Source organism: Pangasianodon hypophthalmus, chromosome 12, assembly GCF_027358585.1.
Source record: "Pangasianodon hypophthalmus isolate fPanHyp1 chromosome 12, fPanHyp1.pri, whole genome shotgun sequence".
NCBI classification, from domain to species: Eukaryota; Metazoa; Chordata; class Actinopteri; order Siluriformes; family Pangasiidae; genus Pangasianodon; species Pangasianodon hypophthalmus.
Window position 1 is genome coordinate 21,054,004 of NC_069721.1, and position 72,089 is coordinate 21,126,092.

Genomic DNA, 72,089 nt, shown 5'->3' on the forward strand with positions numbered 1-72,089 from the left:
CAGTCTATTATATTTGAAAGGCTGGAGGGGGAAATACTTCAGCACATGGCCAGAGACACCACCTCTGCTGAGTCACTAGCTTCCTCCACAAAGGCATCCATCTCAACCTTTATCAAACTTTAATGTGACTAGGATCATTTGATAGATGAAATGATCCTGAAATTATTTACATGACTTCATTGAAATGTGAGGGTGTGCCTGAGAAAAAAAAAAGAACAAAATTAACTAATGACCTCAAATGACTCATAGAACATTTGACTATTTTAATGTTTTCATAGTTGGGCCTGAGCCACTGGGCAGTAATCTCTTTTAGCATGCGTATGTGTGGAAGAACAATATGTGACTACTGCTGAGTAATAGAGTGGCAACTTTATCATTTAAAAAACATGCTGTGTATCTGTGGATCTATTACAATATCATTTTGTCATATAGTTTTCTCTTAACAGATTTGTAGCAAATAATCCCTAATCCCCTGGAGAATTAGGAATACATTTGCAGAGCTGTCTTTTGGCACTAAATTTTAATATAGCAATTCTGCCATCTCTCCCCACAATCCAAAAAGGTCCTGAGGGAAAACCCAGCACATAAGTAGGCTAACGCTAACAATGCGCAGGTGTAAGCCATTCCTCATTAACCACTCATTAATGAGCTAATACTCAGCAGCTATATGAAAGTAGATCAGTACACCACAGCCAATTTACCACACAACCTAATGATGTTCACTGGTTTAAATTTCAGTTCCCTGTGTGCTCTTTTGTTCTTCTTGGCACAGTTCTTCTTCCCTATCCTCAAACACGTACCACCGAAAGTTTTCACGATACACGCAATGGAAAATTCTTCCTTCTATGAGTTGAGTCTGTCACTGGAGTAATTTATGTTTTCCATAATGATGATTAGCAAAAAATCATGCCCAGTTAGCAAAATCATATGATTGCAATTAAAATTTATTACTAGCAGTGGCTGACTGGCTTTCTTTTGCATTAGGACAATTAAAAGATATGATATATGATGGCAATAAAATATTTGCTTTACAGCCAATGGCCTGCTGGATTCATTCTCCCTGATCACAGTGGAATTAGCTAACTAGCCAGCTAGCATAAGACATTAAAAAATAAAAAATAAAAAAAAAAACTAGCTCATACCCCAAGTATCTTCCTCAAAGTGGTAGTAGTTCCTCAAAATGTACTTGTCATTAGAAGGGTGTTGTCTCTGTATGTTAAAATTGGGAACTCTCACTTCTGAGGCCACAGATGCATTAACGGTTATATTTTAGTTAGGGTGTGCATTTAATAGTAGAGGTTTAATAACGGACTACATGAAATATTCTTTTTGGTTATTTTTTCTATTTATATCACTTTCCAAGTAATATATTAAACATAATACACTATACTATTGGATCTGAAAGTGGGGTCTGTGAAGCATATCCAGGAGAGTTTTCTTACAGCAGTGGAAATCACTATTATCAAAGCTCAAAGTTATTATATTTATTATTAAATTCTTTCGTTATTAGCTGATTTGACATCGACTGGATTTAATCCAAACCTCAGTAACTCAAAAACAATGTCAGCTTGGAGCTAATGTGTTCTGTTGGTGGAAAATTCAAGAATAAAAAAAAAAAACTTTTCCATTCAATTGGCATAATATTATCTTACACATTTAAATAATCGTCCTAATATTTTAACAGTTGATTTCATGCACTGAAGCAGGCACTGGAATTTATTTTACAGTTAAAGGAATCCAAAAAGTTTGATAACCCCTGCATTATTCTGTACATTAAGAAAAAGAAAAGAAAGAAAGTCCCATCCAGCTCTTTATAGTTCAAAACTTTGGCCTCGTAGCCGCAAGACAGCTGTAGTTTATAAAACAGGAAGTCTGAAGCAGCACTGATAAGAAGCTCCAACGGTGATCTGTCCATCATCCTAACTGCACCTAAACAAAATTTCACCATATTAAAAACAGCAGGAACTCCGACTGCGCCCGTTCTTTATCCTGCAATCTCATTCATACTGGACATAAATTCATTCACTTAGACACGTTATGTTGTGTATCATTGCTACAGAGAAGTGAGGAGTTGTGACAATTCTCAGTTGTGTGACTTGTACTTAAACAATATAGATCAATTTCTGGCGTTCATGTGGGAAACTTGTCCACAGCAGAACAGTAAGTAAGAGGGCATTTCTGGCACAGAAAAGGCAGCACGTGATACCGCATGTCTGAAAGAAGACCACAAAGAGTGGAACAGTCTACGATGTCTTGGAGATTCATGTGATTCGGTCACTGTTCTTATAAAACCTCTTTTTTTAAGTCAGAGAGCACTGTGTCTGATGTCTTTCTTCTGCTGAATCACAGTCTCAGATGATTCAAGAGGTTTTTATACCCTCAGTCTGTGTTTATTTATAGTTCCTTCTCCAGGGAAACCACAGGAAATATGATGCACAGCTCAAGAATGGGAAGCCTAGTGTACCAAAACGCTATTACACATTATCACCGAGTGTTTCCTGAGTGTTTACAGGGTGTGAATTACGGGTCTGATGGTTTCGAAGGGATCTGGTAAAGACTTTTTTTAATATATAAACACTTTACTCCTACGCCAAGGACAATAAAGGAAAAAGGGTGTGGTGTTTCTTAGATGTTATATGAACTCAACAACTGTTATATGAACTCGCCAAACTCACTGTAAAATATGTACTGATCTTATAAATCAGGTTATTTTATCCTAAAGTCTGGTTGCCTCTGCAAGGAAGTTAACACAGAGATGGATTCTAGATGGATTCTTCAGCAAGATAATGATCCAAAACCAACATCTAAGTCAACACAGAGATGATTAAAGGAACACGAAATCAATGTTTTTTGTAAACCGCCATCTCAGTTTCCAGATTGTAATCTGTGGTCTAAATTTAAGACATGCGCAAACTTAAAAATATAAAGGAACATGAAATTTTCTGCATGGAAACATGATTCTTCAACCTTGTTAGCCATTACAGGAAGAGGATTAGTGCTGTTATTCTTTTGAAGGGAAGGCTTCACCAAATATTAATTACGTGGGTGCCAAAACTTTTGAAATCAGTGTTTTGCAGTGGGGAAAACAATGCTGCTATTAAGAAGACTTTTAATTATTGGAAAAGTATTGTGTTAAATTGCAATTTTACAACATCTCCCGATTTTTAAGCTCAAAATATCACTCACTGCATGCGTATTTTTAATATATCCATTTCTCACAGTTGTGCATGTACACAATTTCTATAAAAGAGAACGTTCCACAGAATCTACATGTGAAATATGGGTTAAAGTAGAGTATACAGTGCTATAGTTCTAACGAGAGCTGTGAAAGTGATGAGTGTTCAGTGTGTGTGTTGCTCTTAGGGCTGTGTGTACTCTACAAGTGTAATGAAAATATGCTGACAGGCATGAGGATGCACACTGAGGCAACAGGAAAACAGCAAACATTAAGCACAAGCAATCAAACTGGCTTACAATCATTCCACATAAGCCAACTTTACACATACACAAAGAACACGCTGGGATAATGAGTAGTTTCATGATAATCGTTATTTATATAGTTCACATTATCATATTATTAACACAGACAAATTAAATGTACCACATAGAATAGATAAAAAGATTTGCATGATAAAGCGCATTAATGAAGTAGTCTGCAATCAGTACTTGAGTACAAATCATGAACACTATAATATAAAAAAAAAGAACTATAAACAGGCCAGAGTGGAATACAAAAATTAAATCCAGATGTTGGTTGTTTGTTTTGTCTTCCTGGAGGAATCCTTAATAAGGAATATCAGAGATGCTTCCAAGTTGATCCCCTTTAGGAGGCCAAGAAGCCTTTACCATGCAATAAATCCTTGAAAATTTGCCATGATTTTTTAAAAAAACATGTAAAACTTGCATTCCTTATATTTAAAAAAAAAAAAAGTATTTGTGACTGAAACGTAATGTTCATGATATTGATGTTGCTTGAGGAAAAAAGATTTTAGAAAAAAAACTTATATCACAAACCCATAAGGTTTCTTCAGTTTGTCCCTTTGGAGGAACCCCTACAGGGTATACACTCTTTGGCCAAAAGTTCATGGACACCTGACGATCACACCCATATGTACTTGTTGAACATCCCATTCCAGATTTAGTCCCTCTTTGCTGTTATAATAACTTCCACTCTTCTGGGAAGGCTTTCCACTAGAGTTTGGAGTGTGGTTGTGGGGATTTGTGTTCATTCAGCCACAAGAGCATTAGTGAGATCAGGCACTGATGTTGGTGAGGAGGTCTGGGGTGCAGCTGATGTTCCAGTTCATTCCAAAGGTGTTCAGTGGGGTTGAGGTCAGGGTTCTGAGCAGGACACTTGAGTTCTTCCACTCCAACCTTAACACACCATGTCTTCATGGCTCGCTTTGTGTACAAGTTTGGAACAAGTGGAACAGGTTTGGGCCTCTTAGTTCCAGTGAAGGGGAATTGTAACTCTACAGCATACAAAGACATTCTATATAACTGTGTGTTTCCAACTTTTGGGCAACAGTTTGGGGAAGAACCACATATGGGGGTGATGGTCAGGTGTCCACAAACTTTTGGCCATATAGTGTATGTAGAAGCCAACAACAGGATATTTCCTTTCAAATAAGTTTCCATGTGAAATTTCATTAGGAAGCTAAGAACCATTGTCTATCCTACAAGCCTGTGATGAACCTCTGGTTTTCTAAGAGCTTACATTTTAAATATGGATTTTAAAACCTATAGTGTCTACATTCCATACATTTATTTTCAGAGGTAAACATTGTAAAAGGTACTTGTGACTGAAATGTTATGTTTTTGATGTTGATCGGTGTTGAGATACTGTACTGTCCGGTACTGTCTATCTGCAGCTACAATTTCGGGAAAAAAAAATCATGACCCATTAAGGGCTCTTCAGCTTGTCTCTTTGAAGGAACCTATAAAGGATCTATGTAGAACTGTAAAACTTTCAAGAAAAGTTTATCCTGAGTTTATCCTGCTAAGGAAGCTACAAACCCTTAACTATTCAAGGAATCCTTAGAGAACCCTTTTTATTTACTGTCGATCTGCAGCTACAGTCTTGGAAGAAAGGTTAAATCACAAAAACCCTTATCGGTTCTATGATCTGGCACTTTGGAGGAACCCTTAAACATTTTATGTAAAACTATAATAGAATACTTACCATTTCAAAGAAGTTAGGAACCCCCTTAGGAGGCTAAGAAACCATAACTATCCAACAAATTCTTGAAGAACCCCTTTTTCTTGACCTGTAGAGCTTGCATTCCTTAAATTTTAAAAAAGATATATTTTCAACGTTAAATTTTGTAAAATATATTCATGACTGAATGTAATGTTCCTGATTCTGATCAACTGACATTGGTACTGTAAATTTTGTAGCTACACTCCTGAAAAAAATGCTTATATCATAAACCTTTAAGGGTTCCTCAGTTTGTCACTTTGGGTGAACACCTTAAGGTTACAAGTAGAACCTCTTTAGGAAGCCAAGAAACCTTAACTATCTGAAGAACCTGAAGAGTGTAGGGTTGCTTTCTCTAAGTTTTCCCAGATCGCACTTTTCACAGTTGAATGACCAAAGTTCAGCCTGTTTAGCACTTTGTCTTTCCTTGTTATGGGTGTGGGTTGAGGCTAAGCTGGTTAATTAGCAAACTAAATTGCTACCGGGTATCAATATGAGTAATATACTGTAAGCAGTGAATAGTAGGTGACATGGATGGGGTGGATACATGCTCTTTATATAAACATGAAAAGAGTCCATAGTCCTCTTCATGAGGAGTCAGGATGTGAGATGATATGAACTGCTTTTTCCAACGTCCTCCCGCTTCAATGGCCTTTATTTATTTATTTATACAAAATCATGTAAAATAATATGAAAATAACTTGAAATTGAGTTTAACCCTAACTCTAACCCCAAGGAGCAAACAGCCACTGTATCCCATCCATTCACCCAAACCACTGGCAGCTCTTCAGATATTTATTTGAGTTTATTTAAGATGAGTTTGTGAAGGTGATGTATCAATGATCAATAAATATGGATGGTAAAGTGTAATAAATAAAAGCAATGCAAAAATGAAAAAAGTGTGATTTTGTAGACTAATGTTCACTATTTACACATAAAAAAGTCATTAATATGTGGTTATTAGTTAAGTACTGTAATGTGATCAGTAAAAAAACGCAAGAGTATTATATTGCTGATATTAATGCTTAAATATGAACCGTGACTTAATATTCAACTTTTTCCATCCTCAAGGTAATTTAGAAGTTTAGGTTTAGGAGTATGCTAGAAACAAAAAAAACCCTGAGTAAACCAGCAGTGCAAATGACGTGTGAATAGTCTGTAAGTCTTCCACACACAGTTCCATCACACCAAGCGTCCGGTTTTATTGGTGTTGGGGAATGTTGGCTTGGTGTGGTGTGAGCTTAACGTTCACGTCCTAACGCATCCTGTAAATCCTCACTGATAAGCTCCTGTTCTTCCTCTGCTGTGATGACAAGAGAACATGTCTCTACACGATAAACCACACACACCAAACCTGATAGGCAAACTCAATGCTGTCACGCTCCTACAGATACCGTGCTTTTTCTGTGAGAGAGGAGAAAGTAGGGTTTATTTCAAACACCAGAGTACTACTTTTCTGGAGTACTACCTTTTTTCTTAGTAGTGATCCCAGTCTAGCTATGAAGTTAAAAAAAACATTAGAAGGTCAATTAAACAGTAATATTAAACCTTGCTGAATTCTTGATTCTTATTGGTCAGAAGGCGTTGATTCATTTTCTATAACAGTAGCTCTGACAATAGTTCTGGCTGCAAGGCAAAGCACATTTATTTGTATTTATTTATATTAATGCACTTGTTCTAATACATTATTGCTTTTATAGTGACAATTTACACAGGGACTTGTATGACACATTGATAAAATAATGACTGTAATTGTTGATATGCTGAGGAGATTTTTTTGGAATGAGTCTCCAGTGTCAGTGCTTTGTAAGTCAGAGGTAAAGCTGTTTCAACTAGACCATCATCTGTAACATAGGCACATGCTTAGCTGAATGCATGGCAAATGTTACATAATGTAATATAATATGGCATGCATAGTAAATGTATAATTTATATTAAAAGATTTTATCTTCCTTGTTTGGTGAATTTGACTGCTGTTGGAAATTTTTTCCAGTCAGGGTCTACCAGGCTATCGGTTGCGTAAAATGATGCACTGAAGGCATTTAAAAGGTTATCCTGAGGCAGAGACAGTGCTGTTTAGCGCCAGTGTGACGTGTGGATGTTGGTTTAATCTATTTAACATGTACTAATTATAAAAGCCACATTTTTTTCAGTGACACTTGATTAGAGACCATAACTCCTGTCCATTCTGTTATAGCCAACATGCTGTGGATTCACATAATGCGTATTAAGAGACTCTGCAGTGTGTGTGTGTGTGTGTGTGTGGGTGGGTGTGCGCATGTCCATAGCTAAAATATGTGGATGCCATTAGAGAACATGAGTAGACTGTTATCTCTTGCAGTGAGTTGCCATTGAGAACAAATTACTCCCAGGGAAATACAACCACTTTACTCACCCAAACAAGCCACATAAAGCCTGGATACGCTAATGCAGCCATGTGACACACACACATACCTTCTCTTCATGGCTACTGCGTAATATTAACCCCCGGGTCAGGTGGTGTTGCGTGTGCAGCTTGCATTCAACCCTGCCGTACTGTCAGGGTGTTGCACACCTCCCCTCGCCTCTCTCCATGAGCCTTCCACAAACATTGGCATATATGGGGCTGTTGTGGCTGCAGTAATCCTGCTGCTGGTTCACTACTCAGTCACACAGCTGTGCTCACAGAGGCATATTTATATTAGCTCCAGTGCTTAATCACTGGGTGTGAGAATGAGTCACATTTCAGTGTAAATGTCAAAATGGCATCTATTGGAAATAAGAAATCAGGGTGTCATTTCATACAAAGTGCATGTACTGTTACATTTGGTGGAGTCGTCGCCAAAATGCTTTAGATTTTTTAAGTGTTAAACAGCATGGAAGGGTTTAAAATTTCCTCTGCTCTAGTTCACAAAGGGCAATAGCTGATAGGTGTAAAGTAAGTGTGCTAACCAGTAAAAACCCTAAGATGTGGAGTGCTATAGGCCAAAACTAGTGTTTGATACTCATTAGAGTTATATCAGTGTATTAATTTGAGCTAATGCAGTACAAATATGATATTTTGAAGTGGAATGGTATGGAAAATTCACCTCATTTTCTGTATTTCCCAACATCTGTGATGACATTATACATAACAGATTATCTGGATAGAAAAAATGACAAAATATTTGCAACAAAAGGAAAAAAAGAAAGAATGACCATCAAGTTTCACCTGGTATGTTCATTCTTTAGGAAATATTTTTAAAAACTTATATTTTGTGCTGAAGCTAGGAATAATTTTGTCATATAATTACATGCACTTCTATAACATGATGTACGTTATATCTATAAAGGTAAACATCATCATAACTATACATACTACATAGGTACAGTAAATGCAAATCTTCGCCCTCAAATAATTATTTTTGCTATTAATATCTTATCATACACTTGACCATTGTGTTACTTGTGATAATGAAGGAATATCTGTGAAACTGAACACAGTGTCTCGTTGCTATCAGTTACGTTTATTAGTCTTCTTCGTTTCCTCTTAAGGGTTAATGCTCAAAATGTACAGCAAAGAAACTCACACTCTAAAACAAAACTAAATAAAATCCAAAATAGCTTAGCATTGAACTAAATTTAATATACATGAAGTTACAAAAATATGAAATGGATTTAGTCAGTTAGGTCATCATCAGTGAAAGAAAAAAAAAATCCCACAAATCATAATCATAAGTGCAAAGACATCATCACATGACCATTTAACTTGATTGACAAACTCTCGTCTCATAATTAGTCCAGATAACCAATAACAACAATCTTCCTATTACAATCCAAACATATAGTGCAAGTGAGTACAACATGGAAAATAAATACCTATGAATGTAGCTATATTGAGGGTGTGAAAACTTTTGCACTTGACTGTACAATTACATTCCTAGAATGCACCAGTACTGAAACATTATGCCTTTACATGTGGTCATGAAGCTGGTTTGTTCTACTGTAGATTATAATAATCATTTTCATGAACATATGATTATACAGATTGCACCATCCTCCATCAATAAACAGATTTTTGGTCATCACATTAGATTTTAATGATATTGATTTTTATTTTCAACTTTCTGACTCTCTCTCTCTCTCTCTCTCTCTCTCTCTGTAAAATGACTATATAAGTACTTGAGTATGTTTTAAAAGCAGTAGAGAATACTCAGTGGACCCGACTTATGGTTATAACGACGTGATTTATAGTAATGTCTAAGAAAGAGCACTCGAGCAAGTACTTCAAAGAGGCTTGGGGTCTTATAGCTCTAAATTTTCAAGAGAGCATGATTTAATACTCCTCAATCATCTCAGTTTGATGGGTTTGTAGATTGATCATGCAACACATACCACACAATTTCACTCAGAGTTATCAATGACTGTTACTGCTCCAAAGTTGAATATTTTCCTATAACAGCACATCCCAAAGTGGTTTATTCCTCTTATACAATAGCTTTTTCCAAATCATTGTTTTTGTATTTATTAAAAAATGACAAGCCATGCTTTTTATCTATGTATAGTTACATTTAATGTTATTCCTGGTATCATGTTATAGCATCTATGTAAACAGTTGTTTCCTCACCAAAATCTATTTTTTAGTCTATTTAGCACAAAGCTTCACTGCAAATCAATACTTCTTCTGACTGATCTCCTTTATCCTATGATGAAAATGAAACATTTCTATCCTGATATAGTAGGCGTGGTGTCTTCCAAGATGACCCCACCCCCTTCCTGAGTGCTCATCGAATGGTTTGATGAGGATGAAGAGAGTGGAAATCATATGCGATGTCCTTCACACTCACCACATCTCCAGCCAGTTGAAGACGTATGGAAGTTCACCACCGTCATTAAAACACCAACCGAGGGAATATCTCTTAGACGAACAGTGTTCATGGTTCCAGAACAGTTCCAGTTACTTGTGAAGTCAATGCCATGGCGCACTGAAGCTATTCTGGTGGCTCGTGGTGGCCCAACACCTTACTAACATGTTACGCTGTTCCTTTAACGTGTTACCCGTCTGTACATATGCTGCAGTTGAGAGCAATGCGGAAACAAATCTGTGGCTCAAGTGGTAGTTTGAATATTTCGAGTCAGCATGCAAATCACTAAAGCATTGTCCAGGGAGTATAAATGTGTGTGTGCCTTATATACTGTATATACAGTCAGGACCATCAATATTTAGACACAGTTATTGTTATTTTAGCTGTCTACTACAGTATATTGGGGTTGAAATTAAATAATTCAGCTTTAATTTGAGGATATTTACATCTAAATCAGGTGAACAGAGTAGGAATTACTACTGAAGTCAAGCAGGCCATGAATTATTTATTTTATATCTTGTTCTGTTATCTCAAGATCACTTTTCTTATTTTTCTGTGATCTCAAAATAACAAAAGTTGTTTTCTTTATATCACAATTTATTTTGATATAAAGCATAAATAGCACCAGCTATTTTCTCTTGTATTAGTCCCTGATTAAAATAAAAACAGATGCACTCGTCCATGATGTACATCTTGTACACCTAATAATGCATTTTGAAATAATAATCTCGAGAAAACAACTTCTGTTATCATGAGAAAAATAAATTACCTCAAGAAAACAACTTTAGTTATCACAAAATCATGATCTTGAGAAAACATTTCTTGTGTTCACAAAAGTTGTTTTCTCAAGATCATGTCCTTTCTGTCCTTCTGTAAATTACAGCACTTTGTATATACAGCACCCTGTGTTCTGTGTTGCACTGTTGCTGTAACACGATTGGCTGATTGGATAATTGCATGAATAAGCAGGTGTACAGGTGTTCCTATTAAAGTGGCCTGTGAGTGTACATTGAACTATAAGTTACACAGGTAGTTTGGCACTACTTGTACACAGATATTTTGTCAGGTAGCAGACTTCCACACATATTAAACATAATAAGCTACACATTGCAGCTAATTATGATTTTTTAAAATATTAGAGTAACATGTAAACAGTGTTTTCCACATCATTAGCTTTCCAGGTGCTTCTATGTGATTGTGATTGTAAAGTAAAAAAAAAATAATGGCATACCTACTGTATGTTGTAACTTGATTTCAAGTCAAGTCGATAAGAAACAACCTTAGAACCATAAATAACTAAGTGATAACTGTAGACGTCTAATAAAATGTTGAGTAATAAAGGGTGGCTCTGTGTCCATTAAAAAGCCGCATATGTTTGCGATTTATCTCCTGTATGCATCAGAAAATGTTCAGGAAAGGAAGAGTTGTTGACAGACTCCTGAAAGGATCAAAGCTCATGGCACTCCTCTCTCTCTCTCTCCCTCTCTCTCTCTATTGACTTCCTATTAGGAAAACGAGTGACGAGAGATCTGAGGTTAACCCAATAGAGGTATTTTGAACGTTCCTGAAAGTCTCACATTGGCATACCATGGGCGTGTCCATCTTCACACACACATACACACACCATGAGTCATGAGTGCTTCTATTGAGGGATTCCCTCCCTCACATCCTCATGTTTGTGTCTCATTCCCCAGACAACCAAAGAATGAAATGAACTGAGGTCATGTGGAAATGACACAATGTCCTTTATTTCTCAATGTACAACATTTCAACATACAAAAACTACAGATCCAACATCATCTAATTATATACACTTATTTATATTCACTGTAATAATTTAGCATCTCTGGTACTTTATGTTCTCCCCACAGTTCTGTTATCTTCATATATGAGATTTCCCAATCAAATCAAAACACAGAGATAAAATTCCTCAAGTGCAGTGGTCATTTGCTTTTCCGCTCTTGGTAACCATGAGAACCAGCCATGCTCCATGACAGCATGCGTAAACACTAGGACTCATAACCAGTGGTTTTCCTGAGCTATTACGCACTCTGTATGCCTGAGATATAATTGTAGAAGCTCTGGCTGCGTCTGAAATCACCCTTTCTACTCTAAATAGTCTGCCAAAATAGCACTTAACACTGTTCAATCCCATAATACTAGTGCTTCAGAAGGGCGTGACCTCTGGCGAATGTCGGTTTTTACTAGTAGTATTAGCACCATCATTATTGTCATCAGTACTATTATTACTAGGTGACAGCTTTCACGTCTTAGAGTTAAAAGTATTACTTGATTTATGAATAAGTCCATTTTAACTCACAACACACACACACACACACACAGACACACACAAAAATTGTGTACGTTAGAAGCTGGAGATATTGTTTACTGGGTTTATCTTGAAAGACGCACCATTTTAGCCATTCAGATATTATTAGAGATGGCTAATTTCATTTCCCATATTAAATATACCATTTAAATATCACTAACTGTCCAATTAAATAAACCACCAATTTCATGTTGCTCATCGGACACACATTTAGGCTCAAAAGTATGAAACAAAACCAATGTAAATGACCAATTAATAAATTAGTTTCCAAAAATATGAGAAGTCAGTCTATAATCTACAACACCATTATACTAATGTTAGCAATTCCAAACCATTAATATTACTTACCTCTATGCTAATATGTTACCTACTGTACATAAGCTGTTACCCTCAAATTAACTAGCTAGAATGTTATGCTAATTTTAGCTAGCTAGAACCATATAAATAGCTAGCATGTTAGATGGTTAATATTATGCTAATGTTAGCCATCAGGGAACTTAATTATTATTAGATACTTCTATGCTAATTTGTAACCTACTAATCTTAGCTAGCTAGAGATCAGTTGTAAAGGTGTAAAAACTGATTAGGTATCTAGCTAAATTGTTACTGTAATCTTAGCTAGTAAGGTAGAAGTGTTTCATTGATGTTATGAAGCTAGCCACAAGCGTCGAACCTAGGGTTCGGGTTCAATTCTGGTCCTGCACAGCACTGTTCCTCTAGATAAACAACTGAAGGATTGCTTTAAAAAAAAGATGTTTTTAATGGTTATGGATCAATCAGATGTTTTCAATTTTTGAAGGAATATCATAATGGCTTTATTTAACTTGATATTGCCTTGCTGAAAAATCCAGCTTGGTATGACCAGCTACCAAAACACAGTCAGAGCTGCTCAAACTGGTAGACCATCTTTACCAGCTGGTAAGTTATTAGCCAAATTCCTTATTACTTAACCAAATGGATCAATTAAAGATTGAGATTTTCTGCTGTACTGTTGTTATTTTCTTTACAATAACTTGTCTATGACTGGAATAGACTGGGTTCCTATCCATGATGTATTCCCACGTTAAATCCAGTGTTCATGCATCCGGATAGACTCCGGATCCACCATTACCCCGATCAGGATAAAGCGTTTCCTAGAGATAAATGAATGAATGAATGAATGAATGAATGAATGAATGAATTTGTCTGTGATGTTTGCTTTCTACCAGCAAACATTGGCAGCTCGGCCTGCGTTTTGGTAGCTGAAACAATCATGTCTGCAAATATTTATTGCTTAGTATGTACACTGATCCATGTGGTTCCTCTTTCTGGAATTTAAAAAAAAATAATCTGTAGTTTCTGAGTTTACTGATTTTCCCTCCATAAGACACCTACTCAAGTAGTCTGAGGTGTCTTTAAGCAAGATAATCACCTAACTCTGCTCCAAACTCTCTAGGACAGGAATTCTGGGAACCCCTGCCACTGGGAGGTAAGACAGAGTTTGAATTGGGACGCACCCTGGCTGTGACGTCACGCGCCTCGGAGGGCGTTGGCCTGGTGTAGACTGAAAGAGTTTAAAACTGCAGCCCTGCGTTTCAATCCGTTCCAGTCTCTCTGCCCTGCTGTCGGACTTGCGGAGTAACGCTGTGACCTGGTCTCTCTCTCTCTGGCTGAGTCTCTGTCTGCTGCCTGCGCTGCGTTTTAACAACTTTCCTTCACTACATAATCTCTCCTGGAAATACTTTCACACAGATCCCTGTAAGTTGCACTCTTTATGCTTATTGATGTTATTACTGCGGAGTGATTGCTGGTTGAGGAAAGAGAGGATAACTCGGAAGACGCACCGTGTTGCGCATCTTTACGCACCTCGCATGCTGTGTTTGTGTTGTTTGCTTTTGGATGTTATGCTGCATTTCTTAACATTCTAAGTGTCCATTATGTTTATGCCATGTAATATATTATCAAGAAAAAATAATACATAAATAAACAATGGATGCCATCTGAATTATTTACTCGTTTTTTTCCTCTTGCGTCATTACGCACAACCAAATATACATGTTTATGTTTATTATTAATGTCATATCCTAATAATTTCAGAGAATGGAGACTAATAGACAAATAACAGTATCATTAAATAGTCCCAACTGTTGAGTAAAGACCTACAGTGCTCATATGACTCATGAGGAATAAATGCTTACTGTATGAATTAATTCAATACTGAGAATGTTGCTGCGTTTGTAATTTAATTGATTATATTTTTTTGTTGTGCTAAAAGTCTCTCTGGTGACTGTGTGAATATAAAAGGAGCACTATTTCCAGGCTCATAGCTTCCACAGGCGCTGCATTATACTAGAGCCCTGGAAACACCCAGTTAAAGTAAATGTAGAGGAAGCCAACAGTCTGTAAAAATGTAAAGTAAAAGTGTGGGTTTGTGTGTGCAGAAATCCAGCAGTGGAAACATGCTGATCCTTCTCTGTGGCATCGTATTCCTGCACGTTGCAGTTCTGGTACTGCTCTTCGTCTCCACTATAGTCAGTGTGAGTATATGCTCTTGGATATCATCATCATCATCAACATCATGTTGTTCTTCTTCTTAATAGAAATCTATTATTGAGAGTCTGTATATTTATTTGCATAGGCCTGGACTGTAACTGCTACCAGTAGCTCAGACCTCTGGGTAAACTGCTCCACATCCAATGGAATGAACTGCCAGCCCGGGGACACTGGAGGTAGGAAAAGTTTGCTTGCTCTCTCATCTTCGTCATTGAAATATTGCACAGGGTGATGCTTGGAAATCGATATGCACCAGGATTTTAGACCTGGAGAGGCAAAGGGAGGGCTAAGGAGTGGCACTACGTAATTATATATCACTCAAGGTAGCTTTCGCAGAATATCTGTTTGACTCTTGATACAAAATGAATGGTTACATAATGACATTGCTTTCTAGTTCTTAAGAGATTTGGTCGAAATACCTACAATAGGATTGCACATCAGTTATAGACCTCTCAGAGATGTGATTTGAGGTCAGACTTTGGGTGCAAACTGGGTGTGACGAGGCTTATTTCAAGTGTGTCATCTGTCCATGTCCCTCTTCTGCACAGATTTGGTCGTCTACTTTACACAAGTTTAAAAAGGATCAGTTATGATACACAGACTATGATCTCTGACCTCTGCATAACTGTAGTCTTAAAGACCCTTTAGCACACTCACATTGGCGTGACAGTGAGCTCCCCTGCCCCTTCTACTGCCATCTAGGGGTGAGAATGCAGCTACGCAACTTGAGTGGGATGCGAGATCCCCCCCGGCTCCAGCAGCTCATCTCAGCAATATAAATAGTCTCTGGGCCAAGGCTGAGCTCAAAACCCTTGTTTGGGAGTGGAGATGGCAGACCGGAGTGATGGCGCAGGGTGGGGCACAGGTCGAGTATGTAGAACAGCTTAAATTTAGACGGCTATCTGGTCATGTATGTGTGAGTGTGAGTGTAAGGTGCTGGGAGATCCTCTGACTACTCTGTGTTTTACACAGCATGCCGCTGGGTTGGGTCACACCCAAGGATCATACTTAGATAGTATTGGTGGTTCGTAATAAAAGATCAGAGAGATGCTGTCTCTAGTGAACACACACTAGGAACATGGAATATATCATATATCACATTGCTGATCACAATGCTGAAAATTGCAGCATTGGCTGCATCTGTAGCCATGACACACTGGGTACTCCATTTTGTTTTAATGCACTGCAAATAGGGAAGTGGAAAATATTCAATTATCAGACACACTGCAATTTACTCTTGATAGATCCAATGCAGCACAAATTGACATACAGATTTTAGTATTTCAACTATTGTTAAAATTGAAGAATGTAAGCACCACCAAGCATTTCTGATGAAAATTAAATACTACTGAATGTTATACATAATGATGAAGCCAGTATTAAATTGTTGTGTGAATTTATGCCTGTTTATAACAGAACATTTAGAAAAAAATAATTTTGTTGTCTTGATAATAAATAATAATAAATAATAAAATATAATAATGACATGAAACTTATCGGTTGGCATTTTACATACTTCAGTTTGTGAGTATTCTGTTAATAAAGGATAATAGAGATACATAAAGCTTTTTTCATGGTGGATAAAAATGATAATATAAAGTTGTAAAGGCAGAAAGTTAAAAAAATGAAAAGAAAATTATAATGTAGGCTGTAGAAATAAGAAAAAAATATGAGATCAAAATTCATTCAAAGTATGAGGTGCTTAGAGCAGGTGGACTGCAGCTGTTCCAGATGTGGACCAAGTGAAATATTTTAGTCGACTGAACGGAAACAATGCTGTAGTCGAGACGCATGGCTGTGATTCAGTGACTACAGATTTCTAACCATGACCCAGCTCGGCTTCTGTAGCAGATCTTCTGTTGCAGCTTAACCAGTAACATGCATTAACGTAAATTATGTAGCTGAAAGCATCTCATTGGACCAGATATGACATTAGTTCACAAAGGGAAGAGTTTTCAGAGATTTTTATTGATTGTGAATTTCATTTGCTCTGTCTAGTCTGATTAGTGAAGTGATGACATGGATTTTAAAAAAAAACTGACTTTGAAAGCAGAATGATAAAGATGAATGGACAGAGAACTTTGCGTTTATTCTCCACATCAAGTTCAACACTGATGTGCATCATCTTTTCAGGGGCATTGGTGCTAGTCAGAACATGACATGATACTAGGAAATGAACTAAATGTTAATTGTTAAGCATTAAAAGACACCTGTTCAGTCAAGTTAGTTGCTTTTCCAGACTTTTGTTAACAAGGAATTTTATGTATCTGGATTTTATTTGAATAATCCTGATCTAGAGACTTCCACTCCTATTTGTAACGCATGTAGTGATCGATATTGTGATGTGTGGGAACATACAACGGCAGTATGCTATTTTTGTACAAATCATGCATACATGGCACACCCAACTCATATGACTAATAACTAGGAATTGAATATTCAAAGCCATACACAGTAAATGTGCCTTGAATTATTATTCCTTAAAGCAAAGAACTGGGCACTGGACTCGATTTATCCTTTCTGGTCCTGTGTAGCGTGTTATGAGAGACATTTATAATCAGATGGACAAGTTCCCATACACATGCTTTAGCTCCTTTAACAGCTAGGTTGAATTTCTGGTTATGTTTCTCATTCAGATGTTTTGGATGACGTAACCATTTCAGAAGGCAGCGTCTGGTGTGTTTTTGTATTGAAGCTGAACCAGCATGTGTGGCTCCATTTGTTTGTAGAGTGCTCATAGGTCTGTCACGTGACTGCTGGGCGAGGTCATTAGCAGCCCGAGTGCTTTATTTAGGCCTCTTTTTTTCCATGTGTACTTAGTAATTGAGGCATCATCACCATTTGTTAGGCTCTCCATGGAGGAACATCTGTATCTGTCTTAATTAAATGCCTTTTATTAGAACTTTGGCTGTATTTTGTTTCAAACCTAAAGAACAGTATCTGCACTGTTTGTGTTTGGGTGTGTGCGCATGTGTGTGTGTGCATAAGCCATTGTAATTATACTGTAAGTGTAAATGTCAGGAAACACCAAGCATCAGGAGTTCATGGGCACAGTACTGGACACCGGGAAGGAAATGCAGCTCAAGCTGTTTACTTCAGAGCAGAGTTGAATGAAGTTCATGTGTATTTTTAGAAACTAAAACCTAAATGAACACAAAAAGTGATATGCCTAATTTGAATGGTTTCTCATTGTTCGATTCGGGGTGGGGTGTAGGGGAGGACACATCCTGAGAGATTAGATGGCCTATAAATCAGTGTCTTAAAGGTGCAGTATTTAATCTTTAAATGAAGTTCCATACATGTGACAAACTGTTCAGTTAAATTCAATTTTATTTGTATAGTTTTGTTTGTATTGTTATTCACAGTAGACCTTCACAATGCAGCCTTATAGAAATCCGGTTGTAGTTTTAGATCCCTAATAAACAAGACAGGAAGAACCCTTGAGAAGAACCAGACTCAAAGCAGAACCTGTCATCTTGGAGGTGAAATTGGACAGCCAGATTGTAAATCATTACAGTGTATTTACAACCACACAAACACACAGTAATGTTTGAATTTACGCTTGTACAACAGACTAAGTGCGTTGAAAGGATGTTCACTATGAGCAGATTGCTATGATAAGAGTCCTGGGTTGAGCACAGGATGGCCTTTATGATTATAACAGCACTATCTTACAATCGCTCTGCATTGTTACTACATTGTAGGCTTCTGTTTGCATTTTTTTCTGGCTCTCCACTCCCGTTCTCTCTTCTGCCCATTTTTTTTTCTTAAGAGCCAAATCACAAGGCATACATAGCATTAGCACATAGGGTGTGGTCAGTTCATGGAAGGGAAGAGATTCATCACATAAGCAATAGACGCCTTTAAAAATGACAAACTGCCCCTTTAAGGGTCCATGCATGTAAATGAATGTACCTGTCTTTTGTTGTATGTAATGACTAGAGACTGAAAAAGGGATCAGTCAGTACTAACAAGGTTACTGCGCTTTTGAAGAAATAGCTGTTCTTTTTAGGTGATGGTGCTGTATTGCATTTGCTCTGATCTAAACCCTATTAACAGGTAATCAGTCTGCTGGTATGGTTCCAAACCCAGACTGCAACATGATTATGTTCTTTTTCTTTGTGTAGACACATATATGATCTACAGTGAGTAGTGTGATCTACTGGTTTTCTTCAACACCTGTTGGAACAAAAGCCTTTAAATATAATGACAGGCTCAAGACATTGTGAAAAGTGCACATAAATCCAAGAGATTTCTACAAACTGAAAGCAACATTCTTAATCTCCGGATCTCATTCTGCACAGAACAAGTTTTCAGACTATGCAGAAGATGCCCTATCTTGCGTTAGTAGAGGTGTTAGTATCCTGGTATGTTGGTTGCCAAAAGGAGAACTCGTACACAGCTGAACGAGAGTGAAAGAGAGATGCAGAAATCTGAAACTACGTGCATGACCCTTAGACAAGAAATAGACATGCTAAAAAGTCTCGGCATACTGCATACCACAGCCAAGAGTACTCAAATGGAGAGAACAAATAGAAAAACTCTTGTCCTTCCAGAGAAAGACACAGATCTCATTCTGGTCTAGATGCTTATTAAGTGAGCTGAAGGTGACAATGACAAGGAAAAAGGCAAAAAGGCCCAAAAAACATCAGGAAGAAACTATTATGGGAACTGAGACTTAAATTCGGAAGTTATTCTTCCCTGGTTAAACCTGGTATTGGAATTACAGCAGGAACGGTCCAAGTGAGATTACTATCTGAACCAAGTCCATCTCTTAAAGATCTTGAACATACAACTGGTTTCATAACTTTCAGTTAACCAAAATTAAGGTTTAAAACTTACTTTTTTTTGTCAAATTAAGGTCTCTTTGGACAATCTTAGTATTGATGACAAAACAAGGAAGATTTATTACATCATAAAATATTACAGCCAATCATAATCATGTCCTAATATGCAAATACATTTATCAGGAAAACAGATGTAGACTTTGAGATATTTCCAAGTTATATATTTATAGAGTCTGAATTTCTTGAGGAGTGTTGAAATGTAGGCAAACTGTAACTTTGTCTTGTTGTCTAATGTCATGTTTTCTCTGGAACCACCACATAAAACAGTTCATAAATGTTTTATAGAAAATACTGTATCATCAAAATACTGTTTTGAACTGCACAGCAAATTTTATGTGTCAAAGTACAAAACAGATAGAGCTATCACTGTAATAGTGCTGAACAGATTTCCATCAGATCAGGAGCCTGTGTCTTAAATGCGACAATGCAGGTTTAGTTATTTATTTATTTATTTATTTATTTAGGTCTAGAACATCAGCCATTTAGAGAAATATATCCCAAATGCTAGAAAACAAAAATGTTCCAACAAAGCTTCTCAATTTCAGCCAAAGCACTATTATTACTTATACAACTACTAGCTTTATTTCAGCAAATATTACCACTATTACTACTACTACTACCAGTAATGTTAATGTTATAAATAATTAACTGGCTAATATTAGCACGATTCATTATTTATTTCAAGTTGTTTCATCGATGTGAAATGCTTAATACATTAATGCAATGTATATACTTTTTACTTATTTATCTTTAAAGCACTTTTAGACTTTGGGCTCAACCCACTGGTTGCATATGTCAGTTTTCATACTTAAAAATAGTTGAAACGTTTGCAAAAGTGATTGTGTAATGAAATAATCTTAAAGATAGCTACATTATCTGCAACCTTCTGAGTGTGCTGATTTATGCAGACCTCATTAATCATTAATCTTGCTAATTACTAATTAGCCATAGCGTACTGATAGGTTAGGCTAGCTACTGAATTAGCTTTTATAGTGCAATATTACAATACATTTCCATGTTGACTCTATATATGTACACTGTCTCAGACCAGCTTCCATATATTAAGAGTAATTTCTATTAAAACCAGTCTAGCTAGCATGTTGGGTGTAGCCTGGCTGTCGTTATTGTAGTTAGGCAGACAATTTGAGGCTTTATTTCATGTCACAGTGCTAGAGAAGGATTTTCCGAGCCACCGTGCCACACAGTAGACCACTGACTTTTCACGTGAAAGGAGATTATAATTGTTCAGCTGCTCTGTTGCTAACATGCAGCCTATGAACTGAACAACAAAAAAAGTATTTCCTGGAATTCAGGAAACACTAAGCAAAACAAATCTACACACCCAGACAAATTCTCATTTGAGAAATGTGTTGTGCATCTAATGCAAAATGGTTTAAATGATAGATAGATGGAATGTGGAGCTTTTAAGGCCATCAAGACAAAGTACTGAGGAGGGTTACCGGGCCTCGTTTATTTTCTCTGGCTCAGGGATGAGCAGACGATCAATATTTAGAGAGCCGGTATCATTTTAAGTGTCTAGAGCTTGTAGGAACAGGATACTTCCATTTGTGAAGCGCTCCAGTAAAAAAAAAAAAAAAAATGGTTTTGGCAGGATGACAGACAAACATTTGTCTACAATGCGTTGTCTTGATGGATTCAGCATGTTTATTTGGTCTCATTTTTGTTGAATTGGTTTGATATTTAAAATATTTAGTCTCTAGTAGCCTCTCTTTTAAATAAATGAGAGGTCTGGTCATGTTCAAAATGGACATCCATAACTCATAGTTTTGAATCATAGATCCAACCGCAGTATACTGTAATGTCATGTCATGTAATGTAATCCTAGTGTCTTTATTTAATAAACTTGTCAAACTGACCTTTCTGTGAGGTCTTGGAGATATTTTCTGCAATAAAAGAATGTCCTAATGTTATTTCTAAATTTCGGTTTTCTATTTCTTTCAGTATGGATTCAGGCAGTGCAGGCTCTCATGATCCTGTCCATCATCTTCAGCTTCCTGTCGCTCTTCCTGTTTTTCTGCCAGCTCTTCACTCTGCAGAAGGGTGGACGCTTCTTCCTCACTGGAGCCTTCCAAATCTTTGCCAGTGAGTAGCATTAAATCTGAATTACTTGCTGGTTATGGTGAAAAAGGCACTAGCTGATCTATGACTGTTTTAGTTTTTAAAGTTTTTATTAAGTGTCTCTGCCTCTAGTCTGTTTATGACCACAAGGTAAAAAGAGCATATTCCCACTAGGGAGAAAGGAATGAGGTTGAGATTGAAGGTTTGTAGGTAATCGAAGTATGCTAGGAGAAAATATTTCCTCATGCCATATTCAGTTACGCAGTGAAATCACATCAGATCCATACATCATGGTCATGACAGCAGGGATCAATGCTGGAAATCCTGTCCTTGTTCTTGTAGGCCCGAAACTTAAAAAGTCTTAAAAATTCTTAAATATTTGGGTTTCTTCAGGACATGGCACTCCAATATTATTTACCCTAAAAAACAGCTAATAATTTATCATTTTTATTTTTCTAAAAATATCTTTTTCCAGAACATGTCCATCCAAAATGTTTTATTTATTTAATTTTTTAAACACATCCCTTACTATTGAGGTGAGAATACTGATGCGACTATATAAACTTATAAAAAGTTTTTTTTTTTCATTTGTATGATCGACATGATTTGTTCCAGTCTTTACAATGAAATACTAATAAATTTCATTAATCTTTAAAATAACAGCTCATTATATTTCCATTACGTGTCATTTTCCAAATGATCTGTTCTGTTCATTAAAAAAAAATTATATATGCTTGTACAAAAGTCTGATTATGATGTTTTGTAAATCAGTGTAGAATCAGCAGAGAATGACATTGCATCTAAAAATCAATTACTTCTCCCATTCCTACTTCATCCACACACACCTCAAAGTCAATTTTTCTAAGCGTGTCCTTGGCATCTGTTGAGGCTCGTTGAGGCCGTATTAATCTAATTAGTCCTGTCACACTTTATTATACATTAGATTGTGCAGAATGCACTTAAATGCCTTCCAGTTCAATTACAGGCTAACATCCTGAGGCAATTTGTTCAGATTAAATATGTTCGTATATTGAAATATAATTAGGCAAGGTCAGTACTGACTCATACTCTAAACATATTTATCTTGTTAGTGAACCTGTGTTGGAGGATCATAAATATATATTTAAGGTTCCTTTTAACATTCCTAAATTCTTATATGATACCATTTCTGAGAAAAGCAAACATTATATTCATGTGAGCTTTTAGGGGACAGAATGCAGGTTGTTTGGTCACATTAGCAATTAGCTGAATGTCAGGGGGAAGTGGTGTGGGCCATTTGGAGCTTGGCATCTCCAGGTGCCCACCAGATTGGCACCGGAAACAGAGGCCCAGACACAAACTGAAATGTCATGGCTGGCGCTCTGGGGGCGGCTCGTGTCCTGCTAGACTGAGACTGAACTCAGAAAGTGCTTCATCATGCTGCGGATGTGAGTTATTGCGCTGAAAAGAGGATGAAGACAGTGTTGGCTCTGTCCACTCAGAAATGTAATGGGCACTGCCTTGTCTGGTTCAGATGAGGACATTTCGGGAAATGTCAGCATTGGTGGAGGCTCACACACTAGACCAGTGTACAGGTTTTTCTTCACTTTGAGAGTTTGCATCATGAAAATCCATGTAAAACTACCATGCAAAACATGTATCGAATGCAGAAAAAAAAGTCCTTGAATGGGCTGTTATGTATATATATATATATATATATATATATATATATATATATATATACACGTACACACACAAAGTGGAAAAGTACTGTAATTTGCTAAGCTCTGTACTGGACATATTAATTGCAGTCTACCTTTAATATATAAACAAAAACACTACCAGTATTCTACCAACTCAGCCTATAAATCTAACCCACCTACCTTACCAGCCAACCAACTAACCAACCATCCTATCTGCTGAACCAAATGTATCGGACTACCCACCTACTTTCCTACCTGTTTATGAATAGTTACCAATCTAACCACCTTCCTACCTACTTAGCAACTATCCAACCTACGATCCTTCCTACTTACCTGCCTGCCTGCCTACCTACATGGCCCTCAAGGGTTTTTGAATGCTTATAGTTTCTGCCGTCCTGAAGGGGTCCTACTCAAAACCTTTTGTTAAGGAGAAACCCACTGTTCTGTAGGAGTCTACACAGAAGCTGTAATGGTAGTCCCAAAAGAAATGTGCCCTTTAGAGTTCTAGATGTTCTAGATGACCTTTTTAGGATTGTACCTACCATACCATCTCATCAACCTAAGTGTCTGCCTACCTAACATACATCCTACCTACTTACCAACTATTCTATCTACTCAACAAATCTGACCTTCTACCAGCACACCTTACATCCTACCTACTAAACTATACCTGTTCCAAAAAAATGTTGATCAAAGGTTCTTTGGATGGTTAATTATTCTACCCTTCCAAAGGGGTTCTACTTAAACACTTTTGTGAAAGAGAAACCCTCAGTTCTGTAGGATTCTCCTGTAACCTGTACAGGGTTCCCAAAAGAAACATTACAAAGAACACTGGAGATACTAGGTGTAATCTTTTTTTATGAGTATACCTAACATAGCATCCCACCAGCCAAGGATTCTACTTAGAACATTTTGAGAAAGGAGAAAGCCTCTGTTGCAAGATTCTATGTAAAACCTTTGCCCCAGAGGGACAAACCTGAGAACTCTTTAATGTTCTACCTTTAACATTTTAAGAATATAACTAACCTACCATAACCTACCATTCTAATAATCAACTATCTATGAACTACCAGCAGAACCTACCCACCCAACCCACCCAACCTACCCAACCTACCTACCATCCAACTTACAGTGAAGGGCCTTTAGATGGGCAAAGTTTCTGCCTTCCTGAAGCAGTCCTAACTGAAACCCTCTCTTCTGTAGGATTTTACATGGAACTTTTAAGGATTTCCCAAAGGAGGCATACCAAAGAACATTTAGCATTCTAGATGTAACCATTTTAACATACCATCCCACCAACCAAGGGTTCTACTTTGAACCTTTTGTGAATTCTGTGTAAGAACCTTTAAGGCTTACTCAAGAAGGACAAAGTAAAATGACAATTTATAATTCTAGTTTTAACTACATACCTACCAACTATCCTTCCAAACCTATGAATCCATTTAAATATGTACTGAACCTATGATCCTACGTACACTCAAGTGTGGTTTGGATAGGTACAAGGTTCTGCCTTCTCAAAGGGGTCCTACATGAAATCTTTAGTGAAAGAAAAGCCTTTTGTTGTAGGGTTCTCTCAAAGGGTGGAAATGTGCAACATTTTATGGATCTAGATGTACCATTCTTTTCAAAGGTTTACGCAACCTTACCTTTCCTAACCTGCCATCTTACTTTCTTATATCCTAAACACCCTTAGCTACGTAACCAACCTACCGAAACAGCAGACATAATATTAATTATAAACTGCATTAATGAACCAATCTATATTCTGTGGTAGAAGTGCGAAATGTTGCATAGTGATAAGAATGGGTGGCATTAGTCATCTTCCCTTGCCAGGTCATTCTGTTAAGACATATGCCCACTCATGTGACCAACCATGTGCCCACCAGTAAACCAGTAGTGAAACTTGCTGTTTCAAGTATTGAGGCTGAATGTTCTGTGTTCTTCCCCTCCATCAGGTCTGTTCGTCATGTGCGGCGCGATCATCTACACGGTGATGAATCACACATGGGTTCCCCCGAATGAATCATATGGTTTTGCCTACATCCTGGCCTGGGTGGCTTTTCCTCTGGCGCTCATCAGTGGCTTAATCTACGTCATCTTGAGGAAACGGGAATGAACAGGGCACCCCGTTGAGGCTCGACCTCCAGACATCGAAGATCATCTAAAAGTGCATACCGCATCTGCAGACAAGTTTAAACAGCCCATATCTTACAATATAATATAACTGTACAATATCGTACAAAAATCACCACCATGAAAAAGACATATAACAACCAATGCGGTCATTGTTTGAAGATGTATATAGTATCTATGGTTTAAAACCTATTTATAACACTTTTTACATATATGTACATAGTATTGTTGTGTGTGTTGACAAAGAGCTTTTTTTTTTTGTTTGTTTTGTTTTTTCGCTAATTAAGTGCCTAAAATGTGTGTTTTGTCAGAGGCAATTGCATTATTAGCCATATTGTGTGTTTTTATTTTTCTTACACTGCCAAAAACAGTTATAAAAAAAGTCATTTGAAGTATTTTAACAAAAGAGCATGTATTAAAAAATAGCGATACACTATAGTGAAATGAAACAGCTTTAGAAATTTAGAGATGTGGTAACACTTACTGAAAACTTATGCTAAGCTAGATACAAAAGTTGACCATTTTTTGCTTTTAAGAGGACATTAATTTCTTTTTTTTATTATTTTTATTCGACAAAATGGTGCTATGTATTTACCATTCCTATAGCCATTTTGATTTTATCTAGTCAGACAGAAGCGAATGCCTGCGAGTAGACATGACAGCTCTGTATACTTACTTCTGTACATACAGTACTTACCAAATAGACTCATTTTATAATAAATTGTGTTGGAAATAACGCAAGACTTGAGTATTAGCTAAGCAAATGGCTTTGAAAGGCCACAGACGTAGAAATTTTAGCGATACTGTAACAGCTAAGAGGGCATTATATTACCAAATGCCATCAGGAAGGTGTGAACTGCCCGGTATGTGAGTGTATCTGTGTTGTGTGTCTTCAGCTAGCTAAAAAAAAATGCACTAGCGTTAAAACACATATTTACGCAAGCTACTTGTGATTGAAGGGAATCTTACCGGCATTTTGCATGGATTTAAACACCAGACTTAGATATTTTCTGGTAGTGGATGTACCAGAATTTTTGCATTCGTTGCAATGTTGTGCTGATACTTGAAATGTGACATGCTGACTATGTCCGCTATTGTGAAAAAAACAAAAAACAAAAAAACGTCTCCACCTTGAACGCAGTGTTTCATTGGACGTCATGTGGTTCTTTACAAATACATCACTTGCAAACTCATGATCTGTATGCAACTCACACTGAGGACCATGTAGGAAAAAAAACTATAGGAGAATCCCTATGCACTGAAACCAACAATAAATTACCATTAACGCAATTTTGTTGTCAGATCTCATGGTTATTATGTGATTGCAGTGTTCTGGTGCATGTCTTAAACAACATCCTAATCAACATGAGTGAAATAATGAAGTCCACATCATATTTTAGCATTATTTACCCATGTTTGTTCCACTGTTCTCAAATTTCTTAACTTAAACACTGATTTTATAGGTTTCATCACTACAGAAGAGATGATTACAGTATTAAAAGTTATAACCATTGTCAGCTTTGTTGCATACTTGTACACTATTCATACTAAATCTCTCTTAAAAGCAGTATTAAACACTGTTTCTGTGGTCAGAGGAGGAAGCAGAACCTCTTATGATGGCCATTTTAGAAAAGCGCTTCTCTCTGTAACTCTGAGCAGCTGTTCACATGTTCACACGAATGCTTGTGTATTTATTAAAAGCTATTAAAGAAATGTTCCTCTGTCTGAGTGAGTCTATAAGGTTAAGTCAAAAACACTTGATGGGTTGTATGTGAGCCAGTGTTGTCTGTTGGATGAGGGTGTGGCTGGAGCAGATATGTTGAATTGTGCTCAATCATGCCATCTAGTGTTTAAACACAGACAAAAAAAAAGGAAGTTTTTACCATAAAGGCACCTATGTTCAAATTTTCCACTCAGTTTGACAAATGACTGGCTTTATTATAAATAGTTTTAATAAATGCTCTTTTTTTACATAACAGTGTTTTCTCAAAATGCCCCTAAAGAATATTTAAAATAAATGAAAACCAATGGTCATTCTTAAACATATATAACCAAGGGTTTTCTGGGGGGGGCACTGATTGGAGAAAAAAATGTCAGATAGATAGATAGATAGATAGACAGATAGATTAATTAAATAAATCTTGATATCTAATGGTTAAACATAGACAGTGCTGTCTATAGAAGAATCAAGTCTATAGAAAAACCAATTGTTCAAAATTTCCTTTCAAATATTTAGGGAAACAGAAATCATTGTAATATGCTCCTGAGGTTTGACAGAGGCTTGACATTATGATTGATGTATTACCTAAAAAAAAAAAAGGAAGAATAAGAATCATAAGAATCAGACTTTTGAATCTAACTGTATGGAAAAAAAAGCTGGAGTGTGAAACATTGCCCTCCTGTGGTCAGTGCTTTAAGACACATCTGAAGAAGAAGAAGAATGATCCATCCATCCAAGAGTCGCAGGGAAGCCTGGAGCCTATACCAGGGAACTTGGGGTACAAGGTGGGGTGCATCCTGCATGGGGTGCCAACCCATACCAGGGCACAATCACACACACATTCACACAATACAGACGATTTGGAAATGCCAGTCAACCTGCAGTGCATGTCTTTGGACTTGGGGAGGAAACTGGAGTACCCGGAGGAAACCCCCACAGCACAGGGAGAACACGCAAACTCCGTACACACAGGGTGGAGGTGGGAATTGAATCCCCAGCCCTGGAGGTGTGAGGCAAATGTGCTAACCACTAAGCCACCATGAAGAAGAAGAAGAAGAAGAAGAAGAAGAGAAAATACCATAGATATACACAACACAAGTGCAGTCTCCGGAAAGTGTTAGTGAGATAAAATGAAAAACTGTGTGACATTACCCTCTAGTGGTCATCATATTAACATGCAGATGATCTTTTTACAGACAAATTCAGATTTGATCATTTTGTATTCAGACAAAATGCAGAAAATTGAAAATAATGAATAATATAAAGTAAAGAATGGAAGGAATAAATGATTCAGATAAAATTATTTATATACATTTTTATATTCATTTCTTGATATTGGTAGGCTATTTCATATAAAACACAGATTAAACATTTTGAAACTATAAAATTGGAATAAATAAAATAATAAAATAAAAGCAATATTTGATTAATTTCTGGGGGCACATTAGTCATAGAGAGTGTGTGAAACTGATGAAATGTGTAAGATGGTGTTCAGCGGAAAGATCTGCTGATTCATTTCTTATCTATTGCACTGTCAACATCCTAGAATAGACAAACATGACTGAATACACTGAGTGCATATTAGGCACAATTTCAGTATTATATTTTCTCTTAGAAACACGGCACATTATGTGAGAAGTTCATTTTAATGATAAACTGTCAGCCTTTATATATATATATATATATATATATATATATATATATATATTTATTTATATATTTATATAAAACCTCATACAGCACATAGCATTAGAATTTGGAGAATATCAGTAGCTTTGTCATGTAATGAAGATTCAAAATTCACAAAAATTCATTTATTTACCACTGAAACACCTTTATCATCTGCCATCTTTACCTTGAATGTCACTCGCAAATAGAGTTACCTGTTTTCTGTAGCAACCTTAGATGAAAGCAGGTAAGACAAACTACACAATTCTCATTTTACACAATTCTCACAATTCTCATTTTATCTTCAAATTTAAACTAATTTTATGCAATGTTAATAGATAAATCCATATCTCTCTCTGAAATTATATATATATTTTAAAATGTAGTCATATAAGCCTTGAATAAATGTACTGAGTATCACATTTTTGGGTTTCCCAAGAGGAAGATACTATATTCACCAAAATCAAAGCTTTGTGGCAAATTCATCTTCCACAAAATTATTTATTATTCGTGAAGTCATCAAATGGCTACTACCAAAAAACTAATATATATATATATATATATATATATATATATATATATATATATTATATATATATATAATCAGTTGATTTCTCATATAATGATGAAAAAGTGTCATAGAATGTGCAGGAATAAATGAATGAATGAATGAATAAATAAATAAATGAATGAATCTGTATAATATTTTTTGCAGCTAAAAGTGCAAAGCCTAGAAAATAAAGCAGTGAAAAAAGCTCAGATTTTAAGACTTTATGGGTTAATTATTGTCGGCTGTGATTAATGACTAATAATTAACACCTGATTCTGGTTCAGTTAGTCACTCCTCTGTGCCTGCAATCTGAACACACTGTTTTGACTTAGTAAATAAGTGAATAAATCTTATTTGAGATTCTAATTACTGATCAAATGTCAACATCAATTCATAGTTATTTATATTTCACTCAAACTTTTTTGACTGTCTATGAAAAAAAAAAAGGTTGTTTGTGTCTGAGAGGGTGTGTGGGAGATCGCCCTCTTGTGGTCAGAGGCTAATAACACAGATGAACATCACATAAATAGAGAAATTCACAAATGACTTTTTTTTTGCTGTTGTTTAAATAAAAACAATAGAGAAGATGGAAGATGAAAGAGGAAGAAATAATGAATTGAAGGCTCAAAAGTGTGTCAGAAAATAATGATAAGAGAACTTATTCCAAGGTCACAGTCCATTTAATCCTGTTTAAGTATTTCACACATCATTAACTGTAGACACATTAGTCTTAATTTGAGAGCTCAGTATTTGCCCAATGAGGCCATGCACACTAGGTTTCTTTTGTGTGTGTGTGTGTGTGTGTGTGTGTGTGTGTGTGTTTAAGCTCACCATTTACCTCTTATTCTATTGCTGAGTATTATAATAGGTGTAAATTGCATATTTCTGATAACACACACACACACACATTTGAGATAAACATATTTGTGATGAATATTTCTGGAAATCAGGCTAGAGGTGAGCCCAACTGGGAGTATCTCAATGCACCAGACAAATGACTCTTCATTCATGTCTCTTATCTGATAATGGAGGTAATTAATGAACGTGACCTCAGTGATCCCGGGAACTTCAGTGTGTCTGTGTACCATGTCTTGCCCCGTTTCGCTGCCTCTGTCATCTGTTTTAGGCCCCAGAACCCCTCTGAATATTTATGCAGATGAGTAAATGTGCATACATGTGACACTCAACATATAAACTTCCTGTGAGACTATGAATGAGCATGTATATATATATATATATATATATATATATATATATATATATATATATATATATATATATATATATATATATATATATATATATATATACACACACTCACACATATATGCTTATTCCTGCCGCATAATACATAATAATATTAACATCATATCACACAACTGCAACTTTTTTCTCACAATTGTGACATAATATCACGTAATATCACCAATTTTTATGTTGCAGCAATTATAACATATTACAAAATTGCTGCTTTTTTATCTAATAATTACACAAATCGCACAAGAGCGACTTTTTGATCTCGCAATTGTGACATAATAATCACATAATTGATACTTTTTAATCTCACACTTTTGACCTAACATCAGGTAACTGCAAATTGTTATTTTATAAGTTGTTGTGATTTTTTAAGCTCACACAATTGCTAAGCTCACACAATTGTTAAGCTCACACAACTGTGACTTCATATCCCGCAACTGTGAATTAATATTGCACAATTATACAACAGTTAGCGTTCCAAGAGTGTTTATATTTAGTATAACTGCTCTGTGTGTATCAGTCCACATGTCTGTGCTCACCATGTAAAATTCCAATTCTAGCAACAGTTAACAGAAACTGTTATTAGTAGCGTTAGCGACATCATCAGTGGAAGTGGCAAACAGTACATTTTTCATGTATATAACTTTTGAGTTAAAGTATGAAAGCTCGTCAGATGAAGATGAAAACGAAGAAGTGACACCAATTTCAAAAGATGCAACTTTAACTGGAGTGTCCAAATCAATGTGGGCCCAAAGAGTAGCAAACTAGCCAGCTGGTGGTAAAAACAATCAGTCTGCATAAATAAGTCTAAAAACTTGCTAGGCAAGTGTGATTTCCTCATGCAATGAATGTCAAAATTTAATCACGTGAAGGGTTTTCCCAGGTCACCACACTTTTAAATAAGCAGTTGAAAGTTAATAGTCCTGCTCATGGGCCCAACAGATGCTTCAGTTCAGGGATTCAATGCACAAGATTTCAGTGAATAGCACAGAAAGCTAGTCACACTGTTTGAAATGTCAGCCAATCAGAATGTGACATAAACCAGATTAGATTTTATTACAGTCATAATTCTGCAACACAGGATGTTGAACTATGAGGGGGCACTTATATATTGCTGGTGGCCTTAGTAGTGCAAACTCGGTCACGTGTCTAGGTCTATATATATATATATATATATATAGAGAGAGAGAGAGATGTTTATGTATATCACCTCATTTCTTTCTACATTTTGTATTTTGTATTTTATAGTTAACCTCCTGTAAATGAGCAGTTGAAGAGCAGTTAAGAGTTCTGCTCAAGAGCCTAAAAGATTATTATTTTTTTTTTTGGCAGTTCAGGGATTGATCGCACAAACATTCAGTCACAAGCATAGTACAATTTTTGTACCAATAAATTCTGCATGTGAGCCCATCAGACCATGACATAATCCAAATTGCCCACACAGGATGTTGAACCGTGGGGGATGTTGAACACAGGATGTTGAACTATAGGTGACATTGAACACAAGATGTTGAACTATTACTTTTGCGTATGCTGTTGGAGAGGTGATTTTAGGTCTTGAGTCTGATGTTGAGCTTGCAACATCCAGCATTGTGTTCATTCCCACCACTCCAATTTGTTTCCACGGCCGTAATTGTTCACATCTTCAGGGTCAAGGATGCGACTGGAGAATAATTACATTAGACCCCTGTAACCCCTCCCTGTTTTACTCTCACCCCTTTAATTTCATCACGCAATGTCATTATGGCCACCCACCCCTATTCTCACGAGTCTATTGGGACACAATATTCTTTCATTTCTGAATCACAATGGGTGAAGACCCATGCAGAAGGTCCACCTTAATCTATCAGGCCTCCTTCAGTCAGCCTGAGTTGCTATCTGACAGGCATAGCATCGCAGGCTGCACACAGCGACACAACACATGCAATTTCATCTCATGAAATGCAAATGGAGTTCTTTTTCATGTGAGGGGTTGTGGAGGTGGTGGAAGTGGTGGTAATAAAGGGCTCCCCCCCTCTTTTTGTCCAGACCAACCACCATCTGCTTGCTATCACCCGGTCGGTTCATCACTGGGTTGGAGTAATTTGTAGTCTTTAATAATTTCACTCTTAATTACAAAAAGCGATTAAGAAAGAAAGGAGAGAAGAAATGAAGGGAAAGGAAGGGGAGAAAGGCTACAAGTTAGCATCTGGTGCAGATTAGAGAGTGAACTCAAATGTTTGTAGCAGCTCACACACACTAATGACACATGCAATGTTTGTTAATGTACAGAATATGTACAGTATGTAACACACACACACAGACAGCTCACTTCATAAAAGTATTAAATACGGAATAATAAAACACTTGAGGGCGTGCTGTGATAGGACTGCAAGTAATGATGTGGCATATCTCAATGCAACGTGGAGTTACTGTTACCACCCTGAAGTAACTCAGCTGAAATTTATGTCTACAGCAGTGTCTGGGAGGTTTTTCCACCATGTTCAACTCTGATCTCAGTAGTGTCCAAAAAACAAGCCTGGATCAGTGTCTTTGAGCTGACATTCGCTGTTGATCTGACTCTAAACCTGCTGTGTGGGATTGGATAGTGATTTGCAACCCGCGGCTCTGAAAACGGTCTTTTACACAGAGCTGGTCACGATGGAATCCAGTTTGCTACAGTGCAAGCATTTTATTTCTATTTTGTTTACTTTTGAGTGAAAATAAAAAAAAAAGTGAAGGAGGAGTTAGTTCAGAGGCCGGGAGTGGCATTAAAAATGTATGGAGACTAGTTAAGTAGTCTATACAACAGCAAGTTTGTAGTTACATTTAATGTTGTGGAACATCCGTGAAACAAGTTAGTCCTGGTTATCAAATAATTTGTCCTCTCTAGAAGTTATTGAGAACCTGCAAAGAAAATTAAACAACACCAGACGAATCACAACAAAATTCATTAGCATTGTGCTAGAACTTTTATTATTAAAAACAGTTGCACATACACACTACAAAATCTTACCATCAGGATCCCAGATCATGGGAAGTGAATCAAACCTCATGGCCTCTTTTCCCTGCTGGTCCTATAAATCCTCTTGGAGAGGCACACTTGTTTAAACCTGATCTCTTCTCACCTGGAGTCACCTATACACTATAGCCCAGAATCAGATCTTCTATCCTCTGAGTGCATTTTCCCCAGGGTCATAGCAGACCTGCTGTTTTTATTCTCTCTTCCTGTCCATGTCATTTGCCTGGTACAGCCTTTACATTCTTCATGTGGACAAAAAGTCTTTTAGCTGCCCAGGACCAGGCCCAGCAAGCCAGCGGGACGTCAAGGTCAAAAGCAGGCGTAAGGCCATCACACTCACAGATCTGCCCTCTGATCCACATGCTGTCCATCATCCTGTCCACACGGAGAAAACACTCGGGCTCAGTGCAGTCCAGAAATAAATGAAACTCATTCATTTAGCCAGCCCACTTGGTCATCCTAATGCATATAAAAAGGGCTTCGGGTTCTCAGGGCTGGTTAGAAGCCAGAAAGATTAAAGCAAGTAGGGAATTGTTGATTTTTCTTTTATTTAATATTTTTAGACTTGTAGTTAATGAAAAAAGTCACAACAACTGTAGTTGATAATGCTATAAATCAGTTTAAGTGCTTGTTTTGCTGAACCAGGTCTAGTTTTTAGCATATAGATGGATGACAAATTAATGGCTAAACCAATATAAAGTGTGTAAATAAGGTGTTGGGCCACCAGGAGCCACCAGGAGCCACCAGAACAGCTTTAATGCTCCTTGACATTGACTCTACACATCTCTGAAACTGTACCAGAGCGATGAACACCGTTCTTCTAAAAGATATTCCTTCAGTCAGTATTTTGATGATGGTGGCAGAGAGCGCTGTCTAACACATCGCTCCATTCAGTTAGCCCTTTAGGCCCTGTGGATGGGGGCGGAGTCATCCTGGAAGAGACCACACCCATCAGAATCGAAATGCTTCATCCTAGGCATGAAAGCTTTGTATTGATTTGCTAAAGGGACAAGTGGAAACAAACCATGGCAGCACACACACCCACACACACACACCCACACCCACACACACACTATAACAGAGCCCTTTAATTTGTCACCCATCTGTATTTCACCTTTGTGAATAACACAATCGGCCATTGACCTTGTTATTAAATTATGACTTTGTGGATGTTTTTACACACTAGTAAATTAGGGCTTTTGTATGAAAAGTTAATATTCATTTACAGGACAACCAAGTATATACTGTATAAATTGAGTTAGAAATAAATAAAATTTGAATACATAAAATCATGTATTTTATTAATTTAATACATTATTATTATTATTTATTAAATATGTATTTAAATAAAAGTTTTCTTTTCCCATTCAGTCATTCCATTCTATTCTGAAATACATCAAGTCAATAAATTATTCAATTAAATTTTTTTTATTATTATAAATAATTAATTTTTTACCTCCAGGAAACTCTGCTTCTCCTGTTGTGCTTTATAGAATAGATGTTTTATTATTATTATTATTATTATTATTATCATTATTATTATTATTATTTTACAGCATCAAACAAAAGCTTCCACTCTAAATGCCCTTGCAACACACAGCAAGGTGGGTTGATTTATTTATACTGTTCAAGCCCCCATAATTATATATATAATTATACGATCATTTTTATTTGAACAACACAGCTAGGTATTGTGCAAAGAAAAATGACAGAGTGAATTCATTGGGAGTAAGAAATGAGGAAAGGAACAAGAAAGGCTGAAGCTGGAGGTTAATGAAAGCATGATTAGTAAACCTAATTATCTGGGCTCTGGCTGAGCTCTTGGAAAAAAAAAAGACAATCACCATCAGTCTATGTGCCATGAAGCATGATCACTGCTACGGAGAAAAATATTGCAGTTTGCTCACAAAGCTCTTTTTCACCATGTGCTAGTCAAGTCAAGCTTAAGATTATATGTGGAAGACAAACAGCACACAAACTCGCAACATAAATTAGCTAGCTAGTGACGCCTCAACTATTAAGCAGTCAAAATTACTGTTTTTTTTTCCTGCTATAGTGTTTACAAAGTAATTTCAAAACAGATAGCATTCTGTTGCAGAGATAGCTAGCATATGCGGTGTGATTTTTGGCCCGACTTTATGTTATGACCAACCAAAAACAGCTGACGACAAAGTTTTGGTAGTGTCAAATACTTTGTATTAAAATTAAAAGTTAATCAACAAATTAAAAGTTATGTCTAAAAGCCACTAATAGGAGGATGGCATAGGATAACGTGAAACTCACAAGACAGCTACAAATACAGTAGTGGCAGTGGCTAAACGAAACAAAACCTGCTAACAGACGTAAATAAATATTCTTATTCCCTTAAGTTCATTTGTTTTTCGTAATTACAGGTCTACTGTAAAAGGATTATCATTGTGTAATCTGACCCGGAGAACACGTCCTACAGTCTGTTACAGAATCTTCATGTAGACAGTAGGGGTAGGGCTGAGAATCTTTAGACCCCATAGGATTCAATGCAGTTTTGATTCATGGTTCCATGATGTGACTATAAAATGATTCTCGACGCATATCAATTCTCTACATGGTGAATTTATTTTTTTTAGTACATGACCATTTAAAAAAATAAATAAAATGCTGTACCTTGACTCCAGCATATGCAATATTGAACAAGCCCTGTTGGAGGAGTACAAATCTTCTGCTGTGAAATGTTTTGCTTTGTCCTTTCTGAATTATGAGGTAGCTTTGCCAGTTGCTCAAGGGTTCTCTGATGAGCAAGATCAGCCGAAAACTTTTTCCCATCCAACTCCGAATGGAAATCCGAGAACTGATTTTGCATATATGTGCAATACTTTATCTTGGTATGACACAGCATGCACCATGCATCTCTCTTGCCCAGTTCCTTTTTGTCCTTTCAAGTAATAAAATCTGCAATGTGCCCACATGGCCACTTTCACTACAGAGGTCTGTGTTTGTCCAACAAATCCATCAAAACTAGCTCAGATATTTTCTAAAGTACACACAGTGCACTCGCTAGCCTACACCTTTACAATTCACCACTCAATTGGTTTAGAATTGTGGCCTAAGAGATACATTATTTTTCTTATTTTTTTCATTATACCTTCATATGAACTGATTTGTGACTTTCCATCGTTAGAAGGACTCAACCCTTGGAATGAATTGACTTTTCATTGAAATTATATATTTAAAAATCACTCAAAGAAATAATCTGAGAATTGATTCTTTCTCATTCTTACAGATTTGTATTAAGTTTCATGGCCAATATTGTGAAACGACAGTATAATCGTTACTGTTTTTTCTAACAGGCTCTTGTTGAATACACTCAAAAGGCATGAGCTAGCTAGTTATCTTGCTAGCTAGATACTATATCAGCTAGTCAGTTTGCTAACCATCAAAGTTCAGAGGTGAGTGAGATATGGATGCCAAAATGAAATGACTATTAACTGACAAAAGGTGTGTGTTTATTCATTGTGTTCAAGGTTTTACTGTATTTTATATCTTTGCCAGAAAGGAATCAGAAGTTTTCGACATAATTTTGATACCAAAACTGATACCAAAACTGACAAACAAGGAAAATTGATTGCCAGCTTACATTTGGCAGTCCAACTGTAGTCTGTTAAATTAATCTATTAGCATAGAATACATTAATACCAATGTCAAGAACTCCATATAATGAAAGGATGGCTTCCTCAAAATCCCAGTTTAACCCTGGTTATATGGTACTTATTTATAATTGTTATAATACATTTGAAATACAATAATACTCACTTGTGCATAAACAGTTCACACAGTGGAATTAGAAGTTGCAGATTTTGAATTCTGTGTTTTTTTGTTTTTTTTTAAACTGTCAATATATATATTACCTATACCAATGAGAAGAGAGACAGTATAGTGTATTCTCATTCTCCTTTCCAATAGATAGCATATAGCTCATTATTAATAAACAAAGAGATCACCTTTTGGGGTATGTGAAATCACATTTAAGGTGCACATCAACTGAACGCATGCACATTGCAATCTCTTCACCCCAACGTCTGGATATTGTTCACACTATAGCCACTTGCACCTTCTCTGTATCAGGGGAATTTAAGAGTTACTACTTTTCTCTGCCCTTTCAAACCACCTTCCTTTTTTCTGTTTAACAACCAAAGGCCATATGGTAAACATATTCCTTCGCCTCATTGGCTTTTATGACTCTTGCTGAAAGAATGGAAGGGGTTGGGTCAGGTTCAGGAGGCTAAACGATACAGTCGGCCATTAAGAGAGCTTTTATTTCTATTGGACTGGTCAAGCCAGCGCTGTGGGACCATTTGAACGCCATCTTCTCATTACGAAAGAATAACAGCACCAAGAGGAGCAGCTTCGTGCCATCACACAGAGGTGTCAGATCGTGCCTTGATTCCAGTTTTCATCTATGTATATGGAAAGATAAAGGCGTTTAACATGATATATTGTAAAGGTGTCACATATATATCCCTTGTTCTTAGATTTCTGAGCTTTGCTACAAAGGATGTTGCATTAAAAAAAGAAAAAAGGAGGTGGAATTTCATCCAGCACCTCCAGACCAAACCCTGCTGTCCATTCTGGGGTTCAGCTTTTCCGTTTCACTCTTTCTTTATAGCGGGCTGTAACTCATGCAGACTGAGCCCTGAGACCCCTTCACTGACCCGCATCTGGATAGCAGCTGGGGTCACATGGGTCATCCAGACATGTCCCGCACCAGCTGCTGGCTTCCTCCTAAACCTCCTAACCTGCAATGCTGAGAAGAAAAAAGAACAGGACAGGATAAAAGGAGGTGATAGAAATAAACACAATCTGAGATAGAAAATATATGTGCATTTTTAAAAGAAAGTGTTTTTCTTTATTTAATAACACACACTGATGTGTGTTGATTTCCAGGATACTTTGATATGATGAAATGATATAAAGTCTAGGACCTTCTTTGTAGTGTTGCATTCTCTATTCTTATTGGTCAGTAGATTCTGGCTGCAAGGTTTATATTAATTGATGAGTTAATTATATTATGAGTTGTTAATTAAAATGAGTTAATTATATTAACTCATTATAATGTTATTGTTTCTATAGTAACAACTTACAAAGGAACTTATGTAGTGGATTCTCTACATAAAGAGATTTAAAAACACTGACATGGTGAAGTTTATTTAGCATTTATGGAAGGAGTCTCCAGTGTCAGTGCTACATAAGAGTCAGAAGTAAAGCTTTAACTACATTTTGTGACATGGGCAAGGCATGTTTTCTTTTTAACATGATAAGCTGCACTTTTTTTTTACTTGTGCAAGAACAGCTGTTTGTAGCTGTTATAATGTAAGTGATAACCGGAACTAACTTGCTTCAAGGAGGTTTCACAACATTAAATATAACAATAAATGTTTAAAATGTATAATGTGTCATTCTTTAATAAAAAAAATGTAATTGTCCAATTGCTGTGGTATAAGGAAGAAAACACTTCTGGGTGTGCTCTTATTATAAAATAATCAACAATCTATGGTTTGACATTGTTTTTAAAACATAGAAATTAGAAAAGTATCATGTATTTATTATGTATTTATGTATTTCAGATGTCTTACATTGACATGCTGTACATTTACATTTACAGCATTTGGCAGACTCACTTATCCAGAGCGATTTACATTTTTACTTAAGTGTCTTGTGGTCCTTTTTATTCTTGAATTCTCTAAAGATCTCTTGAAATATGGGAAACATTAGGATGGAAATAGAGAGAGTGAAAAGAGAGAGGAATTCCCTTGCAGTCACACATGTGATGGAGCTCTTTGAAGGCTTGATAATTGGCTGATTAGTTGTCTCGTGTGTGTAACGAGGAGGAAAAGGCCAAAACATGCTAAAACTGGGAAGCGTTAATCTTGATTTGTTCGTACAGTACATTTGTCCACCAGCCCATTAATGAATGCTTTTAAATGAATGCAATCAGATAACTGCAAAAGAATATATATTTATTTTTTTCTGGAGTAATTTGAGAACTTTGAGACTACATGTGTCACTAAATAATTGGATCGCAAACACATTCTCACAGGGCAATTTATTGGAGGCAATCCACCTACCAGCATGTTTTTATACACACATAATGCAGACACCAGAGACCCTGGAGAAAACCCAAGCAAACGCAGGGAGCGGCAATGATACCCACTGTACCACCATGTCTCCTATCAAAGTTATTGAAATGTAAAAATCTTTAATCTGATATAAGATACCATACTATACTGTTTTTAAATGGCCACATGAATAAGCTGCTAGCTGTAAAAATCAGATAGTGATCAAATTATTATTTGACATTATATAAAATAGAGATGTAACTGAATACTAACTACAGAGCACTATTCTTTGTTTAGAAAGATTGCCAGAAATTTTCACAGGGATTGGTTGAGACTAGAGATGTGCATCAGGACTGAGATCCAGTGACAAAAAAGTAACACATGAGACCACATTCATTAAAATGGACATTCAGTGTTCATTCATTCATCCTTAGTAACTGCCTGGTCAGGGTTGCAGTGGGTTAAATTAAACTAGTTTGTTTATACGTTGAGAAAAAGAAAACAAAAAAACCCTAAATTTGTTAGAAAATATCGCAGGCAAGTACAAACAAAAATAATAAATGCACGAATGGGATTAAAAACAGTCCTGGAGTGATCTAGCTGAGGTTGAGGAACTGTCAGAGGCAGAATTCACACATAATGCTGACAGTGATGGCATTTCTAGCTCTGATTTTTTCCCCCATTGTTTTCTTGTGTTTCTGGGAGAAAGAATTGAAATGAAAACCTTCCAGTTTAGACCACACCCACTTTGTGTTTAAATCTGAATACAGATAGTTATATGGGCATTTGGAGCACTAAAAAGATAGTGGCATTGCATTACACACGAATGTAAACTTCCTAAGTGACCTCAAACAAGGCATCCAAGCTACTTACATTTTATGAGTGGATTCTGAAGGAAGTCACTAAAAACGAGTCCCTAATATGATACAGAGGGATCCAGGTGGTATTAGGTACAGGACCACTTTTACAAAGTATCAGAGCCGGAGGGAATGGAATGTGCGCACAGGATGAGTCTGATCACCACAGGAAGTAAACAATGCCACGGCACCAGAGGGAAGTGATTAGATGCAGAGCATGAGGGGTGTGGGGAAGAGGAATGAGAGGCGATTATCAAGAGAGTATGATGTTGGGCCAGAACACACACGGAAATGGGGGTGGTGGTGTTGGAGATGAAGGAGTGGTAATTGATAACAGACTCCAGTGGTCTCAGGTGCAGTCGGCCGAATTTCACTCAGGGTGGTGGAGGGAGGCAGATGAGTGGGCTCGGGCCTCTCTGCTGAGGGTGGGGCCTCCAGGAGGTCTTGTAATTAGAGTGGTAAATGTGATTTAATGACAGGAGGCCACAAAAAAACCTGTCCTAATAATAAAATTAGGCAATACATCAAAGTCAGCATGAGTGAATGGGGTGCGAATGCTTTCCATTTGGCAAGCACTGTATTTAAAAGCGAATGCTACTCACAGTGTGTCTGAAATGTATTCATGTCACATGGTGTGGCAAACTGAGGTAAGAAAACGCTAACATGCACATATTTCACTTGTGACTTGGGACATACATCTAGAATAGGACATCAGCATTTACATCAGTAGCACGCAGCTGTCTGCAGCCACAGGAAATCCCTGATAAGAGGAAAAAGGAGGAATTTGAATTGCTGAGGAGGGCCATCACTCTTGTATATGGCAACGAAGTCTGCAGATAGGAATATAAATATGGAGGAAGAGCGCTTGCTATTCTAGATGAATATCTGAATCATGACTGCTGGGGAGATTGGTCTGTTAAGTCCTACGCTTATGTTATAAAATCAGATTTAATGGTTGAACTGTGCCATATTATGTACAGTAACAAACACTAATGCTGTCTTTTTACTGCACGCAACCCACTAATATGATGGTTGTATTGGATTTACAATTTGATTGCAATGTATTTTTGTATGCTAATTTGACTATAGGTTTGACTGTGGACACAATTTGTATTAAAATCCGTAACCAGCATTGAATGTTTCATTTAAAATAAAAAAGAAAATGTTGAAGTCCATTTGTGGAGAACCAAAGTTACATGTACAGCTGTACTGCTACATAGCAAAGCGTTACGAAGAACTTATTACTTAGTTTAACTATGAGCTATCTCAAAGGATCCAGGAAAAAGTCTGGGAAAGAAAGGAGTTACATTTTTCTATTAAATTGTCTAGGAATATAATGGCAATTAGACTGGACTATGACTGGAGTCAGTATAGTTTTAGGTATGGCCTGCAAATTAGTCAAGCTAGCTAATTAAATTTCATCTCGATGAATTATGCTAGCTAACTGTAGTCCTTTTCCTACAGTAGCTGCATTTTAACATAGAAATCAACTGGTAATTAATCAAGAAAAGTCACACGCATGAATGCAAGCTGGAGTAAAATCCCAGGACAATCAAATGCACAACTGACCTGAACAAGACCTAGTACAACAGCAGGAAAATTATCAGGATCATCATGTGTGAACAGAAGTCAGTACCTTACCAGAAAAGAGGATGCCACCTTAATAAAAACCCTGACAGTTTTCAACCAGAAGGAAAGTTAACGAAGAAGAGTGACAAGAGAAATGTATAGAAATTAAAGCAATACAGAAACTAAGGTCTCATCCATTTGTGAATAAAAAAGAATTAAATTATTTATATAAAAAAACCAAATAATGAAGATGGAGATAATGTCCGGGTGTGAAAACTCCTCACCCATAAATATGTGAAATAGAAAACTTCTGATGTGGAATCTGATCGAGTGCACCAGCACACAACACACACTGTAGTAGTGTAAGTGTGAAAAATGTGTATGAATTCGAACAGAATTCATAATCCAGAAAACCCACCAGACATACATAGTGTTGTCGTGTTTGAACACTCTCATCCTCTGATGAGCCAGAGACAGCAGAAAATGACTCTTCAGTTCACTAATTATCCAAAGAATCTTCAAGAATCAATAACATCTGGTCAATGTATAACACATCATATTGAGCTGCATTCAGACCTACTGAATAGGACTAAGGACTTGCCTCATTGCCTGAAAACGGTTTTGTGACGATGCCAATTATCATGTAAACGGACGGTGGAGAACAATTGATCCATTGACTGCTCATTGATCAGCTGTTTAGCGACCCTGATTAGTCACAGTGCCAGAGAGCTGCGTTACTGTTAACAAACCTGTGTTTAAAAAAGGAATGTCTTGATCATTATTGTGAAGATCTGTTTGTCATTTGACCTGTAAATGTATCCTTCATGTAATCGGTGGCCAAAGAGCAGGTATTTGAAATAAAAGGACACAGTAGCCTAAGAAATTTTGGCACACTACCTCCTCCGCACCCACCCACCCACACACACACACACACACACACACACACACACACACACACACACACACTCCAGCTGGCTTGCAGGTATTGCTGACAAATGACTGACAGTGAATCCTGTGTCCTCTTTGATGGGGCTCTGGGATTTTAGTGGCCTCTGATCAGCCATTTAAAAAGGGCCCGAGGGTCTGACGAAACAACGATCCCCTTTCTCCCCTCCACACACCTCTTTATATGCTAATGCTCTTGCTCATGAAGTTTTCCCCTCTGCCTGATCCGGAACAGCTTGCCGGATCGATGGGAGGGGTGTCAGAGCTTTTGTTCAGCACCGTCCCCGTGATGAGCTCGCAGCACACTACAGAAAGCAGGTGGATTGTGGGTCGTTTGAACTCTTATGGTGTTTCGGCGAGTCCTGCCGACCAGCTGGTCCTCACCCTGCAGAAGTGTCATGACCCCGAGGTAATGACCATAAAAGAAATTAGCCTTCCCTCTAATTACAGTCACTTTCACTGCATGATCTGTCTGAAGGGAACAGTGGGACCTGCTATGGTCACTTTAGCCTGCTCATCTCATGCGCAGTGAACAATGGAGAACTTTCTGCCTGTAATATTGAAATGATGCAAAGTTTTTGAGCATGAAGTGCCATTGAGTGTGTTTTTAAAAATTGATTTATGACTTCTAGGATTTTGAGCAAAAGAAATTCACAGGTATGTGTCTATGAATACATCAGCAAGACTTTTTTTTTTTTTTTTTTAAATCATGAAGATTGTTACAGTTTTTGATTTCTCCAACAAAATGTATTAATACACTCTCAGAAAAAAGTACCAAACTATGTTTCAGTGTCACCCTCAAGCATACATATTTTGACCTTTAATATTTATTATACACCTAATAGTGCACCTTTAAAATTATTTCAGGTACATAAATGGACTATAATTAGTTTTTAGCGTAAAACTTGAATGTGCACACACACTTTCCTAGGTAAAAGATGTATAGTAAACGTACAAAAGATGTGCCACTTATAGGCCTACCCCAGCTATAAGGAAAGGTACAGTTTACAGTACTCTCTCCTATTACATATTACATGACGCATCCACTTAACTAACATTAATTACTTCATAACATTAGAAATTTCAGCATTAATATCCCATGAGAACATAAGTTAACATCTTTAGCTAAATACACCAAAGACACCACAGTGACTAGTGTTGCCACCTCACAGCTCCAGGGTCACCAGGTCGATCCTGAGCTCAGGTTACTGTCTGTGTGGATATTCACATGGGTTTCCTCAAGTTCTCTGGTTTCCTTCCACCTTCCAAAAACATCCTGGTAGGTGGACCTGCAACTGTGTGTGTGTGTGTGTGTGTGTGTTTGTGTATGTGTGTACATGGTGTCCTGGGATGCATTGGCATCTCATCCAGAGTGTCTTCCAACCTCACACCCATAGACTCTGGATCCACCGCCACCCTGACCATAAAGCTCTTACTGAAGATGAATGAATACACCTTCCTTAAATAATATTTATTTAATACATGACTAAAATAAGTCCAACTTACCATAAAACATCATGTTAGTAAATGTTTCTAATCTACTAAACACAGGTCTCTGGCTGTAAGTATTGGCACCCACTTTTCAGCCTCAATTATGAATAGTTACCAACAACATAATGCATAAATCATACTGGTCATTAATTTTAATTTTAATTATTGACAAAATAAATAGTGTTAAATATAAACTTATTTAGCCTGCATTAACCAATATTTAAAACAACATCATAAGTGTTAACATTAATTATGAAATATGAATATGAATAACAAAGTTTGTCTTAGTTTTATATAATGTATTATTGAATATTAAGCATCGACTGGGTCAAATTTTACATTTAGGTTTTTGGTAAATGATAAAATAAAAAAAACGTTTCATAGTTCGGTCTCAGAAATTTCAAACCCTGGCTATCGTCACACGATACTTTGAGTCATTTGAAAGAAATTCTTGAAATCGTATTACTAATTCCTCAGATATCAGTGCTGTATGCTTTACTCTGAGTGTTCTTCCACAACCACTTGAGCTCTGAGATAACTTTCCATGCTTTAACAGCAAATCAACAATGAGCCCTTTTTAACATTCTGTTAAGTCACTCATTAACTCCATTGGGCACTTTGGTGTAAGAACGCTTTGTCTTGGAGACTATCAGAGGGAGCGGCATGGGTGAAGGGAAGGAGGGGGCATCCTATTCATTTCAAAAGGAGGCTTCAGGAGGAGAGAATTGCCTTCATATGTTGAGTAAATCCTCCCTCCATTAGATCAGCTTCCACTACAAGACCCCGTCCTCAATTACGGCTAGCGAAAGTGGGAGAGGGGAGGAACAATTGCAGCAGTTCCCATTAAGCTCACATGAAACGTCTATTCTTCTACCTTGGACATGGTGTAAAGGCAATGCAAGCTATCAGAAGAGCAGATTGAGGGGTGATGGGGTGGAGAGACAATGAGACTAGGTATGCAGAGCTACATGGGCACACAGGGCCTCTTTCTGGCAAAATTACAAGCAAAGACAAAATAATGGGGGGCTGATTGGGACTAATGGACATATTCTTAAAAGATAATGTGGCTCACACATTTATTTAGCCAATCTGTGTCCAAACTCTTTCTGTCGTCTTGGAGCCAAAAGCAAGAGTAATTTTACATGCTATAAATCAACCATCATATAGTGCACTTCTTTAAATCTGTTACACTATAAAGCAGATCAAACAGGCAGAGTTCCTCTTCAACCTGCTTCTCATTGATGAAGCGGCAAGACCATCAGGGCAAAGTAGTTTGGGTTGCCAGTGATCATTAGCGCAGCAACAAAATGTAATTTTCAGGGAAGATGCAAAGGTATTCGAGACACAAGTCGGTCATTGAGAACTTCTGCTCAATGACAACCTGGCATTGTGATAACCAATTACAGCACAAACACACTTATTCGGTATGACAAGGTGACTGGTGGACTAAACACATTTGTGAACTAAAGATCAAGGTTTAAACATTGAAAATAATAGAACAGAAGCCGAGGCAACATGAGGCAGAAGCTGAGACAACATATTACTGAAAATACAGAGTATTATTGCAAAGTTAGTGAATTAAAGAATACTCTTCATTTTCTTAAAAGAATATTTGAATATAAGGAAATGTACTTAATTTTATCTCAAGCACAGATGTAGTCAATCTGCCAAGACATGTTTACTGGCATCATACAACTGCATGCCTAAATCCTCCTTAAATCCAGCCTTAAGACATTTTCTGATTCAGTAATACCATTTTGTGAAATACTAGAATAAGTCAAATAACAAGTCAGTAAATCAAAAAGTTAAATGTCTTAGGTGGGGTTTAGATTTTGCGCTAAAGGGTGTACAATTTTAATATGCAAATGCAGGCAATTATATGCAATGCATTTTAAAACACATTTCACTCTTCTTTTGCTTTAAAACAAAAAGTACTAAGTACTGCCGTGATCTCAAAGCATAGCTTCTTGTTTGTGTTTGTAATTCATAAAATGTACACAATATTAAAAGGCTTTTCATCTCTGATTCTCTGTTGGATTCCCCTCCAAATCCCAGACATAACCAAAAACCCAGCATACCCTTTATATTTTAGAACATATAATCTGTGTAGGATTGTGGGAATTAGGAAAGCAAATGCACCACTCTTGAATATATGGCTTCTCTCTGTACATACTGTAAAATGCAAACAGAAAGGTTTTCAGTTTTTGAGGAATTTGGGGTAATCTTCACTGTCCTGAGGAGGTCATCAGGATGAGATAGCAGGCCAGCAAAGAAAAAGGAACAGGGTGTGTGCTAGTAAAAGCAAAAATATAACTCAAACAGCCAGTTTTTAAGGAAAATGAGTCTCTGAAACCTGAGAGAAAAAAATATTTATCTTCAAGATGCTGGAATTGTTTTTAGCAACATCACGTTGTCATTTCTATGGATATCATTTTTTTTTAAATGCTTATTAAACCTGATTTCAATGACGCAGGTTAGTTTACTGGGAAAATTCATGGAGTTACATGGTTTATAAAAGAAAAAGTTTGAAATAATTATGGCAATACAATGAATTGAGTAAGGCATGCTTGTTTGAACATTTCTACAGCTCATCTGTTGGGGAATCAAAAGTTCATTAAGCAACAAAATGATTGCTTGTTAGAAAAATCTATGGGATTGACAGCAGGTGTGTTTGGGTCAAGCTTTATTTATATTCATGCTTCACACATTTCTCAGTGTTCATTTGTGGGTGTTCATCAGCTCCTCCAGTTTCTTCCGGTTGGACCCAGAGAACTTCAACAATCTTCTTTCTGTTCCTGTAAAAGTAGAATGTTGGCATATCTGCTCTCCCAGGACTGAGCCACATCCTGTGCATCATCCACATCTACCTTGAAGAAGAGCATGTTGGCATTAGCTACTGCTTCAGACAGTCTTTTGTAGAAGGGAGTGATACTCTGGTAAGGCTCACACCACATGGCTGTGAAGTCCACCACAACAAGCTTATCACATGCTTCAGCCAGAGCTTTATGAAGCTTTATTATTGTGGTTTCTTACTTTTTGGTGCACTTAAAGATTGATGGCCAGTATGACCTGAATCTTGGATGGATTCTTGAAGGGTCAGAAGACATGAAAACCCAGCAAGCATTAAGCCATTAGGAAGAAGAAAAGGTGTCATGGAGTAAATGAGGAGCATTGTGTGATAGTATTATAATGATGGACAACAGAATTAGATCTTGTGTCAAAGAGCAGAACTTATAGAACCAGGATCAGCATAAGGGGTATAAATTAGTCTCTCTCTCTCTCTCGCGCTCTCTCTCTCACACACACACACATCCTTATCCTGAGGATTCAATGGACCTGGTCCTGCTACACACTCCAGTGCACATGAAAGCTGTGAGCTTCCTGTGTTCGGTGGTCCCCATGAAGCTCAACCTGGACACAATGAGCAGAATAAGAGCTGCTCTCCACCTACACAGCTGGCAAGGAGGAAGGGAGGAAAGGACGGAACCTGCATTCACGCTGCACTGAACTCTTCTTTTACTGCCTGAAGAATGGCGGGGTTTCACCTCAGTCCTGGGCTCAGCCCACCTCCTTCCCCCTCTACGACGCCCATCCTGAGCCTTTTCCTCTTTGTCCTATTGTCCCTCACGTGATGGATTCTGGAGCTTACCAAAGGCAAAAGGAGGGAAGGGAAGAGACCAAAAGGAGGAATCTAGGCTTGATTGGCAAGTCAGCTCCTCTACCTGTCAAAAGTGGAGATGAATAACAAGAGTCCTGAAAAGAAAAAGAAAGTAGCAGATACATCATAATACAAAGCCTGAAAAAGAACTTTTGTGATTCCTCCTGTTTTTTTTAAGTGGTTTATCCTGATCTCAGTTGACTGTTGTTGGAAAAAAGATCTGAGATAGGGTAGAAAGAAGGCCCTGTGCAGCTAATCGTAATTTTCAAGCTCTCTTTTGAAGCATTGGGGTATTGTGTGTGCTAAATACTGATGCAGAGCAGCTGATCGCCGAGCCTTACGGCCATTAGGCAGTGAATGGAGACCAGGTGGTGACTGCATGTGGGGTTAAAAAAAAAAAAAAAAAAGAAAAAAGAAAGAGAAAAATACAGCGGGAGTAAAGTGAGAGCACACAGAAGAAAAGCAGCAAAACCATTTAATGCAGAAAAGGTTTTGAAACTTTTAGCTTGTGCACAACATGAAATCTATACAGAAAGTGTGTCATGCATCTATACCACACTATGCATCAAAAGACAGTTCAAATAACATTCAATTTTTTTATTAAAACCTAACCGTAACCAGGCTCGCAGGATAAAATCCTGTGTTTCCATTTCTTTCAGTAACAAAGATGCAGTTTTTCCATGAAACTAGATATATTGTGCTAACCACCGTACCACAGTTGTCAGTGTGAACCATTTCTTTTGCACATCAGACCATGTAAAATTGTAGAAACAAGGGAAAGTTTGTCCTGCTGCCTGCTGCATTGCATTTTCGAACAATTTGCCAATTTGCAGACATCTTTACATCATTGCTGGTGATGAAATAATGATTTAGATGCAATATGGAAACTTTTGGTCCTTGTTGTTAGTACTAGAGCAAAGATGATTCTAAAATCTGTGGGGGCCCCAGGCAGGAAAATGCAACGAGCCATCAGGTGCCTTTATAAAGAATCAGAAATTCATAAAAAAGCACTGTGTAGTGCTAGATCAAGCTTTCTCATTAGATAAACCGTCATGTAGGGAACAACAACACTTTTGGTAAAGTGTTGGCTTTTATACTCTGTATATACTTTAAAAGACCAAGCTATCAAGACAATTTGAGCAAAATGACAAATTCTACCAAGAAAGCTAGCTAAATAATGGATATTAGCTCCTAGCTAGTTGCTTTCTTGCCAAAATGATGTTGTGCTAGCATTACATTACATTATTTCTTAGCATAAAGCTGACATCTTTAAGTATTTTGTTATAAGATTATCTTCACTACTTATCACACTTCTGCTTCCTTTTTCCCCTTCTTCTTCTTGTTTTGTCTTTCATTTCTTGGCTTCAATACACTGTAAAACATGATAGCCTCATTAAGTTATATGAATGTATTTCTTCTCTTTAACTCCAAGACAAGTTTTGGATATTGAACTCAAATTTCTAAATTTTCAAAAATAAAACTTAAAGTAATCCATTGTCTTGACTTGACTCTGAGTTGCAACAAAGGTTATCTTCAAGTTGAGTTTATTCGTATTTTTAAGGCAGCAGGTGAACTTTCGTTTCTGAGTTTAACCAACTTGAAATGTCTTACAGTGTACAGAGAAGTTCTCATTTTGAAAAACCTGATGAAAAAATGCCACATGCTAGCGAGATGGGGACCCATTAGAAGGCTTCCTGCATTATACCTTGCTCTTTGAGATTTGATATTTTCATGGACTTAGTGTCAACCCTCAGGGGTTCCTCTTAAAACTGGGGGCCAATTTCCGGCCTTACCTGTCCTGTAGCTACATCACTGTGCGAGATCCAACTCTATTGTCTTATTCAGAAGTTTACCTCAAATGACCGGAGTTTTCTGACTTTCTGGAGTATCACAGTCTGGTGATCTGTACTGTAACTTCTTTCCAGAATAATAAGAGTACTGTACATACAGTTGAGGACAAAATTATTAGCCCCCCTATGAAATTTTAAGTTTCCTCAAGATATTCCCAAGTACCTATTTAACAGAGCAAGGAATTTTTAACACAGCATTTCTGAACATACTATTTTTCGTTAGAAGGACCAAAATATTTATATTTGCACACCAAAACATTGTTATGTAAGAAAAAGCTAAAATGACCAGGGACATTATTATTAGCCCCCTATAAGAAATGACCATTTATTAAGTCCTTTACCTTCACAGGTGATGTGCGTAAAGGTGATCAGGTGAAACAGGTGATCTCACTCAATAATTAAGTTAAATTAAGGTATAAAAGCCTCAGTATGGGTCATTGAGCTGTCATTTGAGAAAGCAACATGCCAAAAACAAAGGAAATCAGTTTGGACTTGAGACAAAGAATTAATGATGCACATAAAACAGGAGAAGGATATACAAAGCTATCCAAGCGTTTCCAAGTCTCAAGAACCGGAGTGAGAGGTATAATCCGGAAATTCAAAGAAAGCCACACAGTGCAGAACAAGCCTGGCAGAGGTAGGAAGCGAAAGATTTCAAAGACACTGGAAAGAAAACTAGTGAGAGATGTGTCTAAAGACCCCAGAACAACTGCCAAGACACTGGCGAATGACTTGGCCACATCAGGAATCATAGTCTCTAAGAAGACCATCACTAGAGCTCTGCACAGGAATGAACTGCAAGGTTGCAGACCAAGAAAAACTCCACTTTTGAAGAAAAGACACCTTCAAGCCAGACTTAAGTATGCTCAGGACAACCTGGAGAAAGATTATTCATACTGGAAGCATGTCTTATGGTCTGATGAGACTAGACTAGAGCTCTTTGGTCACAGAGACACTGCTTACGTTTGGAGAAAAAAGGGAGAGGCATTCAACCCAAAGAACACCGTCCCCACAGTGAAACACGGTGGTGGGAGTATTATGCTGTGGGGATGCTTCAGTGCATCTGGAACTGGAAATCTTGTCAAGGTGGAAGGGATCATGAATAAAGAAAAATATGTGGATATTTTGAAAGAAAACCTTAAGCAGTCAGCAGTGAAACTAGGTCTGAGTCGTCGCTTCATCTTCCAACATGACAACGATCCTAAACATACATCTCTCTTGGTGAAGAACTATCTCCAGACGAACAAGGTGAATGTCATAGAATGGCCTGCACAAAGCCCTGACTTAAATCCAATAGAAAATATGTGGGGTGACCTAAAGAAAAATGTCCATGCCAGAAAACCATCGAATCTGGAGGAACTTGAGAGATTCGCCAAAGAAGAATGGGCCAGGATTCCTCAAATGAAGTGTCAGAGACTTGTTGACGATTACACCAAACTACTGCAGGCAGTTATCCAGCAAAAAGGATACACAATTGACTATTAGAATGTGGGGGGCTAATAATTTTGACTCTGGTAGTTTTTGTGTTTTGTGTAATATTTTCATTTCTGTGTGGAATATAAAATAATGTAAGCATCCAAAATAAAACTAGGATGTCTAAAAAAGCTGTGTTAATTTTTTTTTGCTCTGGTTAAAAGCACTTTTGAAATACTTTTAAAACAATGACTATTTTGTAGGGGGGCTAATAATTTTGTCCTCAACTGTACATAACAACATAACATAAACCACAGCATTATTCAATTACGACTGAAGACTGTATTGATTAATTTTCTATACTATCAAGTCTAACAGTAACTGCAAGCTCTATATAATTATAATGTGTTCATTCTATTAGGTTTTCATTTCTATAGAAACAAATTCCATAGAGACTTGTGTGGCAGATGCTCCACATAAACAGATTTTTATTAAAGTGTAATTGTTGATATGGTGAAGTTTCTGTGAGGAAATATTTAGCATTTGTAACAGTTAGAGGTAAAATTGCAACTTTAAGTTTTCAAAACAGGAAAGCTGCACTTTTTCATTATGTGACATTTTCTAAATTAACCTCAAGAAGTCAACCACAAGATAAAAAAGAGAGGCTATTGATGGAACAACTTCGATAGCTGTGGTGATGTAAGTGATAACAGGAACTCATTTTGGAGACAGTCACCAAAATTAGAACTGTGCATGGATATACTGTATGACATGCCATTCTTTTAATAAATATAACATTGCTAGCCTTGGCTAAAACACTCTGGGACATGCTGGTGTTTCGGGAAATAATCAAATTCGGGGTGGTAATAGTAACTCGTGTTTAGTCGTGTCAGACTACATCACCCAACCTGTTGATTTTTTTTTTTCCTATAAACTTGTGGTTGAGATGTATGTAACACACATACATATATATATATATATATATATATATATATATATATATATATATATATATATATATATATATATATTAAACATCTGTAGTTTTCAGAACTACATAATATATATATATATATATATATATTTCTGAAAATCACACACACACACACATATATAGTTCTGAAAACTACAGATATATAAACATTTGAATATATAAAGGGATTTTTCTAGCCTACCCAAACTTTCGAGATTATATCTTTCTTTAAAGAAGACAATGTATGGAAAGTAAAGTACTGAATAATCAGGAAGGCAAACTTATGTGGCATGTGGTGTGATGGAAATTCACCTGTAAAATGAAAAATCACTACCAATCACTCGAATGTGCTCAAGTACATATTTTATTCAATCAGCAACATGTCTGCTCACGAGCTCGTGAGACACTCTTACCTTACCAAGCGTACCTTACTTCAGAGTGCTACGAGGGCGGAGACAAGACATTGGGGTATATATGGTTACTTTTATGAATTATTCATTTCATTATTATTTTTATTCATTTAGTAAAGAACAAAGAACATCCTACTGGACGACAGAGTACACTGATTATCATATTATCATATTTTAACATAACTGCCACCTCCTATTTTCTTCACCATCATCTTCTTCCCATCGCGTATCCCCATCTCATCTCATCCATTTCAGTTCTCTTTTTCAGTTATCCTTTATGACCTCTTGCCTTTGCCTGTCTGGGCTGATTTTCCAGAATATGGGCCAATTCTCATCTGAACAGTCAGTACTTTCACCAAAAATATACAACTCCTTGAGATCACAAATTTAATTTCCCCATTTTATTAAAACAATATGTTCTTTCTCAGATTTGAACTGTTATGTTCACAGAACAGTTAGTATATTAGTAAATCCTGATTTTCTCCATAGTGGTTAACTTTTAAGCATTACTTACAACTGCTTCTTCAAAATAAAAAATAAAAAAATAAATAATAATAAAATAAAATAAAATAAAATAAAGACTTCCAAATAATAGCTCAATTATATAGCTGTAATACAGTATTGTGACTAAGCATGGCGTAGAAGACAGCCTCTTATCTTTGATTTATGTAAGATTTATAAATAAAGGGTACATTTAGACCTGCACTTAGCATAACCTTCCTGCATTTGGCTCTTGTGGGTAGCTTTAATGCTAACAGCATGCTGAACTGGCTGATCTCATCTTGATGGTTCTCGAGGACAGACGGGAGCGACGGATATTAAAAGATAAGACAAGCCCATAAACAATTAAAATCTAATTTGGTTCAGCTTTCTTCCTTTATTCTTTTTCGTTCAAAGTGAATTAATCCATTTAGGAAAGGAGGGAAAGGGGTTCATTAACTGTGCCCTTGATCGTTCCTTTCTTTGATCAGTCTGACCCTGTTATGTTCATTTGCCGTTTCTAATATAATGTTCAGTGGTAGTTTCGAGAGTCTTAGAGTGGGTTTAGTCATTGCTTCTCTGATGGTACTTAGCACTAGAAGTAAACAGACTTTAAGTAAATACAGTACTGAAAAGAATTTTGTGCTACATTGTGATAAAATTAAATCATGTCATATTATTTGGCTATATATGAGCTATAATGAGTCATTCAAAAATGTTGTTGAATTCTCAAATCTGATTGGTCAGAAGTTTTCTGTGAGGAGATGTTTATTTAACGTTCATGGAAGGAGTCTCCAATGTCAGCGCTTTATACAAGTCAGCAAGTTTCCCATCATGGGAAAGGTTGCTAATTGAATGATGGTATATACATTAGCTGCTATAACATATGAGACAACAGGATATAACATGTTTCATTGAAGCTCCATAACATTAAACGAATTAAAATATAAACAGATGAAAGTATTATGTGTCATTCATTAATAAAACAAAAGCTGTAATCATTGGCAAATTTGGTTTATGAGGAATAAAGAGGAATAAAACACTTTGGAACATGGTGTTATAGGAAAATACTCAGTCTTGGGGTGTTATGAGAATTATTCCGTTGTGCATCAGGCTGCATTACAGCCCATTGTCGTTGATCAATTTCCTAAAACAGCATGCCTCATCATGTTTTATTCCTTACAAAATGATATAATGCTATTATACGTTCGATATAAGCTTTGAGATAAACGTCAGTTTATCTCAGAGCAAAGGATAAACACTAAACTACTGCGCAGCACGATTAAATCCGTTCTGTAAGAGTGTAATTATTCAAAATACCGTACTTCTTGTCACTGCGATTGTCTGTCCCTGACTTAAGCATGTCACATTTGCAACAAATTCCTCACTGTATATTTAGCTCTGAGTGTAGTGAATTCATAACGCTGGCTGAAACTGCAATAAGCTTTACGGTAATAATCGTCTTGGCTTACATGGTTTTAATGAGCTGAGTGCTGTAATTAGGGACTCATTTCAGTGAATGGATATTTAATCTCTTTCTCTGGCTTTAATTAAAGTTTAGTGGAAGTAGAATGTTCTGTATAGAATGGAATACACAAAAGAAGTATAGCTGTAATGTGTAGGCTGATGGCAATGAGGCTGATGGCAAAGAACGCAGATACATTTATTTTGTTGGTCTGAAAATATTTCTAGATGAAGCCAGTTCTACAGCCAACTGCCCATTGTGCAAGGCTACATTCAGTAATGTATTTTTATTTATTTATTTATTTAAAAATGGAACTTTATGTCTTTCATATCATTTTGTATAAAATGTAGAGGTATGGACAACAGTTTTTTTTTTTTTTTCCTGGATCTCGCTCCTAAAGGAATTCTGACCAATCTGGCTCATTCCTACAATTTTGTTAACCTTTAAAGATAAATAAAATGTAAATAAAATCCATGTACTTTGGCATAGTCGTGATGAGCGCAGTGTGAAAGAGCACATTCAGTTATTTTCAGATGTTGTTCAAGTCCTGGATCATTATCAGCCTGGGAAAACCTCAGAGACGCTACTATGGATAAAGCATCCCAAAACATTTCACCTACTGTTAACCCTGACAGTTAAGCTGTGGTTTTAAGTAAAGCACTTTCTACTGTGACACTTAAGGGAATTAAGCACATTGAGCTATCCCTCTCTCTCTCTCTCTCTCTCTCTCTCATTATTTAAATTAGAGCACTTAAATAAACTCACATTTGGCTGAGAATTATAAGATTCATGTGCCCATCCTCCAAAAAGCCTTCATTTGATACTCATTTTCATTTTCAGGCTCACTCCATTGTGATTCTCGTACTGATTATATTAGTGATTATGGCCTATTCTCCTTTAGATTTGTAAAATAAATGCAAAAAAAAAAAAAAAAAAACACACAATATAATCAGTCTCTTGCTGCTTGTTTTGACAGAAAAGAAAATCAAAATCTTTGTCAATTTTATTCACATGGATAAGTGCAGGCCATTTTTTTACCCTTATGTTATGACCACAAATCTGCTTTCATGGATGAAAACTGCGGATTTTGAAAATCAAAATAATGAAGAACAATGAACTAGATCTTCTAATGAACAAGTTAGTATACTCAAGACTTTTTTATGCACTGGATGTTAAAACTGATCTCCGACCACCCAAAACATGTAACCACATGGCGAGATAAAGAGATCATTCTGGGAAAACTGAGCAACACCCAATTCGTTGTGATAAAATATCTGCATCATCATTCACATTGGCCTTTAAGACTCAGACTGAGGTTAAAGGTCATCCCGGCTGTGCTGTGGCTAACCTACAGAAGCAGGAGAGCGCTGATCCATATCAGAATATCTCCAACTACACCCCTCCTCCTCCTCCTTCTCCTCCTCAGCACTCAGCGCTCATTCCCACACCGACCTTCTCCGTCTCCATCTCCATGCCTGACTTATCTGCTGAATGCTCGTTTCATCTAGATCTGTTTGAAGGGATTTCAGAGGCCAGATTGCTAATCCCAGGCCCGAACATGAGGTGAGGCCTGCAGGATTGGAAGCTCTTTCTTATGGAAATGGCACCTAGGCAGCAGGAGCGCTGATGAAAATGCCACCAGGCTTATCACAGCAGGACAGATTCGGCTGACGGAGAAGAGACAGAAGGACAGATCAGCGAGGACCGCATGAGCATCGTGTACATGTGCATGCGTTATCAAGTGAATATGGATAGAGTGTCCATGTGAAGTTTAGTGTCTCTCATGAGAATCTTAAATGTAATGTTTTTAAATGTTTAGCCCCATGCTGGTGTTGATGGTGTTCATTCTGAGCCTTTCAAGTAATGCTATAAAGCAAGAAATGAGTTTATGCTTTTTCAGCAGTGGAGTAAAAAGTGCTTGCCAGTCACTGCAGGCATCAATCTCCAGGGTCATCTGCTCTGAGCTGTGCCCATCTGTTGAACTTTGAAAGAAAATCCAATGACAATTTTCACGAAAAAAAAAAAAAACACTTTCTTCCCCTGTGGCTCCAGAATTAATGATTTTAATAATGTCACATCCACTTAATTAGGGATGCATCTATAACATTTCTTTAAGACCGAATACGAGGATGAGTATATGCTTTTTGGTTTTCATCAACACTCATACCAATACTGATACCAAAAGTGAGTAACCTACTTAGTATTAAGCAATCAGGGGCATTATGGGACATTTTATTTAGCTCTGGTTATGTCAGATGTTCCTGTATCCACCTATCAATGAACTCGTCATGCTTATTTTTATGTTTAAAATAATACTGCGTTTAAACACTATCTTTAATAGAGGGTGTGAGGATGGCTGACCTGAGCACACACTGTGGTATCATCGAGCGTGGTCATTAAAAACGAGTGCAAGTTGCCATGCATTGCATCTTGACTCACGAGCAAAGTGCAGACGTTGGAAAGAAAGGAAGAGCATGTGTCTCAGTGCTCAGTGTTCGCAGATGTGAAGTGCTCTCACATGTAAAAGCTTCTCTGCACACTTGCTTCACTGCTTCACACTCACGAATATCTTGTGAGTGTGTGTGTGTGCAATTTATGGCATATTTTTAACGGTCATGCTTGCTGATACACATGCTTACACTCTCTATTATACTGTATATACTGTTTTAAAACTGTTTTAACAGGTTACTTAAGGTTACTTATATTGTAGATATTGTATATTGAAGATGTTGTAGTTCCTCCTCTTGATATATTCACAGAGCACAATTTGCAGTCTGCTTTGCTTCAATTGACATCATTAATCACATATACAGTACGTCCAGATCTCCGCCAATTCACGTCGTCTGTTCATTAGCATGACAACATACACTAGGCTTACGTCACATAGTATCACATGGTATCAGATTTTGGTATCGTAGGATTTTTTACAAGCACAAGTAAATGAGCATGGAATCAGACTGATATCTGATACCAGTTTAAGTATAGAAGTATGTCTACACTTAATAACAGCTCAAAAACACTGTACTGATGTCTATGTGATACAATGGCCAAGTGCCATATTGTTAGAGCTCAATCCAAGACCCACAGTTATTTGTGTCTAGGTATCTAAAAAGAGCATAACAGAATTTTAATTGCATCTACTTTGTTGTCACAACTGATAAAGTTCATTTTTATTGAGAATATATCAGTTTTGTGGTCAAAGTGGGAGGCCGTTGAACATGTTCTATCGTTCTATCATTGCAATAGAGACACCAAAGCTGGTAGTAAAGGGTACTCCATATTGCAATAGAGACACCAAAGCTAGCGATCAGTAAAGGGTACTCCCAGTTTGGTAGCCATCATGTGATGGGGGAAACTGCTTTGAAGAAATTCAGGTTAAAAAAAAAATAAAAACCCAACACCAACCTGCACTCAGGGATAATTAATAGCAGATATGGAAACACACATCTGTTTGATTACATTTCTTGTTAAGTGTTAGGTTTAATAAGGGCAAGATGGTATGCGTGTGTGTTTCAGCTGAACTGTTTTCTTTTTTTTTTTTTTCCAGTCTACACCAGCTGAGGTACAATAAACACGTTCAAGCTTGCAGAAGATAATGGAGGCCATTAGGACAAAGCAGGTCACCTGTGGAGAATCTGAAATCTGTCTCTTATAAAAAATGTGATAATTTGTCATTTTCAGATTCTACCAAATGTAGAGTCAGTGCGTATGGTTATGTGTGTACACATAAGTGTTGCATTTGCATGGACACGTGTGTGGGGGTGTGTGAGAGCGTCATGCATGGCGGAGTGTGTGTAATGGCTGAGGCACACCGTAGAGAATGACGCATAGCACAGAGTCATCAATGATGTCCTACAGAAGTCAGTTCCAGCTCTATCCTGGAGATCCTGGGTGTAATAGCAGGGGCTTGTGAAATCTCTGATTAGCATACTGTGACACAAACATATTAGAGATTAACATACTGGTTAGCATAACAACACTGTGCCACAACTTAAATAATAATAATAATAATAATAATAATAATAATAATAATAATGATAATAATATGATTAATGTTAGATTAATTAATAAACCCCACAGTAGTGGACATCTAGTAAGCACAGTGACATGTATGAACATTGGTGTGGCATTCTTGAACCAGATTTTTTTTTTTTTAGGCTTGAACACAACCCCAATTTTTTAATTTACAATAAAGATTTTTTTTAAAAAAAAGATATTAGGTTAGTTCAATCTTGAAATTGTCTCATTTTGTGTATTTCAAACATTTATTTCTAGAAAAAAAAGCATTTATGGAATAAAATGACAGTTTTAAGCTTGAAAGTAGTAGAAATAATCTTTATGGTAATAATCATATTTATATGAATATTATATGTTATATAATCATATAATGAGCAATATTAAATAACTCTCCCTTTATTCAAGATACAGTATTTTCACTTGCTATGATATTTTTTGCAGTGAGTAAAAGTAAAATTTATTAGAGAAAATGGGCTTATTGTGTATAATGTTTCTTTAATATAAACATTTTTCATTTTCTCGAAGGATGCCAATTATTCTGGAGCTGCCTGTGTCTATCAATAGTCTATAACATTCAGTCCAGTTACAGTTAAATTGGAGACAAAGACATAGGATGCTTTCACATATGTAGAGTTCAGACTGTTGGCAGGTGAGATCACAACCCATATGAGAGCGTCTGAACGAGGTGAGATCACAACCCATATGAGAGCGTCTGAACGAGGTCAACTCTAGCACAGTTTGATTGCAGTAAGCAGCTGATTTGCCTCTGAATCAACCCGACTACAGGAAATAAACAATGCATTATAGGATTTGACCAGCATTATTTGTATATGTGAGCTGCTAAATTGAGCTACAAGGTGTAAACTGAGCAAAAGTACAGAAATGCAGAGATGACGTGTTCTGCATATTTGGAATGATGAGCAAAAATAAACACTAGATGTGATACACTAAGTGTTTTAAACTAGTGAGGTAATATTATGTATGTGATCATTTCTAATCATTTATTTAGTGCTGTCTCTGTTTTTTTTTTTTTTTACCCTTTTTTATATTTTTCCATTGACATATTTCTGAACAAAGAATAAACGAATTTTACAAGTATGTTTTCTGCCCTACAAGTCCCTCAGCCAGCGTTTCTCCCTTTTTCCCCCTTTTTGCTTTGTTTAATGTAGTGTGGAACCAAATCAACCCAAAGAGCAAATTAACCAAAGATAGCACTTCCACTAATTCTGCAAATGGGCTAATAAGCATGAAATAGGCATGTTTAGACTAATAACTATTCAAACACACCAAATTCAGCTCTAATTCATCAGGAATTAGCTGCTAAGTTGCATCACGTATGTTAAAGAAGGGAGAAAGCTCAAATCCATCATGTTGCTAAATAGTAAAGGGTAAATTCCAAGCAGGTTCCTGTTAATACAAAAAAAAAAAAAGTTGGCATTTTTTTTCTTTCTAAGATAGAATACGTGAGCAAATTAAGGGTGCTGTGTGTTCACTGTCGTATGCACCCAATGTGGACACTACAATAGAAATTCATTCATCATCAGTAAGCACTTAGTGCTCGCTAAGTATCCTGGTCAGGATTGTGGTGGATCCAGAGTCTATCCTGGGAACACTGGGAAGGTATGAGAAGGGAATACACACTGAATGGGATGCCAGTCAATCGCAGGGTACCAGTGCACACACACACACACACACACACACACACTCACACTCACATCTAGGCACAATTTTGAGTGACCAGTCCTCTTACTACTATGTTTTTGGGAAGTGAAACCCGAGAATCCCGAGGAAAACCACATAGACACAGGGAGAACATGTGAACCTCCACACAGAGAGTAACTTGAGGTCTGGATTGAACCAGGAACCCTGGAGCTGTGAGTCCAGTCGGCATTTCACTCTGTCATATCATGTTATATGTGGATTAGCTGTTACAGTGCTAACAGTGTTACAGCTGGACTTATACAACCACTAGGTGTCCATAGACAGACATAAATGTTACACAATATGTTACTGACTGGACTACTATAACCATATGTGTGTGTGTGTGTATAGGAGCATTATCATTACTTCTTCAAAAACATGCTGGTTGTGGACTTATTGTGAGTTGGAGCACAACTCCACCTACGGGACTGGACTTAATGAGAGGCCATTATCTGACGGAGGGAATAGGAAAGATAAGCTCCCTCCAGCCTCAGACTCCAAGAATAACCAGATAACGACACAGAGAGAGTGATTATGTTCCCTATATGCGTCCCCGTCTGTCACCGCTGTGGAATGGCATCCGTGTGCCAGCGCTGCAGGAACGCATGTCGTCATGTTTAAGTGCGGGATCAAGAGCAGTTTATTTATAAATGTGTGGCTTTACATTAAATCCTGAAGCCTAGTGAACCGCTCCCACACTCAGCTAGAGTATAAGAGTATAAGAGCAAGGTTAAACGCATAAGCTTTTGATAGTTTGGCCTAATCTTACGCAGTTGGCTGTACTCAGTGCCGTGTTGGAATTGTAGCGCCAGACGTTGTTGCACTTTACTGCAGTTAACGTAACTTTATTACATTCTCACAAAACCTTTCTGGAGGGTTGGTGACATAATTATATGTCAGAGACAACACATCGTATAATCTATCGCATTCATTCACAACAAACTTTTACAGAATCCACACCTGAGAATACTCTTCAGTCCTGATAAAAAATATTTGATCAAATTTCCTTTTAATTATTTTTATTCTTCCAAGGAAGGACATTTCCACTTGGCTCCCTACAAGTTCTCTAGAACTCAGAAAACAGCAGAGAAGTAGAATTTCCCTGTTTTCACCTGGTAGTCCAAAGAGGCTGGTGGGTCTTGTATCCAAAAGGACGAACTGGACCCAAGATGACACTTGGCACCTTTGGTCCTGAATATTTTTCATTTCCTCTACACTAACCCAGCTGATCCCTAACCAGGGCTTTCCTGAGCCAGCATGGACATGCAGCAGAGAAAACATCAAATTAATTGTGCACTTCAGGACCATTTCTGGTTAGCACTCTCCTCCAAGCATGTTAAGATATTGCTGTTTTTTGTGGCACTGCCAATAAAAAACTAAATCTATTAAGACAAAGATACTAATATCAGTCTAAACACATTTGCTGTAGGTTCAGACATCCAGCTGAACTAGCTAGAGAGTCATGCTATCTGTTCATTGAACCAATACATTGGCTTCAAATTCACATATCACCAGGACCACTGGATAATCCATGGTACATTATAGTTTCTATAGTAACAGTAAATTCACAGGGACACTTACAGTGGACATACAGTGCATTATCTAAGAGATTAAAATGTTTTTGTTTAAAAAAAAAACAATGTTTAATATGGTGTTTTTTGTTTGTTTTTGTAAGAAAATATGTATTAAACATTCATGGAAGGAGTCTCCAGTGTCAGCACTTCATGCCAGAGAGGTTTGCATTTTACAGTTACTCAGTAATGTAACAAGTAATGTGCATTTATGTCTTATTAACTTCAAGAGAGAGAGAAAAAAAGGCAGGTTGGCAAGGAAACGAATGTTTATAGCTGCTATAATGTAAAGGATATTCAATTAAATTTTTCAATTCAATTTTATTTGTATAGCGCTTTTAACAATGAACATTGTCTCAAAGCAGCTTTACAGAACATAAGAAACAAAAAGCATGCAAACAGAAACAAAAACATGCAAACAGTCCTAGATGTTAGACAGAATTATCCCTAGTGAGCAAGCCTGAGGCGACTGAGGCGACTGTGGCAAGGAAAAACTCCCTTAGATGATATGAGGAAGAAACCTTGAGAGGAACCAGACTCAAAAGGGAACCCATCCTCATTTGGGTGACACTGGAGAGTGTGATATGAACAATGTCCTTTTTGTATTTATTTATAGTCATGTAGGTTGTTGTCTTCCTCAAAGTCCACATAGGGATTGGCAGCGTTGCTTTGAACACCCAAATCCTCACGAGGCAGAAACCGGCTGGAGCAGGTCCATCTCTGGATGCCTCAGGATCCTCATAGGATATCAGGAGTTAACTTGTTTTGGGGATGTTCCATAGCATTAAATTAAATGTAACTATAAATGGATAAAATGTATGTGTTGTTTTTTTATATTAAAATGAATTCTAAACTGTAATCATTGCTGTGGTATTAGAGAAAAGAAAAACCTTGGGACAGTTATAAAGAAAAATAAATCAGTTTGTGCCAAGCCACATCACATCACCACCCAGTCAGTCATTGATTATTTTCCTATAAGAGCATGTGCCCAAATGATTTATTTCCTAATAAACTCTGCATTTTCATTTCCTTTGTTTCAAAGTTTATTTGGATTTCTTTCCTGGTGATTTGTTTAGTTTCTGGCTTTCCTGTGTTTCAATATATTTTATTTCCTACTTACTATTTATTGAATGTTTCACAATTGACTCTGTTTGTGTGTTATATGACGATTTATGTTTACACCAATGACGCCACTAGAAGCATGAGTGAAAATGTAAAAGGCACAAACCCTACAATTATTAATCAATTTATTTACATCATGATGGGATTAGTTGCTATGAGTGACTGACTGAAGAACTCACTGACAGTGATTAATGCAAGACTATTAGATGAGTGACCTCACAACTGCGGCTTGGTGCCCCGTTCCTGAAACCCGGCGTCCTTCTTCTCCTCCCCTCGCTTTTCCTCTCACTCCATCCTTCATTTGTTTTCACACCTGCTTGGCCGTTCACCCTGGACAAGCTGGTTGGAGTTGTTCTTCTCTCCCCTGTCCATCTGCGGTGGAGCTGAAGGAGGCGGCACCGTAGAGAATCGCCTTGAAAGGAACAGGAAAAGAGGGATGGATGAGTGCACCAATGTTTATGTCGTGTGTGGAAATGAAGGACACGGGCTAAGTGATGATGGATGATGTGGAGGGACTGAGTGACAGCAGGGAGGGTGGAGGATGAAAGAGAAGAAGTTGGCAATGGTCTATTCACAGGTTCATCCATATCCCGGGGCTGTTAATGCCATATGAGCTGGAGTGCAATGTTCATTAGGGATTTGGAGGTTTTAGAAGGTTCTAGATGGAGCAGGTTGTGCTTATGGTGGTCTCTTGTGTTTGGGTTAAGATTTGGCAAATGGTTGTGCCAGGGTGTATGGGTGGCACTGGGTCATACCATGCTGTTGCTCTGTGCGTGTGTGTGTGTGTGTGTGTGTGTGTGTGATGCTATGATTGATGAGGCTATAGATGCTCAGGGCTGCATATGAAGCTGTGGCAAACAAACAATAAATTCAATGAATTGTTCTATATTTCATGTTCTCTACTCTATGATGCACATTATATCAGGAAAAAGCACAAGAATTTGTACAGATTTTGACTGGAATGTTCTGGATTTTTCACCCTAATCTATATCCAATGTAAGTGTAACACATGTGATTATCATTAACCATGAGCCAGAATTTTAACGGTTTCCTGTTCTGAGAAACGAACATGTTTAACATGTTTGATGAAGCATGAAGCAGCAGTAAAGGAATACTCCAATAATGTTCAAACTAATCTCTAGCCACATCATCTCTAGAGTAGCTGTGAGTTCCAAGGCCAGTATTTCCATCATGTTTCCATGTACTGAGAAAAGAAGGGAAATTCTGTGTAATCCAGATTTACATACAATTGAAGTCTATGGACATTTGTTGGGTTCTGTTAGTAAATGTTCACTTCATAACAACAAGCTACAACTCTTACACTCTAAAGACCTTATGATGAGATGGACATGAGCAATTAAACTGTTCTGTTTATTAATAAGGATTAACACTTGGCCTTAGACTTCCATTGTAAGAAAGCATTTTTATTATTTTTTTTATTGCAGTACTAGTAAGTAGCAGTGGTGGGTTTTTCTTTCTTGTTTTTTTTCCAATCTCAACCAAATTACTACCATTTATTTTCGTTTATCCTTTAACACACACCTTCCTCTTAAACATTATGTTCAGACCTGAATTTATTACGTTTCTATTAGTTTCACTATAGCTACTGAATAATAAGCTTTAAGATAGATAACTAATTAATAAACCAGGAATTAATAAGTGAGGGGTTGATGTGACATAGCATCATTAAATATTAAAAATCTAATTTACTGTTTTTGTACTTGTTCATATTTCACTTGCTAATACATGCAATTTTATTAGAAAGTCCACAAACCATAAAACACTCAGAGGCATGCTGTTATAGGAAAATAATCAATGCCAGGATGGTGTGATGTGGCCTGATGTGAAATGGAGCTTCTCTTTCCACCCTGAAGTTGATTATTTTCCTATAACAGCATTCCTCAAAGTGTTTTATTCATCATGTACCACAGTCAATTGCTAACAATTACTATTTTTATTCATTAAAGAATGACATATTTTTTATGCTTTTGTAGTTCCTTTTGATGATGTGGAACATCTGGAAAATAAGTTACTTCCTGTAGTCATTTACATTATAGCAGCTATAAACATTCATTCCCTCACCAGACTCTTATTTTCTCTCTCTTGAAGCTAATACGACTGAAATACGACCAAAGAAAGCAGCTTTAGCTTTGACTGTCACAAAGTGCTGACACTTGAGACTTCCTCTAAAAATGATACACCTCCTTTCAGAAAGCTTCACCAGATCAATAATTATTATGTTTTTATAATCAATTTTTGTGGAGCGTTCTCCAAACAAATCTCTGTGGAAGTAACTAGGGAAATTATAATGTATTAGACCGAGACCATTTAACATAAACCTGTGATTTGAATTACAGTTGGAATTATTGTCAGATCTGCTGTTTATAGGAAATTAATCAACACCTTAGATATAACTAGGCATGACCCCAACAGGGGATGTCAATCTTACAAAAAGATTCTGTTCTGAGCTCAGTTCTGACCCAGCTTTACAAGAATGTGTGTAAAATGCTTGTTTCTCAGGAGAGCAGTAAATCAGCTAGTAAAGTAAAGAGGCTAAAAAAGATTTGTTTGTCAGTCTGTAGGTGTGTTGTGTTGATTTTGGATGCAAAATACCTTCTGGTGTTTTAATGCAAACTTCTGTTTTCTTTTCTGTTTTCTCTAACCCCAACATTACATTATCAGGAATAAATCTTACAGTGTCAACTCCTAATAAGTCTCTGATTTAATTCTCCATTTTCAAAAACCTTTTGATGCTGCCACTGTTTCTGATTCAGCAGTAAAATCCAGTACATAACCCCTTGAGAGTGGAACGAAACCATTGATCATAGCACTTCTGTTTCATCTTTATTTGAGCCACGTGGGTTCTGGGGAGATGCAGGGGCCCTGGTGGGACATGGTTTGGCCTCTGGGGAAAACTACAGTGATAAAGCATTTCCCGAGGCTCCCACTGACCCAAGCCAGGGGCCACTGACCCAGACATCACTGCCGCTGGCACCAGCGCATGGCACACAGACCGAGATTAGTCACATAAGTCCCCTACGGCCTTCACTGATCCTCATCCTGCCCTTTGGTATCTGCTGTGATCCCCATTTACTACTATCTAAGAGCGGTTTTAATGGAGCATATGCACCTTCCTTTGTCTGGAGACTAGCGGTAGAGCTCCATCTCTCTAATGGAGTATAAATGGAGGATAAATTCATCTTCTATGCTGCATTACATATTCCAGGCAATGAGACATGAGACATTCAGTCAGGACTCACTGAAATGAACTAAAAGTGCTGCCAGGAAGATCTATCATTGAGTTCAAAAGTTTGCATACCCTAAGATAGTTTACAGTTTATATTTTTTAAGTCAGACCCTGCTCTCTACTGATCAGCTCTGCAGATACAGGTCAAGAGATTCGGTTAATGTTTCCATTAAAAACAGAATGGTGAAAAATTGGATCTCAGTAACATTGACCATGGCGCGGTTGTTGGTGCCAGATGGACTGGTTTGAGTTTTGCAGAAACTGCTCCTAGGATATTCATGCACATCACAATCTCTAGAGATTACACAGAATGAGTGGCAGTTCTGTGGGTGGAAATATCTTGTTGATGAGAAAGGTCAAAGGAAAATGGCCAGACTGGTTTGAGCTGACTGAAAAGCTATGGTAACACAAACAACCACTCTTTACAACCATGGTGAGCAGAAAAGCACCTCAAAATGCCAAAAACACATTGGCCTTTGAGGCTACAACAGCAGAAGACCACATCGGATTCCACTCCTGTCAGCCGATAACAGGAATGAGGCTACAGTGGGCACAGGCTCACTGAAACTGGGAAGTTGAAGATTGGAAAAAGACCAAGTAATGTTTTTCAAATCTTCAACAGGTGTTGGTAGGTGTTCCTATTAAAGTGGCCAGTGAGTGTATATTTATCCATTTAGTTAGCTAGCTAGTTAGTGACCAAAAGGTGTACAAAGAGCAATTTTACCTTTATTACTAAGCTGAATACATTTTAATAGAGATTTTTCAATAACACCTCTAATGAGAAGTAATATCTGGAAATGTTCTGGCTCCTTTGCAAATGATAAAATAGTGTTTAGATAAAAATGGATATGCTGTCTCAAAATATTGGCTGTTTCATGGACTTGTAAATTATTCTTTTAGAAGAAATGGGTACATTAGATCTTCAGTGTGAATGGGAAACAAAGCAAACAAAGCCAGTATGTAATATTAAGAATGTGAGGCTCAGTTTGCTGCCTGAGGCCTCATGCATCATACACCACCACTATCAAAATGAATCAAAATGAAAGGCAGAAATAAAAAGTTAAAAACCAGGGAAAACAAACAAAGAAACCATGATTCAGAACCACAAACAGGACTGGCAAAAGCTTGAACAGATAGCTGGATGAACTGGTATAGAAATGCATCAGTAAATGAGGGGTAACAGGTGCGTTCAATAGGCAGGTGAGTGAGACTGAGCTAATATCTGGACTGGAGTGGATTGTGGATTTTTGGTGGCAATGATAACACTACATGTCAAAATGAAAAGAGAAAAAACACATTTTTAGAAATAATTAATTACCATTCTCCACTTATTTACACTGTATACTGGTTTGGCTGTCTATAGAACCTAATTAACTGCTAACATTTTGTATCCGAGTGGCTTATTGTACTGAATTACCAGTTTAAACACACAAGCTCAATAAGCTCTATGTAGATTGATGTAAAATGTCTCCTGAAATGCTGCCATTTGTTTTGATTTGTTTTGCACATTGTATCTACTGATTAAATGCATTTATCTAAAGGGCAGGAGCACCTAGAAGGCACTTCAGCTCATTTTCTTGCATGTAGTGGAGCCAATATGGCATTACATCATGTATTATCCACTGGAAGGAAACCCCACGGGGCACTTCATCATCTTTCCTTGCATGTAGGGAAACCCTAGAGGGCACTTCATCATGGTTTCTGGCACATAGGGGCACCCTGGAGGGCACTTCTTCATGTTTTCTCACACATAGGAACACCATAGTGGGCATTTCATCACATTTTCTTGCATGTTGGGGAAACCTATAGGGCACTACATCACATATTCTCAACTGGAAGGGCACCCTAGACGGCACTTCATGTTCCCTCACACTTAGGGAAACCCTATTAGGCACTGCATAATATATTCTCCACTGGAAGGCCACTTATTAGGGCATTTCATCATGTCTCCTAGCACGTAGGGGCACTCTAGAAGGCATTTCATCACAGTTTCTCACATGTAGGGGAACCATATTGGGCACTGCATCGTGTATTATCCATTGGAAGGGCACATTATCATATTTCCTTGCACATAGCAGAACCCTATAGGGCATTGCATCACATATTCTCCACTGGAAGGACACCCTAGTGGGAACATCATCATATTTTCTCACACCTAGAAGCACCCTAGCAGGCATTTCATCATGTTTTCTCACCCTTTTGGAACCCTATAGGGCACTGCATCACATATTCTCCATTGGAAGGGCACCCTAGAAGGCACTTCATCATGTTTTCTTGCACATAGTGGCACCCTAGAGGGCACTTTATCACTGTTTTTTCATTTGAAGCGCAACCATTAGGGCAATTCATCACTTCTTCATCACTGTATGAGTAATATGGAGGGCACTTTTGCTGTTTTTTTCACCCTAGCAAACACTCCCTCCACTCCAACCCCCCTGAGTCTGCCAGTGTCCCCCATACTTTCAGAGGAAAAAAGGAACATGTATTTGAATGAAAGATAAAGTCGAAATCTTCATTCTTCAGCCCTGATCTGAACCAGGTAGTGTGTGATATTTGGCAGAATCATAACAGGTATGTCAAGGGGAATGGAAGGGTGAGTATTATAACTGAGACTGTTCAAAGAACCTTACAGATTGGAGGGAAAAATATTAAGGTGATATTCATAGATAAAGTTTCTAGAGACACAGGATGCTTTAGACAAAAGCCCTCCAGCAGCTGTGCAAGCGAAGGAATCAAGATCTACATCTACTATTATTACACTATTAACCATTTTTGTTACTTGTCAAAATGAAGAAATATCTGTGAAACAACACGCTTAATGTCAAAAAAAAAATAAGTGTTATTATTGTCTTCATTTTGCCCTATGGGTGTACAAACATTTGCACTGAAACTTAGACTGAGGTGAAAAAAGTGCCACTACCCTGGAAAGCACTAGGGGGAGCGGACTCCACATGATCAGCCCTCTGCTGAGAAATGGTGATGAATTCTTCTTTCTCTCTCTCTCTCTTTCTCTCTCTCTCTCTATCCCCATGTCACAACACTCAGAGGTTCCATTAGGCCATAGTGTTCATCTGGTGAGTTTATTTTGACAGACAGACAGCTCTGTTTATCAATAGAACAATGATAGTGTGGAAACTTTATTCAAATGCAGAATCATTCTTGAAATTGCTACAATGCTTTAAAAGTGTTTCCATTGCAGCTTCCACTGAATTGGAGATATTTAAACAATGTGTATCTGTCTTTATCTATGCAGTGAACACACACGATGCCACCATGAACAGAGTAATCTTTTATCTGGATGCCTTTCAAATCATCAAAAAGTTATCATCACACACGGACACGCCATCACTGTATCTCCTCCGAGATAAAATCAAGCCTTGTGAGATCTTATTATGGCTGAGAACAGTACAGAGATCTGAGCTTGAAGACAGGGAATGGAAGAAAGAACAGAGACAGGGACATGTAGGTTTAAAAATATATATATATTGAATATGTATGAATTTTATATATATAACAACTCTGTACCTAACAAGCAGAGGCTGAGCTATGTGTGATTATATAATAGATTTGCAGGACTACACTATATAATAGGTATGAAACACTAAATAAATAAATGGATAAACAAACAAACAAACAAACAAATAAATAAATAAATAAATAAATAAATACTGAATAATAATTTACTGGACAAGAGAAAAAACATTAACATATTTACACTTTCACTTTATCAAAAAAATTGTACATGCACACATTTGCATACTGGATCCTGATTGGTTCTTGTATTTTATGATGCAATAACACATGGTTCCTAAGGGGTTCCTTGGCCAGTCTTTGAGGGAAACTCTCTAGAGTAAAGTTCTACACATACAACCTGTACAACTTTTTTTGTTAGGGTTCTAAATGAAACCTTATATTTTTATATCATATTTATATCTTATATTTCATGATGCTATAACACTTGCCTACAACATCTTAAATACTATCAGAACTTCTCTTACTTTTTCTCAGAAAAAAGGCACCTCAGGGGTTCTTTGGCAGGTGAAGACAGCATTTCTCTTTTCATGTGCCTACAATTGAGCTTTTAAATGTGCTTCTGTAGCATTGCATGCTTTTTATTATTTATTTTGTCTTTATTTTACTATTTATATTTTAAAGCATCCCTTTTTCAAGGTTTTAGTTTTTCCACTGTTTTCCCAATTAATTTCTTATTTATGCTTTTAAATTGTTTCTTTTACAGTCTCCTTATTTTATTTAAATTTCATCCTAAGTTTAATCAACTCCTTTGAGGTTAAATGCTAGCACTGTCATCCCAAGGATTGTTAGGAGTTTGGTAATCTTCCTCACTCAGGGTGCTGGAAAAGACTCGAGTATAACTGACTCGAGTAATTCTGCCTACTGTATTTTCCAATTGTATCACGTCACTTTGTTTTTAATTTCCTCTTAATGTACTTTGCTTTTATTTGAATTGCTTTTGTGTATGAAATATGTTGTATAAATAATTGCTGTATAATTGCCTCGCCTTGCCTTGAAGGTTTCTTTGCTTCCTAAAAGCATCTAAAAGTTCTTGCTTTCTTCAAGGAGTTCTAGTTCAAACCTTTTCTATAAAAGGAAGCTGCTTGTTGTAACATTCTACATGAACCCAATAATGGCTGTGAGAAATTTTCTGAGAATGTACAGTCATATAGTAAATATTCTGAACTGAAGCAACAGGATGACATCATTAAACATGGTAATAGAAATCTTCACTGTGATTCACTGTGTAGTCATTTATTTCCATCATTCTTCATCATATTTTCTCTTCATGCGCCTGTCAACTTTTCCACCCCAAACATGAGTAAGTATTTACTTCTCCTTTGCAACATTTAGGCTTTTTTTTAAATCAATTTCTAGCATTTGCATATATGTGCAGAAATGCAGTTGAAGGGAACCCGACTATAGAGACGGGGATGTTGCGAGGCAGGGAAACAGCACTAGGCAGGAGAGAAGTGACAGAGTAAGCAAAGTGTATCAACTGCAGAGGAAAAGCACAAAATGGTGCAGGCTTTCACTCTTTTAATGAATGCTGGTAACTGCCAGTCTAGTGCTGGTCGGAGTGAACTGCAGCTCCCTCAGGGTGCTGTGGCCAAACTGCTTTTTTTTTTTTTTTTTTTTTTAGAAGGAGCTGAGTTGGTAAATTGGGAAATCTTGTCACGAGTGGCCTTTTGTAGCCGTATATGACTTTTCTTTTCTCTGCCAAACCACATTTTCCAATCAGCCTGAGGAGAAAATCTCATTGTCCATATGAGAAAACAGAGTTGGCTTAGAAACTAAAATGAACCCAATGGTCAAAGTGTGTGTCTGTGTAATTATAGTGAAGGAATGGACTTTGTTATATCTGTGACCAAGAAAGTTAGTCAGTGTGGGTGTGAAG

General features: G+C 37.2%; 1 protein-coding gene across 1 annotated transcript; it reads left to right on the forward strand.

Annotated features, from left to right (window-relative positions):
• The first annotated feature begins 13,919 nt into the window (after positions 1-13,919).
• Positions 13,920-26,912, forward strand: pmp22b (peripheral myelin protein 22b). Its single transcript, XM_026915385.3, has 5 exons — positions 13,920-14,086; positions 14,770-14,865; positions 14,967-15,057; positions 21,691-21,831; positions 25,445-26,912. Exons 2-5 carry the CDS (start codon positions 14,788-14,790, stop codon positions 25,603-25,605), a joined length of 471 nt encoding a protein of 156 aa, XP_026771186.2. The 5' UTR covers positions 13,920-14,086; positions 14,770-14,787; the 3' UTR covers positions 25,606-26,912.
• Positions 26,913-72,089: the final 45,177 nt, after the last annotated feature.

Bases quoted from the DNA above. Each gene is read 5' to 3' on its own strand.
- pmp22b (XM_026915385.3), top strand. From the start codon at position 14,788: ATGCTGATCCTTCTCTGTGGCATCGTATTCCTGCACGTTGCAGTTCTG. The intron at 14,866-14,966 runs GTGAGTATATGC...TTATTTGCATAG, and splicing joins TCGTCTCCACTATAGTCAGT to GCCTGGACTGTAACTGCTAC. The intron at 15,058-21,690 runs GTAGGAAAAGTT...TATTTCTTTCAG, and splicing joins CCAGCCCGGGGACACTGGAG to TATGGATTCAGGCAGTGCAG.